Source organism: Micromys minutus (genome assembly GCF_963924665.1).
Source record: "Micromys minutus genome assembly, chromosome: 29".
In the NCBI taxonomy this organism is placed as follows: Eukaryota; Metazoa; Chordata; class Mammalia; order Rodentia; family Muridae; genus Micromys; species Micromys minutus.
The window spans coordinates 2,772,253-2,843,551 of record NC_137964.1 but is presented as its reverse complement, the minus strand read 5'-3'; the positions used below and the strand labels follow the sequence as shown (position 1 = coordinate 2,843,551).

The 71,299-nt window shown below is 45.8% G+C and overlaps 2 protein-coding genes across 3 annotated transcripts in view; one reads left to right on the top strand and one right to left on the bottom strand.

Annotated features, from left to right (window-relative positions):
• RAC1 (Rac family small GTPase 1) overlaps positions 1 to 16,545 on the top strand; it is a 20,378-nt gene extending 3,833 nt beyond the window's left edge. The window contains exons 2-6 of the mRNA XM_080940521.1: positions 6,132 to 6,203; positions 8,176 to 8,293; positions 15,226 to 15,288; positions 15,892 to 16,051; positions 16,286 to 16,545. Of these exons, the coding sequence (XP_080796647.1) occupies positions 6,132 to 6,203; positions 8,176 to 8,293; positions 15,226 to 15,288; positions 15,892 to 16,051; positions 16,286 to 16,416 (544 nt within the window). The 3' untranslated portion in view covers positions 16,417 to 16,545. The remainder of the gene's footprint in view (positions 1 to 6,131; positions 6,204 to 8,175; positions 8,294 to 15,225; positions 15,289 to 15,891; positions 16,052 to 16,285) is intronic.
• A 2,561-nt stretch (positions 16,546 to 19,106) lies between these two features.
• On the bottom strand, positions 19,107 to 54,370 carry DAGLB (diacylglycerol lipase beta). 2 transcript variants are annotated; one of them, XM_080940457.1, is made up of 15 exons: positions 54,099 to 54,370; positions 51,763 to 51,914; positions 46,187 to 46,358; positions 44,622 to 44,874; positions 41,762 to 41,887; positions 38,788 to 38,915; positions 36,928 to 37,054; positions 34,711 to 34,794; positions 31,867 to 31,944; positions 27,986 to 28,066; positions 27,549 to 27,676; positions 22,089 to 22,157; positions 21,933 to 22,005; positions 20,085 to 20,329; positions 19,107 to 19,983 (listed from the first exon to the last, which is right to left on the bottom strand). In XM_080940457.1, exons 1-15 carry the CDS (start codon positions 54,191 to 54,193, stop codon positions 19,791 to 19,793), a joined length of 2,004 nt encoding a protein of 667 aa, XP_080796583.1. In that variant the 5' UTR covers positions 54,194 to 54,370; the 3' UTR covers positions 19,107 to 19,790. The 2 variants fall into 2 exon arrangements, with proteins under 2 accessions (XP_080796583.1, XP_080796584.1); XM_080940458.1 differs by lacking the exons at positions 38,788 to 38,915; positions 44,622 to 44,874 and having other exon boundaries at positions 36,928 to 37,084; positions 41,792 to 41,887.
• Positions 54,371 to 71,299: the final 16,929 nt, after the last annotated feature.

The following is a 71,299-nucleotide window of genomic DNA, read 5'->3' as shown; positions in this document are numbered from 1 at the left end:
TAATATTTTTCTGCTTTTCGTCAAACAACTGTATGCCTGAGGTATAGTTGGAATGCCTTTTCTGAAAATTTTAAAGCTGGTACGCCTAATATCACATATAGTTATATTTTACAGGGCTAAGAGCCGAGTGATGACAGACAGATTGATTGAGGTCACACACGTTGCAAACTTAACTATTTAAAGTTCTGAGGAATTACAGTTAGAAATTCTGTTATGACCATGTTAGATTAGTCGTCTGTACTCTGGTGGGTTAGTGCTGCTCAGTAGTTAATTGACAGTGGATATAAAATATGAGAGACTTGAACTTTCTGAAAAACAGAACCTGTGTGCTCTTCTTGGCTATAGTATAGCATGTGCTGAGCCACACTGAGCTATCGTGCTCCCCCCCCACACACCCCTCTTTGTTCCAGCACTATGGACTGTACCTATGGCCTCACATTCGGTAGGTCAGTGTTGTACTATTTCATTAAAATCCCCACCCAGCCCTGGCCTCTAGCTCTATTCTCTAGCATTGAGGAGATGTTCCATCACAACTACCTCAGCGGTTTTTAATAGTGTTGGTTTAGTTTTGATTGACCAGAAGGCTAACAAGTGAATGTCTTAGAGTTTACTTCTTGTCTGCTAGACTTGGGCTGGTAGTCTGTCCAGTACAGTGTCTAACTTATACACTGCTGTCCAGGAATTTTGTTAGGTCATTCCCCCATGATGTAATCTTTATAGGAATGAGCACATTTTACTCTGCTTCCATTGAACAGTGATGGCATGGCCCATACATTTGCTCAAGCTCTTCATGAATTTCTGCTCTGGGCTCCATATTTAGATTTAATTATTATTATTTAATGCATATGGGCTAATTTTAATTGCCTGCATGTATGTCTGTGCACCAAGTTCGTGGTGCCCTTGGAAGCCAGAAGAGTTTTGGATCCCCAGGAATTGGAGGAGGATTATAAACTGTTGTGAGCCACCAAGTGGGGATTGAACCTGAGTTATCCAAAACAAGTGCTACAGCCAGTGCTCTTAAGAAATGAAGCTGAGCTGGAGAGATGGCTCAGTGGTTAGAGCACTGGCTGCTCTTCCAGAGGTCCTGAGTTCAATTCCCAGCAACCAGATGGTGACTCACAGCCATCTGTAATGAGATCCAGAACCCTCTTTTGGTGTGTCTGAAGAAAGCGACAGTGTACCCACATACATGAAATAAATAAGTAAATTCTTAAAAAGAGAGAGAGATAAAGCATCTCTCCAGCCCCTCTCTTTTATATATCTTACATCTTATTTCCCTGTCTGTCTATCTATATGTAAGTGGTTCTAGATACAGAATCACTAATATATGAGATAAATGTATCTTATCTCTCTATCCACACATACACACAGCAGCTTTCCACTCCTTCTCTGTATATATGTATGTGCATGTATACACATATGTGTGTATGTAAAATAACCTTTGTATCTTTGCTGGGTTGTCATTTGACAGTCCTTAGTGATTTGAAGATTCTAGAACCAAGAGGTGTGGTCTAGAATAAAGCTTTCTTTGAAACTTTGTTATGTGTAGTATCTTCAGCTTTCCTTGTCTGAGAAACTTTGTATATAGTCTTAACATTTTGAAGTCTTTAATGGTGGTAATGATTATCTTTATACACATTGGTTATGATGTACCTTGTTTGTAAACTTGAGACTTTTGAATTGATTTGTCTTTTCCTGGTACTGAACTACTCTTACTGATACATCTATTTTTCTGAACATACTCTCTTTCTTTATATACCTTCTATCTTAGAAATTGAGGGCGTGTGCATGGGTTTGGGTGTGCACAAGCATCTGTCTACATGGAGGGAGCCGCATCTTCTTCAGTCCTTCTCCGCTTCCTTTTTAATTGTTTTCCATTTTTTGGTGTGTTTTTAACGAGTGGATGTCGTGTGTATGAATGCCCACAGAGGTCAAGAGAGGGCATTGAATATTCTTAAGCCAGAGTTACAGGTGGTTGTGAGCATTGTGATTTGGGAGCTAGGAACTAAATTTGAGTCTTCTAGAAGAGCAACAAGCTTTCTTGACCTCTGAGCCATCTCTTCAGCCCCCAGATTATTTTTTGAAACAAGGTCTCATGTGGCTTAAAGTAACTTTCAAATGCTGTGTGCCCAAGGCTAGACCTGAACTCTGGATTATAAGAGCTAGACATGCATGTATCACCATACCCTACCCTTAGATTGACTTGTTGGTCAGATCTGTGGGATTTTAGATGATAATTACCTGGTTTGCATTTGAATTGCAGCTGCTAATGGATGAGTCCAGTTTTCCTTCTTAGGAACATTTTTTTTTCTTACAAGGCCAGGTACAAAGTTTTTAAGATTCTTTTTAAGATATGTAACCCACCCTTTGATGCTGGGGGTGGAATTCAGGTGATTGTGTATGCTAGGCAAGCTCTCTACCACTCTGCTATAGCTGATGGAGATCTTTTTCTTTTTGGACAGGGTTTTGCTCTGTAGTTCATGCAGGACTGGAACTTGAAGAAACCCCTCTCTTCCCAAGAATTCCAAGCTGTGATTACACACCTAGTTTTCTTACATACCTTTAAAGTTTTATTATGTGTATATAAGAGTGTATATGTGTGTACATGCATGCACTCAGATGCTTACCGAAGATAGTTGCAGGCATTTCGAGCCCTTTGGTGTGGATGTTGTGGATCAAACTCTGCAAGAGCAGCAAGTGCTCTTAAACACCAAGCCCTCTCACCAGCTTCTCTATGTATAGTAGGTTTTGTTTTGTTTTTGTTTTTCTCTGTGTAGCCCTGGCTTTCTTGGAACTCACTCTGTAGACCAGGCTGGCCTCCAGAGATCCACCTGCCTCTGCCTCTAGAGTGCTGGGGTTAAAGGCCTGCACCACTCTGCTCTGCAGATGGTTTTTTGTAATGTGAGGAAATTGTCCGTGCTTTTAGGCTGATTTTTGTGTTTTAAGGTTTGGTTTTAAGGTTTCAGAAAGTAAGAATAAAACTGGTCAAAGCAGATGGGCATTAAGTACAAAGTTCTCTCAACACGAAAGTGATGACCGGAAATCACTAGCAGGTTTCATTCTTGGTCCTTTCTGTAGGACAGGGCAGGAAGTGCAGATAGGTTAAAAAAATAGTAATGTCATACACTAGGGGAAGAGCCAATATAGAATGGACAGAACTTTCTTCCTGTAGACTGAGGCTTATTTGCTAGAGTTTAAAGATTAAGAGGAGGTTGGACTGAAAACTTGGATATACAAATTTAGAAAACTCCAAAGCATATATTCTTCTGGTAGTGTCAGTCATGGCTGTGACTGTGTTTCCATTCTCCGTGTGCACACTCTTGACACTACTTCCTGTAGTTCAGGTGTTGATGCTGGCCTCTAGAATTGATGGATGCTGGTGTGCTTACAAGGACTAAGAGAGTACACTAAAAGAAGGGTGGTAGCCTTTCTATTTATCTGGTCCATTTTAAATTAAGAATGAGCGGGAGTGTGTAGAGACAGGCTCCCACAGCTCAGGCTGGGCTCACACTTGCTAAGACCTTGAACTTCTGATCCTGCCTTCTTAGCCTCTGTAGCTTTACTTGGTGTTGGGGATCAAACCCAGAACTTGGTGCTGGGCCAGCTGAGCTGCATCACCAACCCTGTGGTCATGTTTTTATAGAACATAAATTGTAGTCAGTAGTGATTAGTAAGAAGTACATTTCCCAGCCTGTGTGGTGGCTTACAACTGTAACCCAGCACTCAGGAAGCAGAAGGGAATGAATGGGTCACAGGATCATGTTAGACAAATTCAGAGTCAGCCTGTTCTACATAGTGAGTTTAGGGCCATTGGGACTGTGCAGAGAGATCAGTTCAGTAGGTGAAGTACTTGCTGTCGACCGTAGCAAGTCAGCAGAAGCCAGCAGGGAGAACTGCTTGGACCGAGCCTTCAGGATATCTCTCAAGTCAGTCCGGGTCTGTGGGGGAATGTAGAAATTTTATCTACTTATTTGCAACCTATTCCCTTAAAGCAGAGGTCCTCACCTTCCTAATGCTGTGGTCCTTCAGTACAGTTCCTCGTGTTGCAGTTACCCCCCCACCATAAAATTATTTCATTGCTTCTTCATAACTGCAAATTTGCTACTGTTATAAATTGTAATATCTGTGTTTTCCAATGGTCTTAGTGATTGTGAAAGGGTCACAACCCACAGGTTGAGAATTCTTCATCTCATGCACACTATGACCTGTGCGGTGTGCACATTTACATTCTTACAAATAACAACAAAAAAAATTCTCAACACCAGATTTAGCCAGTACCTTCCCAGTTTGGCCTTTCAAAGATACCTGTAGCTGGGGCACAGGCCTGGTAGAAAGCTTGCCCAGCATGATGGTGGTGTGAGGAAGATGAAGTGTTGGGATTGAATAGAGAGAGGGTTTGTTTGAGGGTCCTAGGCAAGCATTCTACCGCTGAGCTACAGCCCCAGTGAGACTTTATTCTTTTAATTACTACATGTATTTATTAACTGTGCCAAGAGTTTCACTGACACATCCATATATGTATGGGATGTACTTTGATATCTTTACCCCTGTTATTTTCTCTATCCCCACCCCTCTCTGCCACCCTATGTTTTTGTTGTTTGAAGTAGATTCTCAGTAAGTAGAACTCACTGTATAACCCAGACTCCTAGAAGCACTGCGACTTCAGACTTGAGCCAGCACTTGATGCTATTCTTTGAGTTTCCTGCAGAGTATCTCAGTACCTAGTACCTTTCTTCCTTGCTATGAATTCATTGTAGTTGAGAGTATCTGCCTACCAGCAAGAAAACTAAGGCAGAAAAGGAAGTTCAGAAGTGTCAGAAATTGCTACAAGTAAATGAGCTGGTCTGAGTCTTAGATCTGGGCCTCTCCAGATCTTAGGCTCTTGCTCATACAGGTTTGTTTTGACATTCTAAGCCTTTCTCACAAGATAAATGTCTAATGAGTCATTTCTGTTTAGAAAGCTGTTAAGGGATTGGAAGTTACCTGCCAGTGATGTAATGTTTGACACTGAGATCTTTAGGGTGGAGAGTTCCAACTTCATTAAGCCCTTTATTCTGTTACAAGTCAGACAAGTATTGGCAGGAATGAGTGGTTGAGCTCCTGCCCTTGTGGAGCCCTTAGTCCCAGAGTGGAAGGAAAGTCTAAAGTTTGGAGAGTGAACCCCAGTCTACAGTGGCCTGTGCTGAACAGTACAGTCTTCTGTATAAGTCAGTATCATTGCACCATCCTGACATCAGTGGATCAGCAGGAGCCACCAGGGAGTGGTCATTACAGAACACTGTTTGGACTGAACCTTCAGGATGTCCCTCAAGTCAGGGTTTGTGGGGAAACTTAAGAGATTTTATTTATACATTTATAATTCATACAATTATAGGGGCTGGAGAAATGGCTCAATGGTTGAGAGCATCGGCTGCTCTTCCAGAGGTCCTGAGTCCAAATCCCAGCAACCACATGGTAGTCCACAACCATCTTTAATGAGATCTGATGCCCTCAATTATAATGCTGTGAATGAATGATACAACAGTTTATTTTTAGTAATATTCTGAAAACTATTTCAAGTGGTTGGGAGCTTTTCAAGCAGTGCCCTAACTTCTGCCTAGGGGAACATTGGTCTTTCCCCTTAATGTACTTCATTTTGCACATTTCTTGTTTTCTATCTTAATAGCTGTTTAGGAAGTTTTCATCCCTGTGCCTTTTACTAAGCCATTCAGGATCTATGATGTTAGCTCTTTTCACAGCTTGTGAGTGTGAAAACTTAACTGGCTATGCTCTGTTAGGGACAGGCTTGGGGCAGGGCGTGGCAGTTTCTTGGCTTTGCCACTCAGAGGCAGCACCATCAGTCAGTGCTTGAGAAATAACAGTTCAGGTTGCACAGGCAGCCATGGTCACTTATTAGTAATCAATTTAGAGTAAATGATGTTCCACACACCTTAACGGAAAGGGCGGAGGTTGTAGCATTTAACACTGCACATATTTTCATCTTATGAAGAAAACCAAACCTTGGTTTTGCTTGGTACTTCTCAGAAAGGCAGATTCAACAACCTCTGTGGGTAGTGGGGCCAGGGCTGTGCTGTGGGTAATGGGGCCAGGGCTGTGCTGTGCTGACTAAGCAGCCCTTTCTCTTCTTTCAGAGCTGTTGGTAAGACCTGCCTGCTCATCAGTTACACCACCAATGCGTTTCCTGGAGAGTACATCCCCACTGTGTGAGTATGCCCCGCAGGCCAGGACCAACTTCCCTGGGATGTGTTTTTTCTGTTCTCTTGTAAAGCCCTTGTCAATCCATATATGAACTTTTTTTTTTTTTTACTTTTGTTAAAGCTTCTATTTAACAGTTAAAGAGAAAAGTTTGTGTGACATATGAGATGCAATTAACAGTAGATTTTATATTTAATAAAAAAGAAAGAAGCTTGTGTGTTTGCTTTATTCATTTCATCATAATTTACATTAGAGCTGTGGGTGTTTAATGAGCAAATTCCAACTAAACTGCTATATTGATTTTCTAGTGAACTTTGTAATAGTCATCTATCTTGGAAAAGCTCACTGTTTACAAATTTAAGTTTTCTTTACTAAAAATATTTGAGAGTTGCATATTGATTCTGTCAAAGTATAGCACTCTAGGAAGAATTTGATTTATAAACTCCCAGAATTGCATATAACATAAAAGCTGTTATGAAACAACCATTCAGTAATACCTTAATTTTGAATACATTTCTTATTAACTATATTACCAGATTTATTTTTTTATTTAAACAACTTTATTTTTAAAAAACAGATAAATGTACAGATTTTTAAAGCATTTTTGCATAAAACTGTATGAATATATTTTTGTCAGTACTTGATTTTTTTAAAAAGTTTGATAGTATGCATTGAAATCTTACTAGTTACAATGAACATAAAGTACATGTAAAACAAAGTGTAACATGGAAATAGTCAGTTTTCTTGGTGTGTAAAGATTAAACATAATGATTTTTAAATACCAAGAATTGCTACAAGGCTGCATTCTTAGCTCTTGATTATTAATGATTTAAGGTCTAGGTGTCCCTGCTCTGAGAATGAACTATTATTTATTTTCCTCTGAATCATTGACTGGAATAGAATTGTTAGGTGTTTAGAACTTCAAAAAAAAGATGATCCAATTTAGTGTATGATTTCCTCATATGAGGGCATATACTGTTTCCTGATTGATTCTTAGATATTTAGAAAACAAAGGAAAATGAGACTGTAGAGTGTATAGGCTGGGAAACACAAAGACCAGAGCCTGACCACAGCAGTCTGCTAACTTGGCTCCAGGAACTGGTGCGCAGAGTGACCCTCTGGCAAGTCATCCGGAGGTTCCATGGTATACTCACAGGGCTGTGGAATTGAACTAGGGTGTGGGGTTGGGCAGAGGTAGATTCTGGGTTGCTCATTTTATATGGGCAGCCCAATTGAGTGGGGGGGGGGGGGGGGAATGCTTTTCTCACTGATGGCTCACTGGGGAACCCTATCATGTGGCATAGCTCTAGCCTCATGTCTGCAACCAGTGTACCCTTGAAGGCTCTCCTTTGGGGGAGACTACTGGGATTTTACCATAAAGCCTAGGTTGAGCTTGAATTCTTATGATCCTCCTGCCTCTGTTTTCATGCTGGGGTCGTGACACTTCAACGACTTTTCCTCTGATTAGTTGGTAGGCCTGTTCTGGGTTGCCTCCTACTAATAACTGTATGTAGCATTTTTAGGCTAACACCCACATTTATGTGGTGAGATGCACTCACTTTGAAAACTGGGTGGCTTCTAAAGTCCAAGTGTGCTTGTACTGCTGCCCTTAGCCTCAGACACAGGTGACTTTGCCATATGCTGTGAGGACACCAGCTGAAAGGGAGCAGTGTGTACGTGAGAAACTTGACAGGTGGAACTGGGAAGAGGGACTTGCTCTAAGTTTTCATCTTCATGCAGAGAAGGCCCTGTGTATTAAAGGTGGACTTTGTTTTGGTTTTGTTTCCTTGTAAGTTAGTAGCCTGACCTTCTCTCTGGTGTGTAAGGCTGATGCCCTGTGTCTTCCTCCCTCTAGGGCTTCTCATCCTGTGTTCAGCCTCTAGGTCCATTCACTTCCCTTACAGCCAACCTTCAGGGAGGAATCTGGGGACCGAGTTAGTCTCCATGACTGTGACTCACTTTTTCTTGTCCCTCCTACAGCTTTGACAACTATTCTGCCAATGTTATGGTAGATGGAAAACCAGTGAATCTGGGCCTGTGGGACACAGCTGGACAAGAAGATTATGATAGATTGCGTCCCCTCTCCTACCCGCAAACAGTAAGGCTCACACTTGCTTTTTACTCTGTATGATTGGTTAGTGTCCAGTGTCAATGATCCTCTTGTGCTGCTAGGACTGGGGTCTGTGATGACAGTCAGCAAAGGTGAAATACCTTTCATGCCAACCAGAATTTGGAATTTTGAATGTTTTCAGCCTTTTTAATTTACATCCTTTTATTTACTTTCAAGACAACCACACAGAGCAGGTACTGTCTTATTTTTGGTTTTGCAGAGCTGTTCTTAACAGCAATTACTTTGAAAGGTGGCTTGTTCTGAGACGGTTTTGCACTGTAAAATCAAATTAAGCAGGTAGGTTGGGCATGGTGGCTCATACTTGTCATCCAACACATGGGAAGCAGAGGCCATAAGTTTAGGACCAGCTTGGTCTATAGTTTTCTCAGACCTTGGCTCAAAAAAAAAAAAGCAAGTTCAGCAGTTAATATTAAGGTTTCTTGAGCTGGGATGTAGCTTAGTTGTTAGAATGATTACCTTGCATTCCCAGTCTTGGGTTACATCTCTAGAACCACATAAACAGTGGTTTATGCCTGTAACCAGAAGTGAAGGTGGGATGATCGAGTCACCCTTGATTATACGTCAGTTTCAGACTGGACTACATGGCACCCTGTTTCCAATAAACAAAAATTATGGTTTCTTTAAATTGAATTAGTAATTTACCTTAGAGCTTAATACTTTTTCCCCCCATAAAGTGCATAGTTCTTGGCATTAGTACTAAGTTTTTAGTGTAGATTGAGGTTTCAGTTTTATAAAGTAGACCTTTGTGTCCAGCCAGGAAAAAAACACTATTTTAGATTACTTTGGCTTCTGTATGAGACAAGTGGTGATTGATTATTTACCAAAGCAGTTTCTTCATGTCTGTCCTCTGCATGCTTGCCCTAGCATAAGAAGAGTTACTGTATCATAAGATGTCCCTTATGTAGCATAAGGTCTGTATCTCAGACCAGGTGTGTCCAGCCTGTAATCTCAGGACTTTGGAAACAAAGGAAGGTGTATGTCTATGAGCTCACAGCCAGTCTGTATGTTTCAAAAAAACAACAGGGTTGTTGAGATGGCTCAGCGGTTAAGAGCACTGGCTGCTCTTCCAGAGGTACTGAGTTCAATTCCCAGCAACCACATGATGGCTCACAACCATCTGTAATGGGATCTGATGCCCTCTTCTGGTGTGTCTGAAAACAGCAACAGTGTACTTATACGTTAAATAATATTTTTTAAGAAGTACAACATAATCCCTGTTGTGCACACAGCAGCTCTGGCGCAGCCCATGCCCTCTAGTGCCTAGTTGCTCCCCCTTCACCTTACTGATTTGATGGGCAGAGGCTCTTCAGTTCAAGTTTTGTTTGGATGGGCATTATGTGTGCTCTCATGCTTGGGTGGAGAGTGTCTGGTTTGGGATGGAGAGACAGCTTAGAGAAAGGCAGGCTTTGAACCCTGGCTGACTGGGGAACTGTAACCTTACTTTGGAGTCAAGAATCAGTTCCAGTCTTGAGTTTGTATTTTTAAATGAACTTCCTGTTTAGTTCAAGATTGTTTTACATGTTAGAAGATGCCTTTTCTCTGCAATCAGAATACCTTTTGTTTCTCACTGGAAATACTATCAGATACTTATTCTTTAAACTGTAGTTTGTTGTTAATTGAGTTATAGCTAAATTTCAAATTTTAGTTAATAGTGCTAAATACAGATCTGAAATGTAAAAGGAGAGATTTGAATTGGGTCTTTCTTTTTTCCAGTTAATCTAGTGCTAAAATCTAAGTGTGATTAAGTATTTAAAGTCAGTTCACAATCACAGATGATTGCAGTCATCAGAGTCTTCAGAAATGCTTTACCTCTAGTTAGTGTTGAATAGTTCCAGATTTTAGGTGGGTTTTAAAACCTAGCAATTGGTATCTATGCAGCCCATTGGCTATGTCTGGAAGGGTGTGGCATCGTTTCTGAGAAATGAGAGCTACTCTATTGTGACACAGCAAGTACAGACTAGGGCGAGGCCATTCTAAGGGAGTCATTCTTAGCAAGGCAAAGGTGAGGACAGAAACCGGGCTCTGTAAGGAGTGAGAAAGGAGGAGGGCAAGATTCCTGCTAATATACCATGTTCCAGTGTAGATGGTCAGGTGGACGGAGGTCTTTAGGAGCAGAGGCAGAGCACACAGCCAGCAGCTAAAGACTTGCCTGTTAAGACTTTCCTAGATGTGCAAGTTACATTCAAATGCCAGTGCCCAGAAGTCTGCCTTGATTTGGGTCACACTGTCATACTACAAGCCAACCTAGGAGCTCCAGGCTGGCACTGTGTTCTGTTGTCTGCTAGTTGGCACATGGTCCTAACTTGGGCTCTTTGAACTATAAGCCTGTTTATGTGACTCTTTAAAAACCTGTGGTTAGAGATGAGCAGTGGTGGTGCGTACCTTTAGCCCTTGCACTTGGAGTTTAAGACTAACCTGGTCTACATGTCAGCTAGCACTACACACAAAAAACCTCACTCAGAAAAACAAAAAAAGTTGTGGTCAGATATTATTCTGAAGGCCCAAGTGGAAAATTTCTTGTTTGGGAGACACTGAAAAGAGCTGGCCACATTTCCTGTGGCCATTGTTATTTTGAAACAGGGTATCCTTCAGTCTGTAGCTGAAGATGGCCTGCCCCTTGGAGTGCTTGGTCTTTGTTGTCATCTTCTGGCCTCATCCTGAATGCTGTGTGTGTGTGTGTGTGTGTGTGTGTGTGTGTGTGTGTGTGTGTGTGTACACTTTGTGCATGCCTGGAGTCAGATCAGAGCCCTAGAAACTTTGTGGATTGCTACTTGGTGCTGGGAAACAACAACCCTGGTCCCATCTGTGGAAGAGCAGCCCTCTTCTGTCTAGCTCCTGGTGTTAAAGTTGTGAGTACCCATGGCTAGCTGCAGTTTTGATTTTCTGTTGTTGTTGGTTTGGTTTGGTTTGGTTTTTGAGTTATTTTCAGTGGCTATCCTAAAACTTGCTCGGTAAAACAGGGTGGCCTTGAACCCAGAGATCCACCTCTTCCACCTCCTGAATGCTGGGATTAAAGGCCAGACTCACCACTGTCTGGTGCAGTTTTTTGATTTTTCAGAGGGTTTCCTTTGTTAAGATGACTGTTAGATGTCTGATCCTCCAGCCAGAGATCACTAGGAAACTATTTACAATTAGCCAGAATAGGGTGAATTGCTTTTTGTCAGGAGACAAACCTACTGGGGTTTTATTATGTGATGGGGTGTGCAGGACTCAGAAAAGGGGTTTGCTCTGGTTAAGTGCTGTCTTAGCCTTGTATTTTAAGAAGTCTGACCTAGAAGGCGCTGGGATGTAGTGTGGGGCTGAAGCTGCTACAGATGAAAATTTCTTCCTTGCATTCTATGCCTCATGAAGTGACGTTGGGTTTAGGAAATGATCTTCTAGTCCTTATGTCCATGTGGTTGCTTTCTATCAACATAGTCACGTGGAGGCCGGAGCTTGTGAGAATTTACAGGACCATCTCTATTTCAGTGCAGCTGTCAGCATCAGGCCAGCTGCCTGCCTTTTTCCAGGCTGTGATTTCTTTTTTTTTCTTTTTTAAGTATTATATATAAGTACACTGTAGCTGTCTTCAGACACACCAGGGGAGGGCATCAGATCCCATTACAGATGGCTGTGAGCCACCATGTGGTTGTTGGGATTTGAACTCAGGACCTCTGGAAGAGCAGCCAGTGCTCTTAACCACTGAGCCATCTCTTCAGCCCCAGGGTATCATTTCTTGAGAACACTTGTCCAGCTTTTAAACTTTTTCTCTGTTGTGTGTGTAAGCCCTGGTCTTTTTTCCCTGTTGTGTGGAATACTTTTATTAAAAAGAACACTCCAAATGTGAACCTGAAGTAGATAGAACGTGTGTGTGAGCAGAGTCAGAGGCTCCGTGCTCCAGCTCCACTCCTGCTCTGCCCTGTCTCATTCTGAAGCTGCCTCACACTGGGCACTGTGCCTCTGACAGGCAGAGGGATGACAAGTGAGAGCACTCGAGCTGTATGTCGTTGGTGTATTGTCTGTGTGTGTGGGTGTGACAGAGGTCAGCTTCAGGTGTTGTCCCTCAAGAGCCACCTTGTGTTTTGTTTTTTTTTAAGACTAGGTCTTTCACTGGGACTCAGGGTTTACCTCAGGCTCCTCTTGATGCTCAGCAAGCATGTCCCTAAATGAACTCTCCTCAGCCCTGGCTGTACTTTCGACTATTGAGAGAGAGGTAGCTGGTGACATGGGAATAATAAAGTTATTGGAGACTCACTCATTAATGGCATCTTGGGTATGTGGTATCACAAGTGTCCTGGTGATCTAGGAAAGTAGCAGTCAAGTCCCCAGGAAAGATGGTCAGCCACCTGTGAGGGACACTGGTACTGTCACAAGGCTAGGGAGGAGCAGAGATACCAGCAGCACAACCCCTTTTGCCCTGGTATCAGGAAAGAAGGGATTGATGGTAGGAAAAAAGCATCAAAAGCCAATTAATTTAATAGAAGCTGTGTTTAGGCCAAGGTAGAGGGGTGAAAAGGGAAGGAGGCCGGAGGCCAGTGGCAGGACAGACACCTGAGTTACGGGTGGACTGTGGCTCAGCTTGTGCTTGCCTCTGCTCCATCTGGAAGACGCTGGAGGGCTAAGGGGAGCAGAGTGACGAGGCTAGAGGGTGCTCCAGCAGTCTCTGACCATCCCGACGCCTATGAAACACTGTGGGTGTTTTGGTCTTTTGTTGGGTGGGGTATATCTATATTGTGTCAAGTCCTTAGGACATGGTTCGAAATAACTCACAGGTGAAACCTGGAGTCTGGGAATTGTTACTCCTTGAATCATAACCACAAGCTTGAGTGAGGTGAAATTAAATAGTTCCTGTACTTGTTTTTTATTAGAATTTCTGGGGTTTCATACTAGGAAAGTGAGCCTGTCAGTTTTTACTGGACATAGGGGCAAATGGAAAGTATTTTGATGAAAGTGGAAAAGGTTGTTGCTTAGAAAGTTATGACCAAGTGGTGGCCTTAGTTCATTTCAGTAGCTTATTCTAGTCTGAACCACTCTTGGCTCCCAGAACTAGGTAGGAGGCTGCCAGCTTTGACCCTTTGACTCTCTGTTCTGGAAAGAAAACACCTTTCACTTGTGGGTGCCTCACCTGTCTCTGAGACTTCCTTTGGCTTCTCTCTGAGAGCCCTGGGGTTCTTTGAAGATCTTGTCAGTAATGGGTGTCATCCACAAGCCAGTTCTGAACACTTGGAGTTCTGTGCAATGTGTTAAATTCTGGCAAGGGTGGGAGTGCTGTGGTGGCCGGCCCAGCATTCTCTTGACTTCCTTATTGAACTGCAGGGGACAGCCCCTTAGCTCCAGCTTTATGGAGTAACGATTCTGTGCTTCTTGGTTTCTAAGATGAATTATGTGATTGCACAGCTTTGGATTCCTTAAGAGGGCTGAGACAAACTTCTGATGAAAACTAACAGGTTATATTGATTTTGTATTTCTTAGTTTGTACTGAACTCAAGCAAAGTTCTCCTGCATTACTAGGTTGGAGACACAAGTGGTAAAGATAGAACCTCCAGGGGCAAAGACAAGCCGATTGCCGTATGTAAGACTTTGAGTCGACCTCAGCCTCAAGCTTTGTCTCTTCTCTCATCTCACTGAGTCTCCAGGAACACTGTTGAGCCTTGGGTTCCCTGAATGTTTGCTCTCTGATTCACTCAGGAGAGGCTGCTCTTGAGGAAATGAGCTTTCCCTGGGCTGTGACTTCACTACCAGTGGATTATAAAGTGGTTGATGAACTGCTTGCTCCCCTCCTCCCATGTGAAAGGAGGGGCGTCTGGAAGCCCCTCTCTGGGGTGGTTGGAGGTGCAGGTGTGGAGGGTCCTCATGTGGGTGCTTCCTCGCTGAGCCAGACTAACCACTCCCAGGGCCTCTTCTCTGACTCTGGTGTTCTGTGTGATGGGCTGCGGGGGCGGCTGTGCGGCGCTGGTGAGCTAACCCAACTGTGCTTTGAGAGGGTTTGGAATCAACTTGGATGCTTGGGAGGCCCTGGTGATTCTCTGATAGGCTTGTGCATGCGCCAGCATTGAAGTAAACAATTGTTTATAAAAAGCTGTTGTGTGGGACGTTTCTTTCCTTTTCAGGTACAAGATACCAGCTGGATGGTTTAAGGTGCTAGCCTGGGAACTGTGTATATTTCACAAAATAGCGTAGTTGCCTTTTCTGGGGCTATGTCTTGATAAGCCTAACATTTTAGAAACTCTTGGGCATAATTTTATACAGGTAAATATCTGAATTTTACTTTGTGTAATAAAACCTCAGATATTTTATTTTCAGTCAGCACTCTTGCACTGCTTGGCCTTGCGTTCTTTGGGGCCACAGATACACTGGGAACAACTTTCCCAGAGGCCCTTGGCTTTGTTTGGGAAGCTGGGACAGTGCTGGCTGCAGTGGTTGGTGCGTGTCTGCTGGGAAATGGCACACAGCTCCCTGGCTGGAAGGCTGGGCGGCACGTTCTTGAACTCCATTTTGTGCCAGGGACAGTGACAAGCTGGCTGATTGACGCTAGGGATGTAAGGATGATGGATTAAATCGACACTGCATTCATGAGCCTCAGAGGTCATGGTTTTCAGAAGAATTTGTGTTGATAACAGATAATTAGGCTTCATGTTGGGCATGATTAGGAAGCGGCCTCCTGGGAATGTGATTTGATACCTCCCTAGCATCAAACAGCTTCTAGCAGTTTCTTCACATTCCCTTTCTCAAAAGGCAGGCCACATAATGGTTCGTGAGTCGTCTGGCCAACTAGAGGGGTAAGTGGGGAGCAGTGAGGACCTAGTTGCAGGTAGCAGTAGGCACACAGTGCCTCTGACAGCTCATGGTTACAGCATTAGGCAGAACACTCCTAACAGTTCAAGATTGTCCTTGACATGTTGTCTGTTTCCTTTTTGTAGGACGTGTTCTTAATTTGTTTTTCCCTTGTGAGTCCTGCATCATTTGAAAATGTCCGTGCAAAGGTAAGTAGAACTTATGGGAAGATTGATGCATACTGTTAGTCCCAGAAAAGAATGTTGTCTACTGCTGGGAACTTTTGGTTGTTTAAAACTTGGCTTTAGTAACTCTATCGAGGAATGGGCCATTTTAAAGTCTGTGGCTTTAAGGTATGAGTTTCTAGAGCTTAATTTCTTTGGGAAGCTCCTCACTGCAGTTACAAGCACTTCAAAATTGGTCTAGTGACCATTTCTTTCTGCTCCAGCATCTTGAACCAACCTAGTGAGAAAGGGTGAGTGACCCTGTTGGTGTAGAGATTGGGGACATGGTAGGGATAATGGTCCCTGAGTTGATGGTGAGTTTTCTAGGATGATCCTATAAATTAGATTTATTTTCCTAAAAACAAAAGTGGGGACACTTATCTTTCTTTTCTCCTTTGGCCCTTGACAGGTGGAGTCTGTTGTGTTGTCCTCTGTCTTGGGGCCTGGCTAGCCAGGGTACATGCGTTTAAAGCTTGAGTAGAAGGCAGGGGAGCTCTGTGGGGCAGGCTGTGGCTGGAGGTGTGGCTCTCTCTGCATGTAGGAAGTCAGAACAGAAGAGTGGTGTGACCTTGTCTCTCTCACATGCAGTGGTACCCTGAAGTACGACACCACTGTCCCAATACTCCCATCATCCTAGTGGGGACGAAGCTTGATCTTAGGGATGATAAGGACACGATCGAGAAGCTGAAGGAGAAGAAGCTGACTCCTATCACCTACCCGCAGGGGCTAGCCATGGCGAAAGAGATCGGTATGAAACCTTCATTTCTGTGTCTGCCTTGCAGTCCTGCTGCCAGGTAGCTAGAGAGTCCGCCCGAGAGGGACGCTTCTCCTTCCTGGGGTCTCTTCGCTTTGAGCAACCAGCCAATCCAGGCCTTTGCTAGCCTTAGTGTTGGTGTGGGAGGTGGCTGTTGAGCCACACCATGCTGACTTAGCTGGGGTGTCCTGTGGAGTATCTGTCATTGCCTGTGGCTGTCTTTTCTAGGTGCTGTCAAATACCTTGAGTGCTCAGCACTTACACAGCGAGGACTCAAGACAGTGTTCGATGAAGCTATCCGGGCGGTTCTCTGTCCACCTCCTGTCAAGAAGAGGAAGAGAAAGTGCCTGTTGTTGTAAATGTCTGAGCCCCTCGTTCTTGGTCCTGTCCCCGGAACCTTTGTATGCTTTGCTCAAAAAAAAAAAAAACAAAAACAAAAAACAAAAAAACAGCGGAGCCTTCGCATTTGATGCCAAGTTTTTGTTACAGATTAATTTTTCCATAAAACCATTTTGAACCAATGAACCAGTCAATAATTTTAAGGTTCTGTTTTAAATGTAAGAATTCCAACTTACAGTCTATTAAAATTCAGCCCTAAAATGACAAAGCCTTCTTAAAGCCTTATTTTTCAAAATCCCCTATTCTTGCTCAGATTAAGAATTGCCAAAATACCTTGTGAACTAAGTTGCGTTGTGCTGAGAACACTTAAGCACTAAGCTGTTGAGAGACTTCTGTCATTAAGAAGACTGCAGCTTCCAGAGTCTAGGGGTGCAGACCCTTCCGTAGTTCCCAGACCGAGTGACACAGCACAGCCTCCTTAATGACACGTTGCCATGTAACGCACCTGTAACTTATCAGCCCATGTTCATTACGTAACTTTGTACTGTATGAGTGTAACAGCTCAGCTCTTTGATTTCAGTGAGTTTTCTAAAATACCAGTTGACTAGCTTTTGCAGACTTTGAACAGAACTCTGGTTCCTGTGTTGCCTCTAACGAAGTATTCTGTTCCTAGTTGTGGGTGTGCTGGGTGGAGTGTGTGAAACAGGACATGATCAAAGGAGACAGACAGTATTTTGACTAATATGAAGTAGAGATTACTTTACACTACATTGTACATGGAGTAATTCAACTGAATAAAAGTGTCACGGGTAAAGCTTTTTAACGGTTAATTTCTGTCAAAGAGTAGATAGATGACAAATGGCCGATCTTATCAGTGTCTCTCGAGCTTTTCCTCCCCCCACACACTACCATCCTTCCCCAGATGGGCGTTGAATTCGTATTTAAACTGGCCATCCTCACAGTTGCTAACTTAGCAAGTGCTTTTCTTTAGGATCCCCTTCTTAACGAGCAATATGTCTGACCTGTACTATAAGATCTTTCTGATAATGCATTTGGAGATTTTTTTTGGTAGGTAGAAGTGCATTCCTGTTTTCACCTTACTTTACTCACAGCTAACTAGTGCTTCCCTTAGTTTTCTAGTAACTAGGTGTAAAAATCATGTGTTGCAGCTTTACAGTTTTTAAACTATTTTAGATATTCTTAAACTATGAACCTTCTAAACATCACTGTCTTGCCAGAGTTCCAACACTGTCATGTGACTAATGCTGCCCCTAGACCTCACCCGTGTGGACACGCTTCTTGTCGTGGTTCTGCCTAGAGATGTTCCATTGGGTCTGTGAGGTTCTGTCAACTGCTAGTGCTAATGCTGTTCTGTACAACCTAACTCACTGGCAAGAATACAGTGTTGGGCCTTTCAACCACTAGAACAAACTTTTTTCAATTGACAGTTGCAGAATTGTGGAGTGTTTTTACATTGATCTTTTGCTAATGCAGTTAGCAGTATGTTTTGCATGTATGACTTAATAAATCCTTGAATCATACAACTGGTCATGCTTGTGTTTTTGGAACGTGACAAGCTCTCGGCGTGTTGGCCTCACTGTAAAATCCCAAAGCACTGGGGATGTGCTTTTCACACTGGAGGGATGGAGTAGGTAGGTGAACCCACAGCTACACTTCAGTGGGGATACCACATCTCAGTCCATTGTTATACAGGCAGTTATGATTAGCTTTCATTGGTGGTTCTTGTACTCTGAATCTTTAAGTAAAAATATTAAGTGTACGTGTTTGCATGTGTACATGTGCGCACATTTCTCTGTAGAACACGAGACCTGGCCTCAAACTCCCAAGTTCTGTGACTAAAATTTGCACCATTTCCTCAGTTCTGATATGAACCCTCACCACTATGTTCAGCCAGAGCTCTTGATCTACTGACGGATCTGAGAGAGCCTCTTACCAACCCCTCTAGCACAATTTGAACCCAGGTCCTCACATTTGTATGACACTAGCCAAGATGACTATAGCCATCTTTAGCTCCTTGTTTAGAAATAGCCTATTTTAAGATTTCCATCAGTGTGCATCTTGGTAGGTCTCAGGATCATCTGACCATCAAGTCTTTATTCCTATATAACTCCACTGCACACATAACCTGACAGTGTCTGAGGATCTTCACCTTAAATCCAGGTTCCTGTGATTTCCCTACAAATTCTGATGGTGGTTATTCTGGTTATTCTGGCTGGCCTTGAACTCACTTTGTGTGGAGCAGGCTGGCCATGAGCTCACAGAATTGTCTGCCTCTGCTCCGAATGCTGGGATTAATAATTGCCCCTTTTCTGAGTTTTGTTTGGAGACCTCTTGAGTAGCAAAAGATGGCTTGGATCCTTTAAAGTAGTTGAGTGTGACCTTTAGTGTCTGGTTCTCTGGGCTCCATCTGGTGGGGGTAACAGGCCCAAGTCACTACACCTGGCTTTTTTGTTTTCTGCATTTTTTTTTAAATGTGTAATGTGCTTGGAGGACTCGAAATGTATGCAGTCTTTAGTGACCAGAGTTGCAAGACATAGTTGGTTTAGAGTGGAAAGGCAGACACTCATCACCAGCTGGGTACAGCAGTCCGTGCTTGTAATCCCAGCATCCTGGAACACACACCTTCCTCAGGCAACTGGTGGTAAACCAATTACTTTATTTTTTTTTTTTTAATTCCCCTGAGCCTGGCTCAGAGGTAGACCAATGTGAGAATTAAGCATACACAAGAGTTAGTGTGATTAACTTATGGATACATGAGGGAGGGGCTGCAGTGCTGGGCTCAGGAAACTCAGCTGTCCTAGTGCCCCCGGAAGAACGCAGGCAAATATAAAGTGCACATCTGTTGTCTTAAGGTCAGACTCATGTAAACAGCAGGATGGGATCCCAGCAGGAGTTGGGGTACTGCAGACTCACGGAGGGTCTTCAGATGGAGTCCCAACACCTATGCATGTTCCCAACTCTGGATCCTGTTAATACTGTGGTTAAAAATGGTTCCAAAGGCCAGGCAGTGGTGGCATATGCCGTCAATCCTAGCACTCAGATGCAGAGGACAGGCAGATCTCAGTTTGAGGCTAGCCTGGTCTACAGGATGAGTTCCAGGACATCCAGAGCTACACAAAGAAACCCTGTCTGGAAAAATGAAAACAAAAACCCCCAAAACCAAGAAAAGGTTGTATAAATTGTATGGTCATATTGATGTCCGTTCTGCTGGGACCCCTCAGATTACTGTTGATCGGCAGATACCACCATACCAGCCTCATAGAAGCCACTCACAGCCAATCAGTCTTAAGGAAAAAAACAAAAAAAAATCCATGCAACTACAAAAAAACCTCCCCAAAACGTAGTCCATTGTGCTGGTCAGTGTCCAGTGGAGCTAAGGTACGTTAGAGCCACCTTGCCCTGGACAGGACACACAGGCTGTTCTGTCGGCAACCACTCTGTCCAGGGCCCGAATCACGATGTCAGGCATGTGGTCAGTCAGCATCTTTGGGCCTATCAGGATCTTGCTGAATTCTGCTTCGTGTGCCCACCTGGCACTGTACTGGGCAGCAGAGCAGCAGCCAAATCTTGAACAAGAGAGAACGTCCTTTAGTGAGGCCACACTTGGGTCAGACTTGAGTCACCCTCAGGGCATGGCATGGCTGACTCACATTGTCTCCATACTCACCTCCCTGAACCACTCTCTTCCAGGTGGATGATCCTGCCAGGTGGGTACAGAGTAGGGTACTTGGTAGGAGAGTCCGGTGGGGAGTCGCTGGAGTGGTAGCCTGGGGAGCATCGCGTTAGAAGAGTCTGCTCCCCTAGAAGAGGCTGAGTCAGGGCCCCCTGGTTGCCCTCATCCAGTTCAGTTGGGAAGTTATCAGGGCTTCCTCCAAACAGTCCGTACCAACAGCCATGCAGCAAGATCTTGTACTGAAAAGTGAGACCCAAGGACTAGGTTGGTCCTGCGCTGGGTGGCAGCCCTTAGGGCTCAGCCTGTTCCACCACAATCACAGGTGAGTGACCTACAGAGTTACTCTTGTAAGTCACCTAATTGCTCTTGTACTTACAGCAATAGCCAAAACCCAGATCGTGTGTGTGTGTGTGTGTGTGTGTGTGTGTGTCTTGCGCATGCTAGAGATTGATCCCAGATAAGCTAAGATGTATACATACTAAGACTGAACTCCATCCATTACTGAGCTGGCTACATCCCAGGAGGCAGGTGGTACTTTCTAAAGAAAATAAGAGTGAGAAAGCCTTGGATTCTGTCCTCAGCACCATATAAAGCCAGGCATGGTGGTGCATACCTATAATTCAGCACTTGGGGAGGTAGAGGTCAACAGCTATACAGTTCAAGGTCAGCCCAGGATACTTGAGACCCTATCTCAAAAAAACAAACAAAAACCGCCAGTGGTGGCCTTTCATCACTGTACTCAGGAGGCAGGGCAGGCTGACCTCTGAGTTCCAGGCCATCCTCTACAGAGTGAGGTTCAGGACAGCCAGTGCTACACAGAGAAACCCTGTCTCCACAAAACAACAACAACAACAACCCAACAAACCCTTGAATATTAATTCTTTGATTAGCAACAGCATTTTTAGAAGGACAAGAAAATAAAAGCACCTACAGCATGTGACGCAGGTGAAACACTTTGGCAGAGTCTTCTGAATACTGTCAAAATTCCCATTGATACAGATCTAGTCTTTAAGAATATTGTTTTTAATCACATTCCATTTATGTGTGTCTGTGGTTGGCATAGCACTTGTGTGTGGTGGGGGCGGTCAGAGGACAAACTGTGGGACCTGGCTGTCTTTGTCACCCCCTGGGTTCCAAGGGCTGTCCTCAGACTGGGTTTGGTACCACAGGGCTTACCCACTAGGCTTTCTTGCCAGCCCTCCCTCCCTTCCTCCAATGGCAACAAAACTGGGGAGTCATGCATACTAAGGCAACTGGTCTACCACTGAGCCGGAGCCCCACCCCCTCCTTAGCTTCCTTTTCTTCCGCCTGGTCTCACATTTTTGGCAGTCCTGCCTCAGTCTCCCAGGTGCTGGGATTATAGGCCAACACTAACTGTTGCCCCGCCTCATGCCTATCAGCTGCTATTGGTTAATGTATTTCTCTTTTCCTGTGGGTATGGGTTTGAATCTAGAGCTTCTTAAATGCTGAGGAAGTGCTCTACTACTGAGCACACACTCCCGAGCCTCGCCATTAAAATGTATTATGTTTTTCTTTTTAATTGTATGTGTGGAGATGAAGACTGGAGGGCAGTCCTTCCCCCACCATGACTCAATACTCAGTTTGGCAAGCAAGCTGCCCCCCAGAACCTCTCATAGCCTGTATGTCTCATAAGCCTAGGAGCACTGTCACTGAAAGCCCTGGGAGCATGGTCGCAGCAGCATTTCCTAACTGCATCTCAGACGGAATCCCAGACAAAGGTCTGTTCACAGGGCAGAAGGAGACACAGAGCAGGAAACGTGCTGGGCCGAGAGGCTGTGCCCGCGAGCCACCTGGCCTGCCTCCTCCTGGCTGAGTGGTTACCTTCGGCTTATTGCTGTTAGCGATCACTCGCAGGATCCTCCTCTTGAGATCCTCCATGTTGGCCACGCTTAACCTGTTTGGTGGAGAGCAGACTGAGCTCAGCACTCAATGTTGACAAAAGCCCTCCCCCACGGGCCAACCTGGAAGCACACTGACCTGGGAATCACATCCATCCCTAGGATAAGCGACACAACAAAGTCCTTGGAGTACTCATAAAGGGATTTGCTGGAATTCAAACAAGAGACAGGTTAGTCCAGGCTCTGCTCCTTCAGAGGGACAATAAAACGGCTGCCGGGGCAAAGTCCCAAGGAGACATTCTAAAGGAGAACGTACAGCTAAGCCCTCAGATGATCCCCGTGACCCAGCAGGTCCAGATGGCACAACCTACCAAGGTGCCCTGGCAATATATAAGCAGGCAGAGGCAAGAGGCTAGCCATTGATTGCAGCACGGCCAGGCTGGCCCAGGGTGACGGTGCAGGTCTGTAATCCCAACCACTCTCTAGAGCCTGAGGCAAGATGGACCTACCAGGGCTGGACTGAATTCAAGGCCAGCCTGTGCTCCCATCTAACACTTTAGCAGTAGAGGGAGGATTGAGAATTGGGACCAGCCTGGGCTACATAGTTAAGAAACTATCTAGAAGCCATTAAAAAGTAAACATGTAAATAAAATATAAAGGTGACTATCACCTAAGACATGCATACTTCTGGTGTAAAGGACTCTTTTTGGAGAGAATAAGAACTTGGGAACTGTGTTGATGCTGAATTAGAAAACAAAATTAACACCAAAAGCCAGTCTTAAGATCAAGCTAGTAATGCAGGTTTCAGACTGAACAGGCTTCTCTCCTGGGCACACCTGTAGGACCAGCTCTCGCTGAGCCTAGCCTGAGCTACCTAATGAGATCCAGGCCAGGTTGGGCCACACTGTAAGACCCTGTCTCAAACCAAAACCAAATAAACCCCACACCCTCTCTCTCTGCATCTCTTTTTCTTGCAGGCACAAGCAGAAACCTGTGTTTCTAAGTTTTTGAGCTCTGTAGGTCACTCAGCTAAGCAGTGCAGAAGGAACAGAAACCCACTTCCCATTTCTCAGTGTCTCAGTCTCCAGCATGAGACTCACTGCTCACACTACGGTGAGAGGTGGTAAAGTCTGGCTATGAGTGGCCGGCAGGAAGCATACAGGGCTAACACCGTCCACTCTGAATCAGGTCTGATCCTCAGTGGTCACGGTTTCCTTTCTCTTTTGTAGGATTTGTGTGTGTACATGTGTGGGTGGAGTTCGGGTAGTTGATAGCATCTGAACTCTGGTCCTTACAGAGCAGCAGGCACTCCCAACCCTGAACCATCTCTCTACCCTTCTGTTTTCCACGTAATACAAACCATGTAGGTGGGACTCCGCGTGGGGAGGGGATGCCGTCTGGGGTGAATGCATATTGTGAACGGGAACACAGCCACATTAAGGACCCCAGCACCCAGATCCACAGGGATGGGAGTTTTGACACTTCTGAGTGTGCAGAAAAGTGTCAGTTACAGCCATCTCTTCCTGAATGGTTCCCCCTCCCCAAATCCCCCCTAGCCCCCGAGACTCAGGGCCCTCCTGCTCTGAGCAGAATGTAATAAGCCTGCCTTCTCATTCAGCCTAGATGACAAAAGCAGTGAGTTACAGGACTCCTGGTGCATCCCCATCAGGGCGCACGGCCACTCAATCCCAGCTTTGCTGGACACGAGTCCATTGTCTCTTATTCCCCATTGCCCCTGTCAGGTGAGAGCTCTACAGGTCATGGCAAGAAACACATTCCCCAACACAAAGGGAAAGCAGCCGGATCTAGGATGTGACAAGCTCTTCTCAACCAATTACCTGGTTCCTTGTAGAAATAAGGGGAAAACTGGATAGGGTTGTATGCACCTGCAATCCCAAAGTGTTCCTACTGTGAGATGGTGAACCTGCAATCCCAGTGCTCCTACTGTGAGATGATGCACTTGCAGCCCCAGTGCTCCTACTGTGAGATGGTGCACCTGCAATCCCAGTGCTCCTACTATGAGATGGTAAACCTGCAGCCCCAGTGCTCCTACTGTGAGATGGTGCACCTGCAGCCCCAGTGCTCCTACTGTGAGATGGTGAACCTGCAATCCCAGTGCTCCTACTATGAGATGGTAAACCTGCAGCCCCAGTGCTCCTACTGTGAGATGGGAGGCAGAGACTTAACACACAAGATAGACAGGAAGCTTGCTGGCTGACTAGCCGGGACTACCCAGCAACAGAAACAGGAGGCCTTGCCTCAAAACAAGCTGGAAGGAGAGAACTGACTCCTCAAGGTTATCTCCTGACTTCACGCCTGATGTGCACACCTGCACGAGTACAGTAGTAATGCTTAGTATTGGATGGAGTTATGAGGAAAAAAACATGAAGACATTTGCAAGGCAAATGTGATATGTCCGAGGTAAGAAATGGCACCTGGATCCTCATGCAGACAAACTGGGAAATGTTGGGAATCTGTGAACAGTTATGAGATATCCAGAAATTATTTAAGAATTTGAAGTCTCTGCCTTAGAGACAGGTAAGGTGGCACACGCCTTTCATCCCAGCACCAGGAAAGCAGAGGCAGGTGGATCTCTGAGCTTGAGGCCAGCCTGGTCTACAGAGTGAGTTCTAGACAACCAGGGGCTGTTACACAGAGAAATGCTTGTTTTGAAACAAAACAACTATAAACTCTCCTGTCTTGGGGCCGGAGAGATGGCTCAGCAATTAAAGAGCACTGGTTGTTCTTCCAGAGAACCTTCGTGCAATTCCCAGCACCCACACGGCAGCTCACAACTGTCTGTGGCTCCAGTTCCAGGGGATCCAACGCACTCACACAGACATACAGGCAAAACACCAATGATCATAAAACAAAATCAACTCTATTTAAAAGCTCCATGTCTGTATTATTTACAGATGGGATGTATGTCTTAGACTCGCTTCAAAGCTAGCTTGTGAGCATGCGTGTTTATGTGTGTACAGAAACCATTATGGACATAGGGGGGCACAAAGGGTTATATGTTGACAGATGGTTGGAGCTGACTAAACAGAAGTTTACAAATTATGCTATTCCTTCTCTTCTCCCCTTTGGGAGTGGTACTCCCAAAAGACTTGAGCCAAAGGAAAGGTCTTTTGCCAGGTGTGATGGCACACATCTTTAATCCAGGCACTCAGGAAGCAGAGGCAGGTGATGTCTAGGAGCTCAAGGCCAGCAAGGGCTGTATACTGAGAGAAGAAAAAAATCAAACCAAAACAAGGGATCTTCGTTGCAGTATATTTGATCACACTGTGAACCCCGAGACTGGTTATTTACTGAAAAACCTTATTTCTAGTTGTGAAGTGACTCAGCCCTTAGCACACATCCTTAATCCCTTTGGCTGGGATAGAGGATCGCCCTTGGTACATGTCTTTAATATCAAACAATAAAGATTAAGTCAGTTTCTAGAAGGAAGCACCGTGTTTGAAAGTGATGTCTGAGTGGCAGAAAAAGTGACAAATCAGAGAAAGATCTGACAGAATAGGACATGCCCAACTCTCAAGAGAAGAGAGCAGCGCAGACAGAAAGAAAAGAGGCAGATTTACGGAGACCGGCTGCAGAGAACAAGCTAGACTCAGGTGAATGAGATCAGCCTGGTAGAGTTAGTCTGAGGCCAAGCAGAGCAATTCAGTCAGAGGCCGAGCGGAGCCAGACTGAGTCAGTCAGCTTGGAAAGGAGTTTGAGCCAGAACAGCTGAGCTGACCAGCCAGCCAGAGCTCAGAAAGAACTAGGAAGGGGTGAGCAGTAGTTTCAGAGGATGAAAACATTTTTAGGCCGAGATGAGACTGGATGGAGGCTAGAAGCTTCCAGAACGAAGCCTAGACGAGCAGACTGGGGCCGTGAGCCTCCCAGACAACAGTTACTACAGGAGAAGAAAAGATACGTTTACAGATGGTTGATTTGTTTTCTGTTTTTCAAACGTTCAAATGGATATGTGGTGTTTTGTTTTGACCTCTTATTTTGTAATTCTTGATTTGAGTCTTTTTGTTGTTGTTATTTTCAGATTTATTTTTTTATTTAATGTATATGAGCGCTCTGTGTATCTATCTGCATACCAGAAGAGGGCATTGGGTCCCCATTACAGATGGTTGTGAGCTACCATGTGGTTGCTGGGATTTGAACTCAGGACCTCTGGAAGAGCAGCCAGTGCTTTTACCCACTGAGCCATCTCTCCAGCCCATTTGTCTACATTTTTATTATTTTTAGATTTATTTAGTTTTAGTTTTTGTTGTTGTTTTGGCACAAATTTCTTTTATAATCAATGCAAAAGTTTACATAGCATAGCCCAGTCAACATGCCCAATCAGCTAGGGGAAAACAAGTTTTCAAACTCATAAAAATAAACGAATGTCTTTGTTCAAGCCATAGAATGTGGACCACCTTGGCGAAGCCTATGTATGGACTGGGTGACTGCAGCGTGTCTGTCATTAAGGGCCATCGAGGATAGCAAGTGCGGAGCTGTGGTTGGGGGAAGGGAGGTTGTGAGCAGGGGAGGCTCGCAAAAGGGCTCAGCAGCTAAGAGCACTGGCTGCTAAGGCCGACGGTCTGAGTTCAATTCCTGGGACCCAGCGAGTGGAAGAGGAGAGCCAACTCATCCAAATCATCCTCCTCACATAACGCACCGACGCACAAGCACACCCGCACACACCCTCCTCCGTGCTCATACAGAGAAATGCCATTTAAACTAAACTAAAAGTTTAAGGCCAGAGAGGTTAAGAGAACCCAGCAGTCATGTGGGGTGACTCATGGCCACCTGTGGAGCTCCAGCCGCCGAGGGATGCCCTCCTCCGGCTTCCACGGACACTCGTCCATATGTAGGAGACAGTCATATAGACATATGTATAACTTTTTTTATTTTTTAGGTTTTTTCTTTAAATGGTACTGAGAATTGAACCCAGGCAAGTGCTTTAACCATTAAGCTATAACCCCAGTCCTAAAACAAAATGTCTTAAAAAACAAGCTTAGGGGCGGAAGAGATGCCTCGGCAGTTAAGAGCACGAGCTGCTCTTCCAGGACCTTGGCTCGATTCCCAGCACCCGGCTTGGGCAGCTCACAAGTGCCTGCAACTCAAGCTCCAGGCGGTCCCGATGCCTCTGACCTCTTTAGATGCCTGCACACGTGTGCACACACACAGATAATTACAACACTATTGTTTAAAAACCCAGACTTAGAATCCTGTCATTTCCAGGATCATAATCCCAGCTGTCATGGAGGCCAAGACATGAGGACCTACTCAGTGTCTCCCTCTGCTCCCTATCAAGCTCCAGGCCAGCCTGGACATTGAATTACATCTATTGGGTAGACATCTCCGAGGACTATAATCCTCTGGCCTCTTGAGTACTTGCATCACAGGCATGCCCTGTTGTGTTCAGTTTAGTCTTCAACTACATAGTAATCCTCCTGCCTCAGCTTCTCAAGTGCTGGGATGACATGCATGTGCTACCAAGGCTTCCTGCATGCTAGATCATCTACCGACACTCTGGGCCACAACTCAGCACTGCACGGTGCTTTCAGACAAACTTCTGAGAAGGAGATGCTGGCTGGGGTCCTGATGGAAGCCTTACCTCAGCAGCCCCCTGGGCGGGGAGAAAGCATACGCACGGACTTGTGGGTAGGCCCTCCGGAGCATGATGGCTAGGAGGGCCGCAGCTCCGGCTCCCAGGCTGTGCCCCACCAGTACGAGCTGGTACTCCTAGGGGACAGAGGGCAGAGGGAGTTGAGGCCCAGAAGACGGGAGAAGGGACGTGACACAAACACAAAATAGAAAATGAACAGTGGGGGCTAGAGAGATGGCTCAGTGGTTAGAGCACTGACTGCTCTTCCAGAGGCCCTGAGTTCAAATCCCAGCAACCACATGGTGGCTCACAACCATCTGTAATGGGATCTGATGCCCTCTTCTGGTGTGTCTGAAGACAGCTACAGTGTACTCACACATAAAATAAATAAATGAATCTCTTAAATAAAAAAAAAAGAGAGAGAGAGAGAAAATGAACCATCTCACCGGAGCAACACTGAAGGCTTGGCTCAGAATCCCATCATTGACCAGTCTGCGGTAAAGGTATCTGGCCGCTTGAGTAATTCCCTGGAGATACAGAGAGTGTGGGTCAGCATGGCTCAGAAGGTGGGGTCTCTGGCCTCGCTGTTCACTAATACATCTTGCCCTATGATCCAGAGGCTGGCTGCCATGAGGTGTGTGCTGTGACATATCTAAGTGAATCTTGGTACCAGGAATGCGCACGGATGCAGCAGGCGCCTCTGTCTAGTTCTGGGTAGCAGCCCATAGCCCCACCACACCTGTCTAAGGACTGAACATGGGTCCCTGTGTATCTGGGCAAGCAACCTACCAGACCTTTTAGAAATTATTTCATGAGCTAGAGAAATGGATCGATGATTAAAAGTGTTTCTATCAGAGGATCAGGGCTCAGTTCCAAGCACCCACATTAGGCAACTTACAGTCATCCTTAAGTTCACTTCTGGTCTCCATGGGTATATACACACACACACACAGACATATGTGTACACACATACACACAAACATATATGTGTACACACAAACACATGTGTGCACACACATGTGCATACACACAAACACATGCATACACATATGTGTACGCACAAACACACATGTGTACAAACATGTGTACACACTCACAAACACACACATACATCTGTCTTCTAAAAACTTACTTTTTTTTTGAGATGGTCTCTAAATTGCCTTGTCTGGCTCTTAAAATTTTACACGTAACCCAGCCAGGCCTTGTACTTTTTGTGTGTGTGCTGTGTGTGTAGACATGTGGGTTTGTCTGTATGTGCATGTGAGTCTAGAGATCAACTCTGGATAACTTCCTCTACTGAACTCCAGCTTGTATTATGAGACAGGGTTTTCCACTGACCTGGAACCTGCTACACTGGCTGGCCAGTGAGCCTCTGGGACCTGCCTGTCTCACTCTCCACCTCCCCCTACCCCAGCCTTTCACATGGCTGCTGGGAATCCAAACTCAGGTCTTTCTGATTGCGTGGCAAGCTTTTCACACTGAGCCATCCTCCTGCCCCAGTCTCCCAAGTGCTGTACCCCCATGCCTAGATGATCTGTGTATAAAGATACTGAAACACACTGTTTAAGGACTCCACATTGGGACAGAGGATAAAGGTTCTTGCTGCTGAGCCTGAGAACATGAATTCTATCTCTGAAACACAAAGGATGGAGAAGTGACTCCGTAAGTCATTCTCTGACACGCATGTGCGGCACGCACACACTTCGAGTACACGGTTTCAGGCTGTGAGAGCTAAGTCCATTCCCAGATGGGAAGATCACAAAGCAAAGGGGTTGAGGAAGCTGTGTATTGGGGTTCCGAACTTTCAAATCACAGCTGATAGATAAAGGGAGTATTTTCAGAATGGGGCACACTTACAGATCGTGTGATAACAAAGACCCCCCCCAAACGGTGGTCTGGGGGCTCTGACTTTGTGGCTAATTCTTGTGTGGAAAGGCAGATGCTGCAGTATATCCTTTACCACGTGAGGCTGATGGGTGTACAGCAGAAGGAAAAAGTGTCTCCAGAGGGTCTGTGACAGTTTGGAGCAGTTCTCCGCCTGTGTGTTATGACCCCTTTGGAAGAACACGTATCAACCACCCTGCAATATCATTTCTCTGTGTAGCCCTGGCTGTCAGGAGCTCCCGGTGAGATCACAGGTGTGCACCAAACTCCATCTGCTCATCAGTACTGTTCATAGCAGTAGCGAAATTAGTTACTAAGTAGCAACAAGATAATGTTATGTTGGGGTCACCATGGAGTGAGGAACTGTATTATAAAGGTTTTTAATCAGAGCATTTGGAAGGCTGACAACCACTGTGTTAAACCTAGTTGCCCAATCAGCAGCAAACCAAACTTTATTTGTAGTTTTTAACAAAGATATGCAAGAATGTAAGAAACTACTTTGGGGGATGGAGGGGAGGGGGGTTCAGAGGTTAAGAGCTGCTCTTGCAGAGAAACCAAATCCATTCCCAACTCCTGTGACGTGCGGTCACAACTGCCTGTGACTCCAATTCCAAGGGATCTGATGCCCTCTTCTGGAGTCTATGGTCACTGCAAACATAAGGTCACCTATACAGACCAGCAGTCACATGTGCATATAAAAATGTTTTTAAAAAAACACCATTTTTGAGAGCCACAGCAATATTGAGTTAAAAAATATAGGCAGAGTGAAAGAAAGAGGATTGGTTTGCTTGTTTGTTTATGGGAGACCTGCTTTTGTAGCCCAAGCAGCCTCAAACTCACTGCCCGTAGCTGATGATGACTCGGCCTGTCTAGTGCTGGGGTGACAGGTGTGCAGCCCCATTCCCAGTTTATGCAATGCTAGGCACCGAGTGCAGGGCTTCACGAACGCTGAGCAAACCCTCTGCCGACTGAACCCCACCCCTAGATCTGCTTCAGTAAGTTTTAGTGATCAGTTGCTAACATGGTTGCTCAAAATAACATACCACTAATGGGCACAGCTCTGAAGATGGCCCCCACCTGTCTCTGTCACTGTGTGTACTGTGCACTCATACCTGCCGCAGCATGAGGTGCAGGTCTGAGGACACTTGGAGCCTAGGGTGTTCTGCTCCTTGCCTTACTTTCCTGTTTGCCTCTCTATGCTGGGCTACCCGTCCCTAGAATTCCTGGGGACTCTCCTGCCTCTATCTTCCCAGAGCCAGGACGACAGGTGCCCACTCGTTTAGGCTAGACTGGCCAGCCAGCACGCCCCCCAGAATCAGCCTGCCTCTACCCACCCAGTGCAGACATTACAGATACACACTGCATGCCTGGCTGTTGAACATGAGGCTGGAGATCTAACTTCAGATCCTCACACTTCCTGGCAAGCACTTCCCCTGCTGAGCCATTTCCCTGGCCCCATTCCAATAAACTGATTTAAACACCCAATCTGGGCTTAGTGAGAGACCCTATCTCAAAAAATAAGGTGGAAAGCAATTGAAAAACTCATCCAGCATCAACCTTTGACCTTCACATGTGAACCTGCACATACAAAGGAGCACACACACACACACACACACACACACACACACACGAAGACTAATACAAGAAGGAGCAACCTCAAAAGGAAAGGGAGTAGTAGAGAAGCTACTAAAACTGGGGGAGGGGCCGTTGGTGTTTAATAAGCCAATATTGGGGTTCATCTAAAATTAGGGTACAGCTAGAAGAGATGGGCACACAAAACTGTACAAACATATGACAGCACTGAACTGAACCCTCAAATGGTTAAAATGATAAATGTCATCTATCCATCATCACCCATCCATCCATCGTCTACCCTTCCATTCTTCCATCCATCACCTGTCCGTCCATCCATCTACCCTTCCGTCCATCTACCCTTCCATTCTTCCAACCATCACCCATCCAACCATCTACCCATCCATCATCCATCTATCCTGTGGGTTTTGATTTGTTGAGAGGAAAGTTTCGTTACATAGCTCACAATAGCCTGGACCTTGCCATGTAGCAAAAAAAAAAAAAAAAAAAAAAAAAAAAAAAAACAGCCAGAACTTCATGATCCTCCTAAGACTCCAAGTCTAGAGTTACTGTGTTCATTTACCAACATTTAAAACCATTACACACACACCACTTGAGGTGGGTTTTCCCTCTTATCAGGAAGGACTCTACCCAACCGCCCCCACAGAACAGGAAGAGAGAAACAGAGAACTAAGCCCTGGCCACATGCACAGAGAACTTGTGGGAAGTGGGCTGTCTCCCCACCCACGAGGCTGAAGCCCTTTTCTGCTGCTGCATGCTGAACTGAGCATGTCTGATTGACAGTCCATCCTCCCTGGCTCCAGACACATTACTCCACCACTTTGAAATGGCTCTCTCAAAACAAACATACCTTGTGGGCCACACAGTCCTGCAGCTCAATATCCAGCTCCAGGTTCTCACTCTCGGCAGACAGGTCGGTCAGGACGTCCTGTGAATGTGGAGACAGCAAGGTCAGCCTGTGGAGCTACAGAGCAGGGGTGATGGCCTGGTCTCTAGTTCCCAGGACACTCCAAAGTTGTTCTTAACCCGTGGTTCAAGACCCTTTGGGGGTGGGGGTCAAATGACCCTTTCACAGAGGTCACCTAAGACCATCAAAACACATTTAAATTACCATTCATAACAGTAACAAAATTGCAATAGCAACGTAAAGAGTTTTATGGTTGGGGGTCGCCATGACATCATGAACTGTATGTATTCAAGGGTCCTGCCATTAGGCGGGCTGTGGTCTCTGCTGTAAGGAACAGCAGACAGTGCGGTCAGAGCGCTGAGACTTGCCCAGTCTCTGCAGAGAGCACAGGCGAGGCAGGAGGCAGGCTGGGCACCAGGCAGGAATGGTGGTGGAGGAAGGGAAGGGTGGGGTGGTGTGGGTGGTGTGGGTGGTGGCAGAGAAAGGGAAAGGTGTGGTGGGCTGGTGAGGGTGGTAATCCTGAAGCACAGCCCAGAGCAAACCCCACTCCTGTCCTCAGAAGCCTGCACTCAGTGCTCACTAAACAAAGGTGCTCACAGGACAGATGGGGTGAGTGGTGGCCAGGCCTGGGGACAAGCACTTCCTGGGGTCCATGATGCTTTAGTTTTTGCTTGTGACAGGCTCTCACCATGTAACCCAGGCTAGCTTTGAATCCCTCCTGCTTCTGCCTCCCACCCTGGGATTACAGGCATATGTCACCATGTCCTGCTTACACCTATGTGACAAAAAGCCTCTTCAGTCATGCTACAGGGACACTTTTACTGCTGTGTATAGCGTGGTACCAGGAAGAAGTGGTCACAGAGGATGGGAGACTCCTTCCCTCTGGAAAGCCAGAGGACAGGAAGAGCGGGGCCTGTGCACAGTATGAGGGACAGACTGGAACAGGCTGTATTGGGAACCTACCTGCTTGTAATCCCAGCATTTGGGGACACGTGGGAGCTACACTGGACGGGCCTGTCTGACTAGGATGAGAGCACAGACGGGGACTGAGAGGCCAGAAACCTTTCCCTCATGGCAAGGAACCAAGTGGTCAGAGCAAGGGCTGGGAAAGAATTTTACAGCCAGAGCGCCTGGGGCTGTGAGATCTAAGATGGTGGACTGGACAGGGATGGATAGGAATACTAGAGACTGAGTCAGGGCCTTCCACACAGTAGGGTAAGTCACAGCCTCTGACAGAGAGATGCTAGGAAGGTGCCACACTGCTGCACTGTATGCCCAGGCCTCTTTTCTTAGACCAGGTCTCAGTATGTAGCTATCCTTGGCTGGCCTGGAACTCCCTGTGTAGACCAGGCTGCCCTCTAACTGTATAGATCTGCCTGCCTCTGCCTCCCAAGGGCTGAAATTGAAGTTGTGGCACAGATGTTCACCCTCCCAGCCCACATTATGATGATGATGATGATGGTGGTGGTGTATGGGTGCTTTGTTTACATGTATGTCTATGTAACACACACATGCCTGGTACCCACAGAGGCCAGAAAAGGGTGCTGGATCCCCTGGAAATGGAGTTACAGATAGTTATGAGCTGCTACTAGGTGCTGGGACTCGAACTCAGTTCTAAAAGAACAGCCAGTGCTCACCTAGGGCTGAGCCATCTCTCCAGCTCTGTTTTATTTTGATACAGCATCTAAGTTGCTTAGGTTAGCCCTGAACCAAAAACTTTCGGTTTCAGCCTTCAAAATATCTGATTATAGGCCTGTCCTGCCTGCTCAGCAGCAACTCTGTCCTTTCTGGGTAAACAAAAACCAGGAAGTGAGAGGGAGGGGTGGCAGAGAAGGAAGGAACTGAATAGAGTGAGGTGAGAGGGCTGGGGGGACAAGGGGCTCAATGCACCCTGAGAAGAACCAGCATATGGGGACCGGAGGAAGGGAGGGCCCGCAGAGAACCCCAAACACAAACTCGAGAGTCCGTGACTTTTCCATCTGTGTGTGTATTATGTACATGAATATTCCTGTGTAAAAAGTAGGCACACATGAGTCATGGAACAGGGATGGCGGTTGGATCAGAAAACCATGCAGATGTCAGCCTTCATCTCCCAGAGCCTCCCACCTGCTGGCTGGTGTACACACCAGGCAATCTGTTTCATCTTCCATTTTGCTGGAGACAGCTGAGATCACAGACACACTACAGCCTCTGGATTTTGTATGTGGAGTCTGAGGATTGTATACAGACAGGTCAGCTGTATACAATACAGATTGTATACAGCTGACCACTGAGTCAGCTCCCCAGCCGGCTCTCCCTCTTTTTTACAATTCAGTCTATGAAGCCTAAGCAGGACTCAAACTTGTAATCCTGCTGCCTCAGCTTCCAGAGTGGTGGTGTCACAGGAGTGTCCCCCATACATGGCTCTATGCTATGCTGTCCCTCCTGTTTGGGTGCAGAAGTTAGAAGGTTGGCTACCCAGGCTTGAGGATCATCTAGGCATATCTAAGGGTCAGCAGGAAAGCAAGCCAAGTAGCTATCCCTTGAGCTTGTCTTGGAATGTGCTGGCATCTCTGCTGCCAACAGCTGGTGGTTAAGTGGGAGCCGTCTCCCCAGGTTTCAAGCCAGTGTTTCACAACCCACACTTCCACTTGCTTCCTGGTTTCACACTTCCCTTGGTTACCTCACAGGCAATGGCTTTCTCTGTTCCCAACAGAAGCTTTCCTTAGCTCTGAGCACCCCCTTGTGCCTAACTCCGTGCTCCCACCCAGTGCCCAGGTCTGAATCTGTCAAGCACAGCAGCATTACCTGGAGAGACATGGTCCCTCTCACGGCAACCACAACAGACTCCTTCCTGTGATCCAGAACCACTATGAAGGGCAGCTCGTACACCTGGAAGACAAGAAACCAGCACAAGGCTGGACTCACAGGGACACAGAACAAAACCAGCTACAGGGAAACCTGGTTTGCTCTGACACCAATGACTGGCATGGGCATCTATGTGGTGTGTAAACTGAGGCAGGCAGCTGTTGAGGGTCAGTGCTTAGAGCCGCTGATGGGGGTGGATTCAGATACCTACAGGGGCTGCTGCCAAAGGCAGCTAGCGATTAGAGAAGCCGCTTAGCAGACTTTTCTCTGAGGGAACAAAGCTTAATTTACTGGGGCTGGCACTCCCTGTGGTCAGCAGGAAAACCATGAACTCTTAACTCTTTGGAGCTGTCGAGAAAGAGAAAAAACGAGAGAAACACACACACTCACCCTCTCTTAGTGGACAAAAAAGGCAGAGTTCAATAACTTTATACATACAAATACACATGTACATGCATACATTTATACATACATATATGCATATATACATGTGTATAGACCTATAGACAAACATATTCACACATAAAATGGTAGAGCAAAGCTCCAGCAGGTAGGCTCCAAGCATTTTACACATGCATATATACATACACACACACACACACACACACATACATACATACAACTGATGGATGGAACAAGCTCCAATACACATCCAAACAAGCTTTACACATATACATACATACAAATAGTTGATGGGTGGAAGGAGCGATGTTCCAACCCTTCATTCACAGACTTTAAATCCTCAGAATGCATTATCTACTCATCAGCAAATCTTAAAAAATCATATCAGGAAGCTGAGGGGGAAATGGGTGCAAGAAATCAATCCTCACCAGTCCAGCCAGCGCTGTCATTGTTCCTGTTCCCTGACTGTAAAGGTCCCTAGCTTAACTAATAAGAGTGTGTTTCTGGACTAAATTGTTCCCTAAGATTTCCTACATCAGAACCAGTAATGAAAACATCTCAACATAGCTTCACTAACAATTAAATTTTTCCAGACGTTTTCTAAGGGTGGCAGTTATTGCTGACAATTTACGTCTCTTAAGTTCTTTCCCAAGGTGGTGACAGAATCATTCATCTGCTCCAGCAGCAGTGTGAAAGAGACCAAACACTATTATCCTGAGTGTCAGAGACACTGCCCCGTGAGGAAGCCCCCTTAGAGTTTTCATAGAATTCTTAGACTAAGAGGGATGTGAGGGCAGCGAGCAAAGCAGAACTTGATAACAGCATGAAGTCCTCAGGGCACACGGTCATCGGGGCTGTACCACATCCACCCACGTGGCTGTGGTATGGGCCAAATTCCATGAGTTCTAAAGCCATCTGTCGCTCCTGCGTCAAGCCAGCATAGCCCCTGTCACTGACTTGGTTTCTATCCTCCTGCCTCAAGTGCTGGATTATGGGCACACACTTGGCAACTTCAGGAGTTATGTGTGGAGGCCTTGTGTGTGTGGGTGTGTGTGTGTGTGTGTGTGTGTGTATGTGTGTGTGTGTGTGTGTGTGTGTGTGTGTGTGTGTGTAGGCATGTATGAAAATTAGAGGACAACTAACTTGTGGGAAATCATTCTCCTTCTTTTGTGTGGATCCCAGGAACTGAACATGGGTCCTCAGGCTTGGAGACAGATACCTTTATCCACTGAGCCATCTCACCAGCCCAACTACAGAATTCTTCCCAAAAGTTATGCCAAAAGACTCTCTGGACCACCGAGTCTAAAAACAGTTGCATACCATCAGCAGAGGTTACAGAGGTTAACCACACAAAAGAGGTTAGAGAGCAACTAGGCAATGCAATGGTAGGGGTTTGTGTGTGTGTGTGTGTGTGTGTGTGTGTGTTATGAAGAACTATTCACTCCAGGCCTTGTGGTACAATCCCAGCTGTTTAAGAAGCTGAGGCAGATAACACAAGCAGCTTAATGAGAGCATACAGACAGTAAAAAGTAAAAAGGCTGGGAATTAGCAAGATGGTTCAGTAAGTTACGACACTCACTGCCAAGCCTGATAATCTGAGTTCAATCCACAGGACCTGTACGCACACATGCATGAATGCACTCAGATGTGCTCACATTCAGACAGACAGACAGACATACCCTCCAACTCCCACCACTAGACCCCACAGGACTCTAGGACCCACATCCAGAGCACCCTGTTTGAGGCAGACAATACCTTGTCGTGAAAGCTTATGTGGATGAAGTCCCTGTACTGCAGCCCTGTCGTCTTCAGGATGGCGGCAAAGTGGCAGTTGTGCTGGTCACCTTCCACAGCATCATACTCTATGTCTCTGCCTCTGCAACTACAGAGAAAAGAGAAAGTAAAGAGGTGACTGTGTAGCCCGTGCCTTCCACTGTAAGCAGTGACCCCACCAGGCAGTCACCCCACTGTAGGATTTACCTAGAAATCTCAGGAGGTGAAGGCTGACCACTTTTTAAAGACATTCTAACAAAACCATGTTTCTTGAGTAACAGAAGAACCCATGGGTCTTGCACATGGGACAAATGCTTCTTCATTGACCTACTACATTCTAGATATCCATCCATCCGTCCATCCATCCATCCACCCATCCATCCATCCATCCATCCATCCATTCATCCACCCATCCATCCATCCATCCATCCATCATCCATCCATCATCCATCCATCATCCATCCATCCGTCCATCCATCTATCCATCCATCCGTCCATCCATCCATCCATCCATCCACCCATCCATCCATCATCCGTCCATCCATCCACCCATCCATCCATCCATCATCCATCTATCATCCATCCATCATCCATCCATCATCCACCCATCCATCATCCATCCGTCCATCCATCATTCATCCATCCATCTGTCTGTCCATTCATCATCCATTCATCCATCCATCCATCCAATCCATCCACCCACCCATCCGTGTCTGCACACATGTGTTTGCATGGACATGGGATTTCCTACTCTGACATTCTTTTGGCCTTAATTCCTTTGAGACAGGGTGTCTGGCTGAACTAGAGCTAGGCTGGCAGCCCACAAGGCCCAGAGAGTCTTTCTGACTTACCCTCACATGGGTCACAGGCAGAGTCTGGACAGGTTTTTTTATGTGGATGCTGAGACTTTAGTAGTAGCACTGCTGACTGAGCCATCTCTCTGGCCCCATCACCAGGATGAGGTACAAGAATGCCAAAGGAATTCAGAAACACTGGGCATCAAGCATGAGAACAAAGTGCCTTTGGCTGGGTTAGAGTGCTTGTAAAGGGTGAAAATTGACAGAAATATCACATGGGAAAGGTCATGTGAAACTTCTGTAGCTGAAAGCAGGAAAATGGTTCAGCAGGTGAAGGCATCTGCAGCCAACACTAATGACCTGAGTTCAATCCCTGGGATAGGATCTAAATGGTAGGAGAGAACAAACTCCTACAACTTGTCTTCTGTTCTGACATTCATGTGTACACACACACACACACGTACACACACACACACGTACACACACACACACACGTATACACACAAATGAGTAAAATGTAATTTCACTTTCTTTAATTGTCAGACTGACCCTGAGGAAGTCTTACAGGCTGCAGCGCCCCAGAGGGATGAACACATCTGGCACCTAGCTCTTGGTTTCTGATTAATATCTCCACCTTGCAATGTGAAGGGCAGAAGCCTCTCCACAGGGCAAACACGGGATGCAGCTATACCACCTTCCATCAAAGCCAAGAAGACTCAGTGGGTAAGGCTCTTTCTTGCTGAGTGATTCCATACATTCAATCCCTAGAGCCAATTCCTGAACATTCTTCTGACATTCACACACATGCCGTGGCATACATATACCCACACACATCATAAGCATACATTAATAATAAATAAAAAAATTAAATTCCCATTAGAACTGCAGGAAGAGGCCCCACGTGGTGGCACATGCCTGTAATTTTAGCCTTTGTGAGGTGGAAGCAGGAAGATCAGGAATTTAAGGTTATTCTTGGCTACCTGAGGCCCCATCTCAAAACTACCAAAACTCAGTAACGGGGGAGGATCAGGTTATGCTGACCTACCAGTCGCCACCAATGCTGCACAGCCCTGTGAACGGGTTTCTGTAGATGTAGAGGGGCCATCCATAGGCAGCTGCTGCAAACGGCATGTAGTGATGGCAGTTTTCCACTTCTGCATCTAAGTCGGCTTCCTGGGAGAGGGAAGGAAAGAAGCCTTTTGTGTGTGACAGCAATGGAAAAGCCAAACACAAAGAGCCGTGTGCGCCCTCTGGTGTGGGCAAACGGTCCACAGCAGGAGCCTCAGGTGTCTGTCCTGGACATCCCCCTTGTTGGAAAAACAATGTTTGCTTGATACCCCAGCCAGCTGGTCCTCCAGCCTCTACTGTCTCTCCTGCTCCCATCTTGCTGTAGGAACCTTGGGATTACAGAAGTACTCAGTACATGTCCTGCTTTATGTGAATTCTGAGAATTTCAACTCAGGCCCCCACAGTAACGAATCAAGCACTTTAGTTACTGAGATCTTAAAACTGGGCTCCCACATCCCTTCTCTTCCTGCCTTTTCCTCCTCGACTCTCAAAAGACTCTGCCTAATTTGATGCCTTTGTGTCTCACTCTGAGTAACGTGTTCCAGCGATGTTGCTGGGTTTGGGTTAATCAGCAGAGGCTGAGAAATGGTTTTGAGGCTGTTTGTACCTCAAAGAAATGTCACCTCCTTGGATGGTTTGCATTTGGTGCTATGTGAGCATGCAGAGCTCTGCAAACTCTGGTCCTAAGATACTCCGAGCAAACCTGGAGTTCTTACTTTTGATTGTGCCTACGCATGGTCAAAAGGGACTGAGATTTCTCTTTCTTTTTTTAAATGGGATATATTTTATTTACATTTCAAATGTTATCCCCTTTCCCGGTTCCCAAGACCGAGATTTCTATGGATCTCTCTAGGCAGCAAGGGCAAGATAACTTTGGTAGTTGGAGCCTTTCCTAATAATTTTATTGTTGACTGAATAAAATAACTGGGGTGAACCAGCAGGGTCAGTCTTTCCCAAGAAGCCCAAACCCCTCTGCTCCTTCAGAAAATGAAGACTTAACATCTTAGCTTCTCTTTACTGTGGCTCCGGGTAAGTTTCCTTTTCTCCCCATGTGTTTGTATGGTGCACCTGTGTGTGTGTGTATTTGCAAGGGTGTGGGCACTGGTGTGTGTGCAGAGGCCCAGAGCTCACAGTGAGAATGCTCCTCAATCACTCTTCATCTTATTCTCTGCGGCAGGGTCTCTGTCTCAAACCCAAGCTCACTGACTCGGACATGTCTACATGGTTTCTGGGGAGCCACACTCCAGCCCTCACACTCTTGTGGTAAGTGCTGAGCCATCTTTCTAGCCTCCTGTAGGGAAAATACGGTTTTGTTTTTATTTTTGTTTTAAAGACAGGATCTCTCTGTGTACCTCTGGCTATCCTGCCCGACAACTTGCTGTGTAGGTTAGGCTGGCCTCTTACTCTAAGATCTACCCAACCCTACCTCCTGAGTGCTGGGGCCAAAGGCATGTGCCACCACACCTGGCAATTTTTCTTTGTTGAGACAAGATCTCAGTATGCATCTCTGGCTGGCCTTGAGCTCTCAGGTGCACCAGCTTCTAAAAAGCTGGTTTTTAAACAGCCAACAATGGATTCCACCAGAGACGGGAGAGAGGGAGGCAGCGATCTCTGGTGAGCTTTTTGTCTCTTGAAGGAGCTCCCTTCCTTCCTGCCTGCCTGCCTGCTTGCTGCCTGCCTGCTGTCTGCCTGCTGCCTGCCTGCCTGCCTGCCTGCCTGCCTGCCTGCCTTCATGGCTTTCCACCCAACAACGTGGGTGCTGTCAACACCTAGAGGAGGTCTGTCATTGGGGGAGAGCTTTGAGGTTTCAAAAGACTCACTGGTCCCTGTAGTTCTCTCTGCCTCATGGCTGTGTCTTAAGATATCTTAGTTTTGTTCCTTCTACCGAGGAGCCTACTCCAACGCCATGCCTGTCTGCCTGCTGCTCACAGTCATGGGCTCTGGCCCTCTAGAACTGTAAGCCTTAAATGCTTTCTTTCATATGGCCTTGGTCCTAGTATCAGCAACAGAAGGGCACCCAAGACACACAGGAACAGGGGTACCGGTGATCCTGGCTTCCATGGCAACACAGAGGATACATATAGTCTATGGCTTCTCTTTATGTTATTTTTTCTGTTACTTTTTTCTTTCTTGTTAAGGGTCTGGGGGCACGGCTCAGTGGTAGTACAGTTGTCTAGTACATACAAGACTCAGATTCCATGCCCAGTGATTCAAGAAGAGATGAAGAGAGGCAGGGAGAGAGGGAAGGAGGGAGGGAGGAGACACACAGGGAGGGAGGGAAGATGGGAGGGAAGGAGAGGAGGCACACATGGAAAGGAAGGAAGGAGAGGGAGGAGGGAGGATGGGAGGGAGAGAGGGAAAAAGGAAAGGAAACTTCGTCCCTTCTACTGTATAGCTTGGGGTGTCCTGGAACTCACAATCCTCCTGCCTCTGCCCAGACTGCTGAAACAGAAAGTGTGCACTGCCAAACCTGGCATGAATTTCTCTCTGGAAAACAAAATGACCTATAGCAAAAACTTGTTCATCAGACAAACCTTGAACTGGCTCTGCTTCCTAGACTCAGACTCAAAATATACTCTGCGGCGACTCAGGTCCATACTATAAGGAATTCTTCTAGAACACAGAACCTAACATTGAATTTCCTACAATGCAACTTAGACAATGAGACACAGTGGGGCTTCCTGAGCCTGGAGTCTAAGCAAGAGGGCCAGGTCTCAGTCCAAGGCTACTAAAATTGTTCTTGGCTTCTCCTCTCCTTCCCACTTCCCCACTTTTCCTCTCCTCTTTTCTTACACAGGGTCTATTTCTAGCCTGGGATTCACTATAGAGCCCAGGCTAACCTCCTTACACTCTTCCTGCTTCCTCCGCTGAGTGCCCCTGCCCAGCTTTGGCCGCATGCCTCTGAAGATCTACACAGAAGCATGGACGTCAGAGGTGGGTTTTGTCATTACCTGAGGCTGCTGCTTCGGTGTGTGGGTCACGACCTCCTGAGGCTCCCGGCTGTGGCTGAGATTGTCCTGTTGCTGGTGGAGAAGGGTGAAGCCTGCTGCAATATCACTGGCCACCAGGTCTGTGTCCTGGGTGGAAAAGCACAACAGCCTGCCATCAGACCCTTCAGACGCACAGGAAGCTCTCAGCATCCAGCAGAAAAAGTTAGTTATTACTTTTTGTTTGTTTGAGACAGTCTTGTGCAGCTTAGGTTGGCCTTCAGCCTGGTATGTAGTTAAACATGACCTGATATTCCAGCTCTTCCTGCCTCCACCTCTCAAGTTTAATTATGTGTGTGTGTGTGTGTGTGTGTGTGTACGCACTGGCATGGTCATACATGCCACATGAGTGTGGGAGCCCTCAGAGGCTAGAAGGTGGTGTTGGAACCTTTGGAGCTGAAGTCATGGGTGTTGGTAAGCTAACCATTGTGGGTCCTGGAACAGAATGCAGGTCCTCTGCAAGAGCAGGAAGTGCTTTTAAACCCTGGGTCATCTCTCCAGCCCCGTAAAGATGTATTTTTACAGAGCATTTTCTTTGCAGGATTCCTTATAGATGTTAGCTTAGCATTTTTTTTTCATATCTAGTCCTCAGACAAATATACTAGATTAATCATTTTATAAAAATTTCACTTTAAGTGACTTAACTATCTCAGTTGAAAGAAACTGTGTATCTGTATACAAGTGCACACATGCCAGAGTACACACGTGTGCTGTGTACACATACTGGAGTGCACACGTGAAAGTCACAGGACAACTTTTGTGGACTGGTTCTCTCCTCCCAACTTGTTTTGAGGCAAGGGCTCTCTTTACCCATGAACTGTGTTCTTGGGACCAGCCTGTGAGCAGCCATCTTACCAAAGGTGTGCTGGAATTAAAGCTGCACACCACCCCCATGGCTTAAGCTGGTGGGAAGTGTGTTGATGCCCACTCCGTAGCACGTTCATGAGGTTGAACTGTGTACTGAGTACACTGTGCCATGGAAGAAACTAGAAACCAGTGAACACTCGTGAAAATCCTCATGTGGGCAAACATAGAAGTCAGAAATGCTCTACCAGCTGGGCCTGGTGGCACATACCCAGAACTGCAGGACCCAGAGACACGTGGGTGCCAAGTTCAGTGCCAGCCTGAGCTATACTGTAAGTCCTTGTATCAAAAAGGGAAGAAGGAAGGGAAAAAAGGAAGGAAGGCAAGCAGGCAGTGGCCACAGATGAATGGCTCAGTTAAAGGTCCTTGCTGTGAAGCCCGACGACCTGAGTTTGATCCCTGGAACACACTTGGTAGAAGGAGAGAACCAACTCTTGCAAGTTGTCCTTTGGCTTCCATATGCCATGCATGCAGCCAGATACACAAAATAAATATAATTAAAAACAGAAGAAACCACATGAGATTCCTCAGCGCAGCACAGGAAAACCCACGGATGGTTCACTGATCGTGACCCTTGGGCTCCATCTCCAGCACTGCACAGACCTTGGTGAAGCTCATACCTTCCTTCTGACCTACTTGGGTACCTGCACACATGACACATATAATCACACAGATGCAAGTAATAAAAATAAAAAAAGTTTAAGGCTAGCAGCAGTGGTGCACACCTTTAGTCCCAGCACTCAGGACACACAGGGAAGCGGGTCTCTGAGTTCGAGGCCAGTCTGGTCAAGAGTGAGCTCCAAGACAGACAAGGCTACAGAGAGAGATCCTGTCCTGAAAACCCATAAACAGACAGACAGACAGACAATAAAAGTAAACACACAAGTAGGACAAAAAAAGGTTTGTGGGCACAATTCTTGGGTCCCCACAGCAAGGCACAGCCTGTCACATCACGATGCTAGCTCTCCACAGTCCAAAGTCAGACACTACAGAGAGGCAAGAGAGAGAGACGGGAAAGTGCATAGGGTGTCAAAAGAAGTCTTCCCTTTTACTTGGTTTCAGAACCAAAAATAACAGTAGTTACCACACACAACCAAACACACGCACATAGAGGGGAAGAGAATGAGCTCGTCCAAGTGTCAGGACAGCTCACTGGAGAGCGGTCACTCCCTTGCACTTCATGACTAAGTCATGGTAAGTAGTGAGAAAGAGTTCTTTAAATTATTTTTTTACATTGTGTGTGTGTGTGTGTGTGTGTGTGTGTGTGTGTGTGTGTGTGTGTGTGTGTGTGTGGTGGTGGTCAAAGGACAACTTGCAGGAGTCGGATCTCTCCTTCCACTTAATGTGGGTCCTGGGGTTGGAACTCAGGTTTGAACTCAAGCACCTTCACCTGCGGAGCCATCTTGCTTGCCTGAGAAATTCTTCCCCGATGCCCCTGGCAGGACATTGTTTCTACGTGTCTATCTACTGACTGAGCTGGAGAGGAGATGGAGAAAGAAAACTGGCAGATTCTTTACTAATCTTTTTAGGTCCTTAAAAAAAAACAGTGCACGGGCTGGGCTGTAATGGGCCAGTGTCGATGGAAGGACACACCTAGCCGTCAAGAAAGGGGCTGAGGGCTGGGCTGGGGCTCAGCCAGTGCATACAATACATGCCTAAATGCATGAAGCCTTGGATAAACCTGGCACGGCGGGTTCAGTTTCAGGCCGACCTGGGCTCCAGGAGACATAGTTTCAACAAAGCCAAAGGAACAAAGAGCAGGAAAGGCTTGGCCATCCTTATAGTCAGCCGCTGCCTCCAAGCCCACCCAGGCAGTGTCCTCCCAAACCTCACGCCCTAGGGGTACAGGTCCTCAACGCCATGTTACGGTGGCTCACATGGCTTTGTGCAGAATGCTCATTGTCCCACAGAAGCATTTACAGAAACAGGAAAAAGACCACAGCAGGTCCCTTCCGCTTACAGAGAAGTAGGTGGAGAACAGGTCGGCCATGCTGGAGAAGGCCACTCTGGTGTTATCATCCTGCCCAACGCAGCAGCAGCAGCACTGCACCCGAGTCTCCCACACGCTCTTCGCAGCCGTCTTCAGGCCGGTCAGTAACTGGTTGTTACTGTCCAGGTGTTCGGGGATGCACGGGTGATACGGAGCCATTTTCCCGCCCAGTGGGTCAAAGACAAAGATGATGGTGACCATGGTGGCAGCAATGACAATCCAACTGTAAGGAGTAAAGCATGGGACAGGCTTTGTGGCTGTGAAGGACGGTGGCACCGACAGCCCTGCTTCTGTACTGAAGGAGAGGTAGAGCTCAGAAAACCCAACTGAGGCAAGCCGTTCTCTTCTAGAACATTCCCTAGGAGGGTCAGTAAGATGGCCCAGGAAGAAAAGGTGCTTTCAGCCAAGTCTGAGGACCTGAGTTTGATCTCTAGGGCCTTCACAATGGAAGGAGAAAATCAACTTCTGCGAGTTATCCTCTGACTTCCAACAAGGGCTATGTCATGCACAGGCATACACACATATGACTAACTACATAATGAATATAAGAAAGAAAATAGGCTTCTCAGGGATCACAGCTAACCCAAGTCCCAGGAAGACTACAGAGTTCTGGGAGGTGGACAAAGGACTGGTGAAAGTCACCAGAACTAGTTCTCCAGGACCCCGACTATGACCCAGCTGCTACTCAGCGCTCTAGGATCTCTATAGTAAAACAAAGACTCTCCATAACACTGAATACTCTGACAGGTGCGCCAACTCCACCGGCCCACATCTAATTACTTCTATTGGTGTATGGCGTACATATGTGTTCGTGTGGGCACATGTGCATGTGTATAGAGACCAGAGTTCAACATCAGAGGGAATCCCTTGATCGCCCTCTACCTTACAGGGTTCTTACTGAGCGTAGAATCCAATGATTTGGCTGAGTCTATGTCCAGCACCCAAAGTGTGGGGATCTGAACCCAGGCCCTAGGGCTCTTGTGGCAGGCTTCAACAACTGTACCCATCCTCAGCCTTGCTTTTTTCTCTACCACACATGGCCCTGCATGTTCTCCACTATAATCCTCTGCCGTCTCTCCCTTTGCTGTTTGTTTCTCTCCCCCCACCCCTCTTTGAATCTGGGGCTTCTGTTTTCTAGGATAGACTGGGAGGCAGTAAGTCCCAGTGGTCCTCCTGTCTCCACTGCTCTTGGAGCTGGAGTTAAAGGCTGAAGGCCCAGTTTCTTTACATGGGTGCTAGGAACGGAACTCCAGTCCTCACAGTTTGGCCAGTGCTCTGCCGAGCCATCTCTCCTGCCCCTCCTCCTCCTCCATGAGAGAGGGAACTTGCAGAAAAGTGGGGCCTGGGAAGGAAGTGATCACTTGCAGTCGGAAGCTGGAAGATGAACTGTTTTTCATGGACCAAACACCATCGCTCAGTCTTCGTGAATTACTCAGAGAGGCCCTGTTCTGTGTCACAAAGTTCACAGGACATCAGGGTGCCGCACTGCCCAGAAATGCACCAGAGGAGAAGCTAGGAGAAGGAGGAAGACCCACCTGACAATGACGGTGGCCATGATGCCAATCACAACTGTCCTGTCACATTGGATACCTTTTGCCACCCAGAAGGCCCCCAGAGAAGCCCAGACCATCTCTGGCAGGAAGAGCGCCAGGCGGACATAGAGCAGCTTAGACATAGACTTCCGTGGTCCAGGGTTACAAATAGTTCCTGAAACACAGAAAAAAACAAAACAAAACAAAAAAACAAAACAGAATCTCACTAGTGCCCTAACACGAAGAGCTGCCTGTCCAGCCACTGGGGGGAGGGGTTGGAGAGACGGTCAGCTGATTAAAGAGCCTGTCTTAAAAGTGTGAGAGGATTGGGGTCTGATCTATAGCACCCACATGAAAGCTGACAGAAAGGTGATGTCTAACCAGGGGGCTGGCCATCCAGCCCGGCTGAACTAGTGAGCTGTGGGTCCACTGACACCCACCATCCAAAAATAAGGTTGAGTGACTTGACATTGACCTCTGCCCTTCACACACTGCTTATATACATGTGCACCTTCAAGCACACACATGAGCACTCACACACACACACGCACACATGCACACACGCACACACGCACACACACCAGCCACAGGGGCTTGAAAGACTGCTCACAGCCCCACACAAATAACTCCAGCTACAGGGGGATCTGCCCCTCTGGCCTCCATAGGCACCTGCGGTCACGCCCTTATACCATGGTCAGCCACGTGTGTCACACACATTTATCACAGTCAGCCATAAACATGTACACAGAATTTTAAAAGAAATTTTAGAAACACAGCTACTGAAGGTCTCTGCGTTTTGCTGCACACCTACCACTGAACTCCCACTTAGACTCCATGGCCAAAATAGAAAGCAAGTGACAAAGCCGGGTGGCAATGTGGGAGGCAGAGGCAGGCAGAACTTCCAGGACAGCCAGGGCTACACAGAGGAAATTCTGTCTTGGAAAAACCAGAGGGAGGTGAAGCGGGGTGGGAAGTGAGAGGGAAGAAGAGACAGACAGACAGACAGACAGACAGAGTGAAGGGTGGGAAGCAGGGCAGAAGCTTCCCCTTCATGGTTTAGACTCACTCTGGCACTAACTAGGGAGGAGCACATGATCACTGCCCAAACTGGAACAGTTCTAAGAAGCAAGAGCGGCTCTGGGCGTGATTAGACCTCAGCAACGGTGTAGCGAGAGGACTGTCTGGGCAGAAAGGGAAGGAGTCACCCAGGTTCTCTCAGCCAGGAAGGTACGCGTCCCATCCACTGGACGCGTTACTAAACAGTACTACTCAGTACTTTAACACCCACTGTTGCTTAATCCTCCCACACTGTGGGCAAGTGATTATCTCCTTTTACAAACAGACAGCTTGATACTTGTGAGTGTGTGTGTTGCCTATGTTAGGGATGTGTGGTGTGTGTGTCGGAGTGTGTGTGTGATGTGTGAATACGTAGTGTGTGTGGAGTGTACTGTGGCATGTGTGTGGTACCTGTGTTAAGAATGTGTGGTGTGTTTTTGTAATGTGTGCGTAGTATGTGTGTGTGTGTGTGTGTGTGTTTGTGAGATATGTGAATACGCAGTGTATGTGGTGTGTGTGGAGTGTACTGTGGCATGTGTGGTATGTATGTAGTGTAGTGTGTGTGGTATGTGAGTATGTGGAGTGTGATGTGTATGGTATGTGGTTGTGTATGTGGTGTGTGGCTGGTATGTGGTGAGTGGGTGGTATGTGGTGAGTCTGTGTGTATGTGGGGTGTGTGTGTGGTGAGTCTGTGTATATGTGGTGTGTGTGTGGTGAGTCTCTGTGTATGTGGTGTGTTTGTGGTGAGTCTGTGTGTATGTGGTGTATGTGTGTGGTGAGTGTGTATATGTGGTGAGTCTGTGTATATGTGGGGTGTGTATGTGGTGAGTCTGTGTGTATGTGGGGTGTGTGGTGAGTCTGTGTATATGTGGTGTGTGTGTAGTGAGTCTGTGTGTATGTGGTGTGTGTGTGGTGAGTCTGTGTGTATGTGGTGTGTGTGTGGTGAGTCTGTGTGTATGTGGTGTGTATGTGGTGAGTGTGTGTATGTGGTGTGTGTGTGGTGAGTCTGTGTGTATGTGGTGTGTGTGTGGTGAGTCTGTGTGTATGTGGTGTGTGTGTGGTGAGTCTGTGTGTATGTGATGTGTGTGTGGTGAGTCTGTGTGTATGTGGTGTGTGTGTGGTGAGTCTGTGTGTATGTGGTGTGTGTGTGGTGAGTCTGTGTGTATGTGGTGTGTGTGTGTGTGTGTGGTGAGTCTGTGTGTATGTACCACTATTAAGCCTACTGCTTGGCATTTATATGGTAATTGATTTTTACATTTTTATTTACATTTTGTGTGTGCGTGTGTGAGCACATGTGTGCAATGACACAAAAGAGGAGATCAGGGACACCCGCAGGAGTGTTCTTCCTTCCACTGTGTGGGATCAAACTCAGGTCAAACTCTTGGCAAGCAGAGCCTGTACCTGCTAAGCCATGTGGCTGGCCAGCACAGAACTCTCGCCCTCTGAGGAAGCCTGCTCTTAGGTACCAGTGGCAGAGACACTAGAAAACAGGAACCAGGCCTCTGCTGCACTGGTGACATGCCAAATGTGGACACAGTCTAACACGCTCAGCAGCTTCGGTGACTGGGGCTCTCTTCACACAAAAAGCTCTGGCACAACATTTAGTAGATACAGACAAGAAACAAAGAGATGGAGTAAGTCAAACTAAGTTCCCAGAAATTAAATGAGGTACTGAAAGAAACTGCATCTACCTAAAAAACACTGCTTTCGATTTCTTGACAAGTTTATTGGTGCATTCTGGTCATCCCTGCCCCTCCCTCTCCCCCTGGGCCCCCTTTTCCCGAGAAGTCCCTCCTACTCTCATATCTTTGGCTTTTAGCTTTTTTATGATTCACAGAGTTTGATTAGGGTGACTGCCTGAGCACAGTAGGGACCTATTCCCCAGAACACGGGCAACTTACCAGCGGCTACATCACTGAAGAAAAATGACTTCCCTCCCTCACCAACCCTGACCTGCCCGTAGCCAGAGCCAGAGCAGAGGGCCTTGAGATTCCCTCCCCGAGCCACAAGTGAGTGCTGATGGCCTCATCTGGTTCAGGTCTTAGAAAAACACATTTTTTTTAAAGACACGGTTTCACTCTGTGGACCAGGCTGTCCTTGAACGCCCAGAGATCTGCCTCTTCTGCCTCCAGTGTGCTAGCACTAAAGCTGTGCCCCACCATGCCTGCCTAGAGAAACACTATTTCCATATTTGCTTTCTTTCTCAGTCCTAATTTGATGTCCCTGACCTTCAGAGACACAGCTGCACTGGACTGTCCTCAAGAAGGACTTCCTAAAGTGACGTCCCCAGGTCCCTCAGCAGGTGGGACATGCAGAGGAGCAACAAGGAGAAGGTCTGTGCTACAGATTTATGAACGACAGACATTTTAGCCAGTTCTCTGACATAAAAGTTGAGCTATGAGCTCTTAAGACACAAACAAAAGAAACAAAGGACCCTCCCAGACATGGGAGATGGCCGGCCCCAGATGGAAAGGGTCAAAGCACCTTGAACTGCCAATTACTCCCATACATTAGCAACAGCAGGGCTTCATGGAGACTTCTTAAGTCAAATACAGAGATGAATGCCGTGATCCTAGCCCTATCTCGGGACGATGAAACAGGAAAATCACAGAGTCTGGGCCAGCCTGGGCTACACGGTAATACCCTGAAAAAGCAAAGAAAAGACCACAACAAAAGTGACACTGTTCTTAACTCCCACGCATATTTCTATGACTGTGAGAAAGAGTCACTGCTCTTCTTTCCACGAGCCACACTACAAGGGAGATCACAAGCACTTCTGAGTGTGTATACAAATTATAGGTAAAACCCGATTAATACGCTCATGTTATCACACTGTGTGTAACCTGTGTAGCCCTGGAATTTGCTATTTAGACCAGGGTGGCCTCAAACTCAAGAGAGTCACCTGCTTCTACCTCCCTGAGCACTAGGTTTAAAGCTGTAACACACAATACCCCTTTAAGAAGTTTTGGATTTAACCATTTATTTGTGTGTGGTGGACACATCTGTGGAAGTCAAAGGACAACTTCTGGGAAGAGATCTTTCCTACTACATGGGTGTCAGGGCCTCCTAAGTGCTAGGACAAAATGTGTGTGCCACCACCACCCAGCTAAACAGGTTTCTCTGTGTAGTCCTAGAACCTGCTCTGTAGACCAAACTGACCTTGAACTCAAGAGATCCACCTGCCTCTTCCTCTCTGATGCTGGGATCAAAGGCGTGTGTCACCTGCCTGGCTAACATTCTTAAATTTTCATTTCTATTCTTGTTTGTGCCTTCTCTGTGTGTGCATTGTGGCCAGTGAGGGCTGTAGAGAGCACTAGGGCCCCGGTGGTTCCGAGCCTGGATGTGGGTGATAGAAACGCTTCTGTAAGAGCAGTAAGCACTGAGCTATCTCTCCAGCCACGCCCCCCTCAAAAACACAGACAGGTAGACACACACACACACACACACACACACACACACTAAGAGAAAGGTAGGGATGGACAGACGGACAGACACACACACACAGGTCAGGGGAAGTCAGTCTATGTGCACATGTCATAATGCACACATGTAGGTCAGAAGACAACCTCCGGGAGTTGTTTTCTCCTATGAAGCGGAACTCCGGTCATCAGGCTTGGTAACAAGCCTTCATCTGCAGAGCCATCTGACTGCCCACAATGCTGTTTTACAGACAGGATCAGTGGTCTAAAGACTCAGGTAAGCTTTGAACTTGAGGCTCTTCCATCTCAGTCCCCTAAGAAGCTTTGATAACAGGCTTGCACTTTCACTCTTAATTTAATACGGTTTCATAAAGTACCGTTTGGGGGTTCCAATGAGAGCGGCTCAAGTCATAAGTGACAGGAAACCCAATTCAAGTGGGACGAACTGGAAGGACCTGTATGCCAGCATCGCTGGATGAGCAGTGGGGGAAGACATCAGAGCTTCTCCAGGAGTGTGTCTGCTCATCCTGGCCATGAGTGGAGACAGCCCCATCCAGAAGAAAACACAAGATCATGTCTTGGTTTGTTGTTGGGGCCTTAGGAGGAGGGGTAAACATTGCCTTAGGAAAGGAATTTTGACAACACCCTACCTCAAAAATTAAGGAGGGTGATCCAGGAAGGCAGCTAATGACATCAGCCTCTGGCTTTCACACATACTTGTGTAGACACCCACACAAACGTGTACGTACACCACACACAGATAAGAAAATGTTCACAAGTCAGCTGACATGATAGGTTTTCAACTACAGAAATAGTCAGAAGCTGTGTGGGGCTGGAGGCGACCCGGAGGTGAAGAGCGCCTGCTGCTCTGTGGAAGACTTAAGTTTGGCTCCTAGCACCTGTGTGGTGTGGTTCATGACCACCATAACTCCAGTGCCGTCTTCTGACGGCAGGAGGCACTCAGGGGCACGTGTTCGTGCGCCCACACAGCTCACACATTTTAGAATTAAAAACAAGAACTGGATACGCTCTGAATGGGTGAACTGTACTGTATGCAAATGGTAAGATACAAGGCAGGTTTCCATGGAAATCATGGCTCTTTACCTCTCATGCTGACACACACGATGGCCAACACGGTGCCTATTATAACAGCCAGGAGAACAAGGAGGACTATCAGGTACGTGCTGAGCAGGACTCCCCCGGGACAGTCCAGCTTCCTTCTGTGCTGGAGGTACAAGGTCAGGCTGCCGACCCACCTGTGCGCAGAGAAGAAGGTGGCTTCATAAAACACGATGCGAAGAAATAAAGGGAGTTAATAGTCCCTAAATCAAGGTTAAGGTTCAACAAGGGACGTAATCTGCATCAATTAAAAAGTCTATGGAGAGGCAGCCTGTTGACACACGTGTGCCTTTATGTTCATATTCTATATCTCCTATGAGCCATGTACTGGGCATGGCAGTGCTGTGTATAATCCCAACACCAGAGAGGCACAGGCAGGAGGACCATAAATTAGAGGCCAGCCTGAGCCTGGGTTACATATGAGTTCCAGGCCACCCTAAGCTGCACAAGGAGCCCCCACTTCAAAAGCAGACAGGCTGGAGATACTGCTCAGTGAGTAGTGTTTACGAGGTATGCAGGAGCCCTTAGGTTCGATCCCCAGTGCTACATAAATTGTGTACCTGCAGTCCAGTACTGGGGAAGTAGAGGCAGGAGGATGAGAACTTCAAGATCATCCCACACCTCATAGTGGGCTTTGAGGCAAGCAAGTGAGGTAGAACACCCTGGCAAAAATCAAAACCCAGGCAGGCTACGGGTCTTTAGGAAAATATCCACCATGACTTAGATTGGTAAACAAACTATGTTTGCTAAATTAGAAACAGGATTTGTGTGTGTGTTTGTGTGTGTGTGTGTGTGTGTGTGTGTAGTTTAATATTCAACAAATACATTGTAGCCAACTGTAATTCAAAACCAAGCAAGCAGGAAGCAAATTATGAAAATAACGTATCAGGGTAGATACAGATAAACACAAAAGAAGTCCCATGGACTCCTGACTGTATTGTAATTCGGTGGTGAGCAATGATAGGTTGAATGGGTCTCCAGAAGATAAAGAAACCTCTCTTTCACCCTAGAGGTGCCTCAGCAGCAAACGGCCCCCTCAGCAAGAATGTAGTTTTTTTTTAAGGCAGACATATATCTATCTATCTATCATCTATCTATCTATCTATCTATCTATCTATCTATCTATCTATCTATCTATCTATCTATGGAAAAGCATGTCATACCATGCCTGTAGAGGGAGGTCAGAGGGCAACTTAAAGTAACTGGGTCTCCTTCTACCATGTGGGTCCTGGAGATCACAATTTAGGTCTCCGGGCAAGCACCTTTACCCAACTGAGCTACCCTGCTGCGGAAGATTGTCCTATTAAAGGTTAAAATTCCAAAGCTCTAAGTGGTGTCATCTGAGGTGATGGGGGTTAAACTCGGTTGTAAAGCCTAGTATGTATGTATGAAGCCCTGGACTCAAACACCAGAAGGAAAAAACAAAGGTAAGATCGGTCTAGATAACTTTTCGGTACCCCACTTTTTTTTTTTTTTTTTTTTTTTTTTTTGAGGTAGGGTCTTGTGCAGCTTGGCTGCCCTACAACTCACTATGTATCCGGATGACTGTGAACCGCGGATCCTCTTGGGCCACCCCCTAGTCTTGGGATTACAAGTTAGCACTACCACTAACAGTTCTGTGTGAAGCTGGGGATCCGGGCCACACAAGGGCCTCCTGCATGCTAGGTGAGCACTCTACCAAAAAGAATTGCTACACACTCAGCTCCTGAATAACTTTTTCTGACAGCCTTCCGAACACCAGGGCTCCGTTGTCAGGAGATAAAGGCAAAAAAAAACGATCTGAGAAAAACCCAGCCTGACTGGAAAGGGCTCTGCTGCTCCTATTCCTTTGCCTCTTGAGAATGCTTTTTCCTAAGAACGTTACTCCTCATTACCAGGTATGCCAGGAGTTGACTTCACCCACCAGTGCCGTTTCCCACTGAGCGTAGCTGCATTTTGCAAAACCGGCCTATTATACTGGCTTCTATGAATTGCTCCGAAATTGCTATTTCCCAGATTTCTGTTTTGCAGAGACAGGAGTGACCCAAAGTTCCGGAGCCGGGCTCCAGGAAAGAGACCTGGGGGCTATGGCTTTTGGATGCTCACATTTCCCTCTCACGCTTCCCGGAGCCAGAGCTCGGCGCCGCACCCTAGGACTCAGCTCGTGCCCTGCAGCGCAGAAGGTCCAGGACTCCGGTAAAATGCACACAGCGACTGCATCTATAGCCTAGGTGCAGACAGATTGTGCTCGGGGGGCGCGGCTGCCCATTAAAGCACCAAGGAGGTGCGACTTTTGTCGCCTTAACCAGCGCGCCCCCCGCCCGCACGGCGGCCTCACTTACCACAGCACACGCAGGAACAGTTCAAAAGACCCGGGGAACACCAGGTCGTCACTGGCTAGGGACCAGCGCCGGCCGAACAGCACCATCCCCGGCATGGCGCACCTCCCACCGCGCCGCCTAAGCCGCGCGCGCCCTTCTGCCTCCGCGCGTGTCCGGAGGGGGGTCCCCAGCGGCGCCCAGGCGCTCGCCTACGTAAAAGACCCGCGCATGCGCCCTCCGGCCCGAGTCCCGAAAGCGCACACAACAGACTCGGACTCTGCCTTCTTTGCCTCCTTCCCAGATCCCCTGACCCGGAAGTCAGCTGCTGGCTATTGAGTGCCGGTCAGTGGTGTGTGAAGTCCATTCCGGTGTGGTCATTTCTGTTTAACAGACTGAGGATTTGAAAGATCTGGAGAGAATGCTCTCCCTAGAGAGCCGCGCCTACGAATGGCAAAGCTAGGACGTAGGCCTGGGTCTCTGAATCTTCCGAGCTTGGGATGGCTTTACTGTCATTTGTGGTCTCTTAGGACTTACTGAGTTCAAGTCTAAGCCGCCCAACTTTTGATGAGATAGGATTGACTCCTTTTTGTTGGGATTTTGTAAACCCCACCCCTCAGTTACCTAGCAACAACCAGGTATACCCCACCCCTCAGTTACCTAGCAACAGCCAGGTATACCCCACCCCTCAGTTACCTAGCAACAGCCAGGTATACCCCACCCCTCAGTTACCTGGCAGTAGCCAGGTATGATGCTCTCTCTCTCTCTCCCTCTCTCCCTCCCTCCCTCCCTCCCTCCCTCTCTCTCTCTCTCTCTCTCTCTCTCTCTCTCTCTCTCTGCCTCTACTACCCTCTTAACTGCCGCCATGACCAGAATAAACTCTATTCTGTACTATACCATCATGTGGCTGGTCCCTCAGGGGGAAGGAATTCCCAACTTGGGTCCCCCAGAGGTATCTCCCTTGCCCCCAGGCCTGGCCACACCTCCATGGGCCTAAGCCCCCCTCTTTCATCCTTTTTCTAACATTGGTGCGGAAACCCGGGATGTCGCTTTTAGCACTTTCATTCCTCTCCTCTGTCCCACACACTTTAGCCATCTTCATCCCTTCCCCTGGCTGGTCTCACTGCTGCTAGTTCCCATTCTTCCCCACAGGGGACCCTTCAGACCTGGTCCAAACTATGTCTAAGATTTGCAAGTCTGCGCTTGGGCATAAAGGGCACATTAATCCTTCCCTGAGACCTTTCTAGCAGAGTTTTACACCAAAAGCCTCTAATTCATGTCGGTGTCCCCACATCTACCTGCTGTTCTCTACCCTCACATTTTAGCTTCCCAGTTTTGTTTTTATGTTGGTGGTGTGCATGCATGTGTGCATGTTTTTGCTTGTATGGTAGGGTGCATGTATGTAGGTGCCTGTGTACATGTATGTGCTCATGCATGTGGAGGTCAAAGGTTGATATCAAGAACCTTACTGAGGCAGGTTCTCTCAAGCAAACTCAGAACTCGGTGAGGCAACTGGTCTTGCAAGCCAGCTTACTGCTGGGATCTTCTGATTTCCCTTCCCCGGCTGTAATAACAGGTGTAGTGCCACACCCATCCTGCACTTTCCTGAGTTTCTGGGGATCTGAACTTTAGTCCTCACACTAGAACAGCAAGTGCTTTAGCTCCTGAGCCAACTTCTTAGTTAGCCCTTTCCCTAACTAGTTTCTTTATGGTACTTAATCTCTCCCTGGCTCGAATCTGACTGCTGCCAGACGGGCTGGTTGGTAAACAGAAATGGTGTTAGGGAAGGGGGATTGGTTTTAAGATCTGGACTTCTAATTATTGGAGAAGATGGAGGATTTGGGAAAATGTCCATCCCGAGGCTGGGGATGTACTCAGTTGGCAGAGTACTTTGCTCCCACGAAGCCCCTGGTTTCCAATCCCAGCAACTGTGTAAACCACATGTAGTAGAACACTCGTGGGAGGTGGGGACAAGTTTAGAAATTTGGGGTCATTGAGGTTTGGTCTGTTATTATGGACTACTTAAAAACTATTGGTTAAATAAAATTGGCTACAACCAATTACTTGGAGAGCTGGATTTGGAGTGACCTGGTTGTGGGGGGGGGTGAGAAGAGGAAGAACAGGAAAGAGAGGAGGAAGCTGCCATGGGGGTGGGGGTGGGGGAACCATGAGCACATAGCCAGGAGAAACAACAAGTATCTGAGGTACACTGCTGGGAAGGTATCCAGGCCAGCAGTTAAAAGAGTAGATTAGGGGTTACCTCCCAGTAATTGTCAGAGCCAAATAAAATAAGCACAGTCTGAGTCTCATTTATTGTAAGCTAGTTGGGGCTAAGGTTACATTGCTTGTACTGTATTTTGGTCAACCTTACATTGGGCATAGAACCAAACTATCTGAGACTTCCTCTCAGCACGAAGCCCAACTTCGTGCTGGGACACAGCCCTAAGCGCAGCGGCTGGATTTTCAGCAGCATTTCTCACGGCCACAGTGATACGATCTGGGTATGGCAAGGCTTGGGAAAGCAAGCCCTACTCTCTCAGCCACCCACCCTCAGCGGCTGAAGCCAACACTTGGTAAAACAATGCCTTGCTGTACCGAAGCCTGAGCTAACCACAGCAGGGCCTCAGTGCTGGACTCACACCATTTTCCTCCCAATAGAAAAAAGGCCCTAACAGGTCACCCATAGGAAACAGAGAACACCCCCAGCTCGGGAGCCCAAAAGCCACAGGGTTTTTTCTACAATAAGCCCCTCCCTACGAATAAAAATTCAGAAACCACTACAGAGTCCCGAATCGAACACCAAAGGGAGACAAAGGCACAGAAAAATTTGGATCAGGTAAATAGGGTTGGAAGTTGAAAAAAAAAAACACACATAAAGACGATAAACACAGTAAAGACCTTTGGACTTTAAGTAAGACTACTTTGAACAGTTTAAAGGGTTGGATCTAGAGGAAATTGACACCTTGTCGTTTGTAATTATTGCATTGTTAAGCTTCACTCTTGTCCTAATAAGCATTTTGGTTTGCTGTGTCTTTTCAATAAACAGGGCTGTAGAAAAAAATTTACGAGCCTTGAGGAAGAAAGATTAAATTTTTTATAAAACAGAATGAAAACAATGTCAAGGCATTAGAGGGGAGAATACTGAAAATTAGAAGTCAGAAGATGGAGACTGTTGTCTGAGAAACAGGAAAAGGATAAAATATGGAGGCAGACATTGGGAAACAATTTAGAAACATTTATGAGCAAAAGTGAGGAGCATAGTTACATAATAAGGACAGGAAGAGAAAACAGTAAAACATAGAGAAATGTATAAGTAAAATTGAGGGGGAGATTAAGATAATAAAGATACAAGGAAAGGAAAATAATAAAATTAGAAGTCTTAGAAGAAAATTTCCAGACGATTATGAGTGAGATGGAAGTATAGACTAAGATAGGGACAGAAGGCAGTCCACACAGCATCCCCTCGTAACAAGAGGGGAACGGCATTTCTGTTCACAAAAAATCTAAGGTTATTTTCCCAGCCTTGAGAAGGGAATTGGAAGGAGATGGAGAAAAACCCACAGGGTTGTCAAGAATTCCAGTGACGACATGTAGAGCTGCAGGATGTGAAGAGATCTAGGGAAGCAATAATGAGCTATGGAATCCTACAATGCTCAGTGACTGGAGGTTTGATGACAGCCATCCTAGAGCCTTTAGAGCCTGGCACTCAATTACAATGGCTCACGTGGTGGAACAGTGAAATAGGACTAGAGACATTGTCAAGGATCAGTTATTGGGCGAAGGCATATAACCCTAATTGGGAGTACAGATTGCTCTTAAGGATGCTGTCCTGGAACAATGTCTCATAACAGCCTTAAATTCTTGGGACAGGGTTGAACAACAGGGAGGAACTGAATCTGTTACAAAGATAACCTGGGGTTCGAATGAACTTTTCACAGACTTTTTACAAAGCCTAACCACAGCTCTAACTAAAGCAATATCAGATTCAAATGCTAGAGAAATCTTAATTGAATCTTTAGCCTTTGAAAATGCTAATGATGAATATAAAAATGCTATTATACTATTAATAGCAAGATCTGCACCTCTTTTTGAGTAGATTAGAACTACTGTGGACACAGAGCAAATGCTCACAATCCAATTGTGGTTGGGCAAACAATTACAGGAGATAAAGAAAAACAAAATACCCATTGCTGTGGCTGTCAAAGATCCAGGCATTCCCTAAGTGATGGTAACCAAACAATTCCTAAGGATGAACCATTCTACAGTAGTAATAATTCTGGGAGAAAGTTTCCTGCGAAATGTTGACGTAGAGGAAACAGGTTTACGGCTCATGAATGTAGGCCATCCAATTTCTCAGTTTCAGGAAACTAACTAATGGACTTCACTCAAGACCTGACAAACAACATGAACCATTAGCATCTTGTTCTTTAAGGAAAAATATTTCTGAAAAACAAAAGGCAAAGTCAGATAGGACAAACAGAGCTGCTCAAAACTCAGTTAAACCACTTAGCGAAAATTGAGCAGTTCCGAAAGATAAAAGATTTTTAAAATACCAAAACAAAACAAATCAAACCCAACCCCCCACAAACACTTTGGCACATTACTATACATGATAAGAGACCAAAGTTAAAATTGCAGTTAGATGAAATTGAAATTGAAGGATTAGTGGGGAGGATGTAACTTTCATAACACAAGATTCCAGGAATCCAGTTTGGCTGATCCAAAGGATATCTACTCAGCTCCTAGGGATTGGAACATTGTCTCAGGTGCAGTGAAATCTTTTTTTAAAAATATGGAATGCTTCAGGGACAGTTGCGGACTGTTTAGGCTATCCATTGAGCAATGGTCTATTGCAAAGGAAAACTTATAGGCACTAGAACAGCTAGTCCAAGAGCAGTTGGGGACTAAACACAGAGAGGAGTCCACCAGCCCTTGGAACTCTCCTGTATTTGTCATTAAAAAGAAATCTAGCAAGTGGAGGATGGTAACAACTCTGAGAGCAATTGATAAAATTATTCAGGCAATGGGTTCCTTACAGCCTGGAAACAGATTGCCTTCCTTGTTGCCTAAGAATGGCCTATCATTGTGACTGATCTAAAGGGTTGCCTTTTCACAATTCCTTTATAAGAACAAAATACAGTTCACCTCCACAGTGCCCACATCTAACCACTCAGTGACAACCTAAAGGTACCGGTGGAAAGTCCTGCCACAAGGAATGTTAAGTGGTCCTACCTTATGCCAATATTTTGTACAACAGCCTTTGAAAATAATTCGTAAACAATTTCCTCAATCTATAATTTATCATTATATGGATGATATTTTGCTGGCTAAGTCAAGTAGAAATGATACCTTAAAACAAATGTTTGATGAGGCTAAAAAAACATTGGTTTTGCTTTGTTAAAGATTACAAATTGCTCCTGAAAAAATAAAAAGAGGAAATTCTGTTAATTACCTAGGATATAAGATAAATCTGCAGGAAACTTGAACCAGTTAAATACTATTAATGATTTTCAAAAGTCATTGGGAGATATTTGCTGGCTTCGGCCTACAATTGGTTTGACCATTGAAGAGCTGAGTAATTTATTTCAAACCTTGCAAGATGATAAAGAAATTAAAAGCCCAAAAAGAGTATCAACTGAAGCTGAAAAGGAATTGGCTCTAATAGAAAAAAAATTACAAAATGTCCATATAGATTGTATCGACCTAAAGATGCTCTATATTTTAGGTTTTTTTTTTTTTTGCTTTCTACCTATTCTACACCAGAATTCTTATGTGGAGGGAAGAGTATATCTCAGAGTCTATTTTTAAAAATTATTTTATGTATTTACCTCGAAAATGTTGCCCCTTCCTCTCCTCCCAGAGTTCTTTGCCCCCCTTCTCTTTGCCTCTGAGAGGTTGTGCTTTCCCCCACTTGAACCCCCTATAGTCTCTATAGAAATAGGCACATTCTCTCCCACTGAGTCCAGACAAGGCAGTCCTCTGCTATACATGTGCATGCTGTCCAGGTTAGTTGACACTGTTGATCTTCCTGTGGGGTTGCCCTCCTCTTCAGCTCTTTCCCTTACCTCTTCCATAAGGGTCTCCAACCTCAGTACAATTATTGGCTGTGAGTATCTGCATCTGTCTCAGTCAGCTGCTGGTAGAGCCTCTCAGAAGCCAGCCATGCTAGGTTCCTGTCTGCAAGTATAATATAGCAGTAACAATGTTGGGGTTTGCTGCCCACCCATGGAATGGATCCCAAGTTGGCCAGTCACTAGTCAGACATTCCTTCAGTCTCTGCTCCATTTTTGTCCCTGAATTTTTTTAGGAACAATTCTGAGTCAAAAACTTTGAATTATAGATATGTTGTCATTTTAAGGGATGATTATAAATAATTATGGTTTTGGATAGGGAGGAAACAAAGCAGGGAGCTTAGACTCAGGGATTTCTATCTTCCTTTCTTTCCTAGGTAAGGGTAAGGGTGTTGAAAAGAAAAGGGGAGATAAAAAAAATACTATAAGAAAATCCTTCAGACAAACAGAGGTAGATTATTAAATCTACTCTTTGGTTTTTCAAGCTTTACTGTAACCAGCTTTATTAAAGAAACTTTTCATAAATGATCATGGTATTTAGGCAGGACATGGGCAGACACTCAACAATATACAAGAACTTCCAAATTCCCTTCTTGTATAGACTACCCAAGTCAGAAAGCCACTGTAAAACCCAATGAAATCTTCAATTCAAAAAGGGGAATTATCTTAGAGTGAGGGTTGACATTTCACATTAAGGATGTTGTTTAAAAACTTTTCACAAGCCAACCCTGACTCTCAGTAAATGAACATGGCAGAATTATCAATCTAAAGATCCACAATCTTTTATAAAAGGAACCATTGCTCTTCTGAGAACACTGAAGTCACTGCGAAGTCCACATTGTCCAATAGACTAGAAAACCAATTTTGGGGGTCAGGTTTCAACAGGTCTCTGATTTTAAGGGAATTATGTCTATGTTGATGGTACACAGGGGAAAGAGGCTATAAAAATGAATTTAGAGTTTTCCCAGACCACAAGGCATTTTGTGCCTTGGTAGCCACCTATGCAGGGCCAGGTACCTTTCAAAATTATCAAGAAAAGAGCTTTTCTGTCCTCAGTCCAGCTAGGGTGATATTTTGTTAGTGACACATGATCCTTTCCCACATATACACAATGAAGTGTTCTGTGTGCTAACAATATAGTTTTTTTTTAAAGTAAACAAAATTCTGCATTTTATAAAACTTGATAAAAATAGTGTTTTAAACTGTACAGTCACCAGAAGTGCACAGTTATAAAAAAATGCAAACACGTCATGTGGCATCTCCAGGACCTTCAGGTTTCTGTGCCTGGTCTGTGTTGGCATCTCCATTTTCTGCAGGATTATTTTCATCCTTACCAGCATCGGCTTTCCCTTTGGGTACCTTTTCTCCCTTCTTTGCTGAGGCCTTTTTAGGCTTGGGCTCAGGCTTTGGAGGAGCAGGTTTAGCACACAATCTTGCAGATCTTCTCTGTGGTCTGCCTTTCACCCTGGCTTTGTCTCCTTTAGCATCCCCTTCAGCGTTTCTTGCTGCAGGTGACCTCCGGCACTGAACACAAGTATACAGCGGTGGGCGGGTTTGGTCCATCCGGGATCCGTCTGGAGGTCGTCCTTGCTGCTTCTTCACACTGCTCTTAAAACAAAAGCATTTTATAGCCATACATTGGTATAGAATTTATATACTGATAGAAAAATAAGGTTATACATTTTGTTATATTGGTATAGAACTTTGTATACTGATACAGATTTAAGGTTTTTATTGGTATAAATCTTTGTATATTGAGGCAAAATTTTAAAGCAATTTTGTCACAACATAATATATGTTTCAGCTCTTGGTCATTGTGCCTGTGCAATTCATTTAAAAGTACAAGGTTTAATTCCAGGCTTTTGATAGCTCCTATTACAAACTGTTTAGGATAATTAGTAATGCAGGTTAACATTCAATCAAACTAATGATCTTGTCAGATACTAGTCTATATTATCACAGAGATATTCATCCTGGGCTGTACAGATAATAGGTTGCTGGAGACAGGCAACCTCTGCTTGTTCAGATGTGCTATTGAAAGACCCCAGAATTGGGGAAGCCCCTCACTCTAGTACCAGGAGAACTCGAACCCAAGAACTCACAGAGAACCTATCTTGCTGCAATCAGGGGGGTGGGGGAGACCAGAGCTCTGGGGACAACACATATCTCATGAAAGAGATAGAGAAGTCAACCCAAAACTCAATTAGGGGGACATATTTATAGGGAAAATTACATAAGCAGTTAGCAACAAGCACATACAATTTCATTGGTTTATTCAAATTGGCATTCTCTGTCTGCTTTTGGATATGATTTAACTCCAGATCACCCTGTTTTGGGGCACACTGACCTTCATACTTGTTTTTCTCAGGACTGCAGAGTCAGACCTTATCGAGACCAGTTGGTCTGTGGTTTTTGTTCTCAGTCTTGAGACATACTTGTCTTCAAGACAGGATTAGTGGGGCTAGCTTGAAATTTTAACTCTTTCACTATAAATAGATAGGTGGTCTTCAAAACCTCAGAAATACCACAGAGTATGACATTTAAAGGTGTTTTTTTAATTATTATTAATTTAAGGCTTTTTTGACATTGAGAAATGTCAGCTCATGGCAGCCCCATTGGACTTGGAAGAAGATGGTGAGCATTGAAAGGCCTTCATATGGAGTTGCTTCAATTGTAGCCAGCCAGTCACTGGGCAAACAAAATGTTTTAACTTTATCTGTGGAAAGAATGCCATCCAGAAAGGACAAATGGGGGGGGGGCCTGGAGAGATGGCTCATTAGTTAGGAGCACTGATTGTTCTTCCAGAGGTCCTGAGTTCAGAATCTTAGCAACCACATGGTGGCTCACAACCATCTATAATGAGATCCAATGCCTTCTTCTGGTGTGTCTGAAGAAAGTTACAGTGTACTTACATATAATAAATAAATCTTAAAAAAAAAAGAAAAAGAAAAGAAAGGACAAACGGATGCAGGGAAGTCCACTGCCAAGCTCTACAAAAACAGGGTAAGTAAGTCTTTCATAATTCCTGCTTTATAAAAGGTCTGTCAGATACTCTGGGATAGAAGTCTGAACATAGATGCTCTGGTGTTGTAGAGAATATTGGGGGCTGTCCAGGTAGTATATTTGGAAGCTGTGTTCTTGGGCTTTCTGCACACTCAGGTAATATTTATCCCTTCTCAGGCCTCTGATGGGGTTGAAGATTAAACAGTCATAGTCTTACAATAAACTTAAATTGTTTAGGATGTGAAAGAATGTTCTAGACTCAAGAAGGTAATTTTAGGAGCATAATACAAATTAAGGTAGAAGTTGGTTTAGATACAGAACTCTCAACTCACCAGGACAGGATAGATAATAGAATACTTTCTCCTACGCTGCCAAATGAGAACAAACTGGATTTTTTTAAAATGTAACTTTTAATTAATAATTTCATAATTGTTACTAGGGTAAATTGTTTATTATTATAAGAGAAAGAGCCCTTTTATTTAGGCAAAAAGAGGGGAATTGTTGAGGTTTGGTCTGTTGCTATGTGTCCTGATGCTAAATTCTATAGGCTTTTGAGACTTCTCTTGTTTACAAGCTTTTGTTGTGCAAACCTTTTTCCTTGATTTAAAACTACTGGTTAAATATAATTGGCTACAGCCAATTACTGGAGGAATTAACGATAGGTGGGTTTGGAGTGACCTGGTTAGGGGAGAGAGAAGAGGAAGAGGAAGATCAGGAGAGGGAGGAAGAAGCTGCCAATAGTGGAGAGGAACCGTGAGCACATAGCCAGGAGATACAGCAAGTATCTGGGGTGCACTGCTGGGGAGGTATCCAGGCCAGCAGTTAGAGGAGTAGATTAGAGGCCATCCCCAGTAATTATCAAAGCCAAATAAAACAACCATAGTCTTGAGCCTCATTCATTTGTAAGCTAGTTGGGGCCAAGCTCACATTGGTGTTACTATACAGGGTCACTTTCCAGCTACATAGTAAATTTGAGGTTAGCCTGGAGTCCTCGAGACCCTGTTTCAGAAATCCGAAAACAACGGTCCTTTTTGGAGAAACAAATCTAGGAGTACTTTGTGTAGGCAATGGTGGGTGTTCCCAGGGTGTGGAGAATGTAATAGTGAGTACAATTCCCAGGGGATAGAGAATATAACCTCAAAAAAGCCTGGCCTTGAAAGTAGCACATTCCTCGGCAGCATCCAGTACCATTTGTGTTCCCCATTCTTTTGCTCCCTTGAAAATACTTTTCCTGAGAATAATATTCCTCACTGCTAGACATGCCAGGGGCTGACCTCACACGCTGGTGCCACTTCCCACTGAGACTACATCTTGCAACACAAGCCTAGCTTATCGGCTTCTCTTGAAATTCAGTTTCAAGATGTTTTTCAGTTCAACAGATCTTCAGAACAAACATTATTTCCTCATGTTGTTCTCTAAACTAGTTTCTGACGTGTTACACAACAGAGAAGCCAGAGAGGGGAGCTGTCCCTAGGCCCTCTTACTGATAGAGAGAAGCATGTACTTACTTTACCTTCCTTCTTTATTTCCAGGATGAGTACTTCCAACAAGTCTCCCTCCAACAAGAGTGATAGCATCCATGAAAAGGTTTGCAGGGCGAGCAAGTTGACGCAGCTCTGAATCCATATCCTTAAAGAAGTCAGCCATATGGCCCAAGGTAACAGCATCCATACAAGTAGCCATATGGCCCAAGGTAACAGCATCCATACAAGTAGCGTTAACGGAGACAATATCCCGATGTAGCTGATGAAGGAGAGAAAGGAATTCCATGCACTGTTATATGGCTTTGCTGTGATGTAGTGCTGCCATACTGTCGAGGCATGTCTGATATTGTGTTAAGCAGCTAGCAGGATAGCATGGATCACTATTAACTTGAGCAAGGTTGCACAGCTGGTTAGCACCATCCTATAAAAGTCCCTCTTGGTGTAAATTTAACACACCTAATGGTAAGAGCCGGTTTGCCTGCAACTGCTTATCTAAAGTGGAGGCCGTTAGGGCTGACATATTATTGAGTACAGCCGAGTCTTGCAAGGCTACAGCCACAGTGGCTGTAGCTGCTACAGATGAAAGCCTCTTCTCTATAGCAGCAAAGAGGGCAGCTATACCAAAATCCCTTGTGTAATGATGCAGGGATGGGATCAGAGATGACGAGGTCCCAGTCCGGCCATCAGTGGCAGTTTCAGAACCCAGATTAGTGGTGGTTCTCAGAGAAGTGTCCCCGCTCACTGCATCCCAGCCAGGGGAGAGGGTGCCGTTCATCTCTGAACAGTTTAACTTGACACTGAGAGTGTCACTTTAGAACCAGAGCAAAGAGTAAAAAGGGAGGTCTCACACAGGGATGTCCGGTAAAGGCCAGATTGGGAGCTGTGAATTGTGGTTGATGATGAGAGTTGTGGTTGGTAGTCCAATGAGCCTCTGTGAAAGGGCTGGTTCAATTTTCTTTAAGGAAGGAGCCATAAAAGGAACCGCTCAGAATAGGAACAAATGGCCTAGCATTCGTACATGACCAGGGGCTACAGAGGTATGGCTGACCCCAGACTACCGGGGTGGGGGGAGTGATTATCTGGTTGTAAGTCTCCTTGGTAAAAATAAGGCAGAAATTGGTCATACACATTGCAAAATTCTTGGCCCCAGAATGCCACTTTGGAGGCCACTGGTACTGGAAAGTCAGTTGAGAGGCACTCCATGTAAGAGGTTTCCATTCTGCAAGAGGAACCATCTCCCCACACAAATTCTATGAGTCACATAGAGGAGACCTCCAGGTGAGCAAAAGGTAGAGAGTCAGTGGTTTGAAGATGCTTGGCCCTGGGAATGGCACTATTAGGAGGTGGCTTGTTGGAGTAGGTAAGGCCTTGTTGGAGGAAGTGTGTCTCTGTGGGGTGGGCTTTGAGAACCTCCTCCTAGCTGCCTAGAAGAGCCAGTCTTCTGGCTGCCTTATGATCAAAATGTAGAACTCTCAGCTGCTCCTGCATTGATGATGATGGACTGAACCTCTGAACCCATAAGCCAGCCCCAATTAAATGTTGTCCTTTATTAGAGTTGCCTTGGAATCTGCTCACAGCAGTAAAACCCTAACTAAGAGTTGCACTGATCATGGAGTCTGCTTACGGCAGTAAAACCCCAACTAAGACAGCAGGTAAAAGAGAGGAGTTCTTTGGGGTCACTGGGAAAGTTCCATTAATGCCCGCCATGGAACCATTTATAAAAGTGTATCGGGAATGACCTATAGAGGGGCATTATTGGGAACAGCCCAGCGTCTCTGGGGTCCACATCACCAATTAATCTAATTATAAAAATCACCGGTTACTACTTTGGCTAGAGTAATAAAGTCCAGAGAACACAGTTTCATTCAGGCAGAATTCCACCAGGCCCTTCGTAAGAGAGTATGAGTCATTAAAGGATACCTTTGGGTGGACTTAACTGGAAAAGGGTTCTCTCCCATCAGCAGGTTGTTGTACATTACAGGGAGTCTAGAATCCTGACTTGCAGAGAATACAGCTGGTGGCTTTCTTACCACTGCTCACAGAGGGGGAACAATGTGTGTCTGTGAATTGACTGCTATAATGGCACATACGAATAGGACGTAGAGTCCTGTCTCTGTCCCTTCAAGGAGACATTCTCGGGGCTTGATTTATGAGGGCCTTGAGGCTCACACACTCACTGGGGTGTGGGCTGATTGAGGGTGTCCTTGATAAAGGCGTGACTTTGGTCTCCCTTGTTGGTCAGTGGTTGGGAGAGTGCGTCTCTGTCTCTTCCCAATCAGACTCACTCGGTGAGTTTCTGCAACATAGTCCTCAGCCTCCATCAGTTCCGTCTGGGGCATCAGTGGCACAGGGATTGATGCCAGGCCAGGATGGGTTCCTCAGTTCCTTCTGGGAATATAACTTTGTCCCATAGTTAGTAGGGGGGGCAGTCTCTTAGGGGATCCTTTCAGTAGACCAAGGGTAGAGGGGTGATGCAGAGTTTCATGGCACCCCAATGCTTATAGGAGGGGATAGGCCTTGTTTGTCAAACTTTGAAAAATTAAGTGTAAATAAGGCATTGGTGAATTTGTCCTGAGGCCATAAGCCTTGGATCTCTCTCTCTTCATTTGTTTTTGAGGGAGGACTGGGCTCATTCAATGATGCCTTGTCCTTGGGGGTTGTGAGGTAATCCAGTGGAATGGTTTATTCCACATTCTTTGCAGAAAGAGGCGAATTTGCCACTGGCCCATGCGGGAATATTGCCTGTTTTTATAACAAAGGGCACGCCCATCACAGCACTGCCTTTTCATGGATATGATGACCATTCTGTGTGTTCCTTGAGTTGCACTGTGGCAGCCAAATTCTGGCATGCGTGTCACATCCATTTGCCATGGGGCATTTGGCCTCAGGCCACAGGGGTTCACTGTGGTTGGAGGGGGTCCCCAGGGCAGTAATTGTCCACAAGCAGTGCAAGTTCATACCAAATGCTTGCATGAAGCTCATGTCAGTTGGGGAATGGCTGAACTATGGAATCAAGAGTGTAGGGCTTGGGCCTGATCTAATGGAAAGGCAGGAAGGATGCCACCAGGCTGACTATTTCCTCATTGTCCTGCGTGAGCCATCCAGGGAGGTTAAGATGGGACTGAACATGTTGCATACAAAACAGTTCAGAGTGAATCTCAATTATGGTCTGTAGCTAAGTCACGGCTAACTATAAAGGCCCCTCAGTGGGTCCAAGGGAAGAAAAAGGGAAGGATTTAGTCATGGTGGTTGTATATTGACTATCACTAAATATATTTATAGGGTTTGGCCAATCTCTGAACAGCAAGAGGATGGCTAGCAATTCTAATTACATGGACCCAATGAAAGTTCTCTTAAATATTATCACGGGGGGGGGGGGGGTGAATAATATACCCAAGTCTGTAAAGCTGCCTTAGGGATAGGCTGTTCTGACAACTGGCTGTGTACAGTCAGGTCCATCAAAAGCAAAACAGAAATGAGTTTGCCCTGGAAATGATTGTTTAATCTTCCCTGATTATTTAAAATGTAGGTTGGTGGGTGGGAGCTTCAGCACCAGGACAGAAGGTCCTGGGAAAGCCAGAATACTATCATTTGGGGACATCTGTTGAGGACTGTAAAGGCCATTTTCAGCATCTTAAGAGTTGTAAGAAAAATGCCACCTATATATGCCGTTATTGTGGGTGCATCGGAATAAGCAAGATGATTCCAACAGGGGATCCTGTCAGAAGGCTGAAAGACAGCTCCAGGTGCTAGAGAGATGCTCTTCCAGAGGTCCTGAGTTCAATTCTCAGAAACCATATGGTGGCTCACAACCATCTGGAATGGGATCCGATACCCTCTTCTGGTGTGTCTGAAAGATCAACAGTGTACTCGCATAAAATAAATAAGTATATTAAAAAATATAGCTGTAGTAAGAAGACTTTTGGTGGGGGAAAACCAACCCCCAGATCTCTAGAGCAGGGTCATATTTGCAAAGGCAGGCCTGTGGAGGACCATCCTTGACTAGTTTGGGGGATTCTCTAGCCTCTGAGGTGTCTGTAATAATGTCTTTTGCATTTTTAGACCCCGTTAGGATCTGAAAAGGGGTTAATTGAAGTGAAAATTTAAGGGTTCTTTGGAAAGTCTCTTGTGTCAGATAGTGTTTTGCTGGGACAAACAAGTGAAGGAACATTTCCCTGAAGCAGACATAGGTAAAAGGGTGTTTCTCTGGGGCAAAAATATGAAGGAACATTTCACTGAAGCAGGTACAGATGAAAGGATGTTCTAATAAAGCAAGCACATGAAAAGACATGTGATAAAGTATTCTTTGCTAATGACATGCATGTATTGGTTTGCTTTATACTGTGTAGTTGATTTCCTTTTGTTGGGACTCCATAGAGAGAAATGCACCAAAAAAAAAAAAAAATTCGGGTGGTGTGCTGCAGTTTCTTGTATCTTCTGTGTACTTGGGCTGATTGGCAGAGTGATGTCAGCTGAGACAGACACACATGCTGAGGCTTCTTGTTCTTTCATCTTTGCTGATCTTTGATTCACTGAGAGAGGCACAGCCGAGAACTCTTGGGATCCCTGCTGGTCCAAATCCCTCCTGCTGACTTATGCCAATTTGGCTGAGGCCTGGCTGTTTCTTCTGGGTTGTACCACAGTTGCTGATTTGTGTTTGCTCTCCTGACACTGCTGAACTGGACTGCTGGTATCCTGACAATTGCAGATTGAAGTCATCCCAAGGAACTACAGCAGAGTCTTGCGACTTCTCGTTGCTGATTCATGAATGGTGTTTGCATGTAGATTGAGCTGCTGCTGCTGATTCATGTGAACTAAACTGCTGATATCCTGGCAATGCAGATTGGATTCGCTCCAAAAAACTATTTCTAAACAGGTCCACTTTATATCTAATAACCTTTCTTCCTCACCACTTCTGGTGGATGGTGGGCTAGAAAGGGGGTTAAAGCATTATAAAAAAAAACCCTTATTAAAAGTAGGTTTGAAAAATCAAAGCCTAGTTAGTTTCCTTTGGAGCTGCTCAGGGTTAACATGGCCAATAAGAATATCATCCATGTAGTAGATGATAAAGCAATCATCTATTGCAGATGTAAGGCCTCCCACACATACACCTGACAGATAGTGGGGCTGTTTTTCACCCCCTGAGGCAGCACGTCTATTGATAGTGCTGCATGGGTGTCTGATGATTAATTGCTAGCAATGAGAATGTATACATTGTTTATCCTCTTCATAGGGACTTGGAGACAAAGCAAGTTATTGGTTATTATGTAACAAGTCTTTGATATAGCTAACAATCAGGGAGGTTGAATGGCTCCCATAGGCTGCATGGTTGCATTAATAGCACTTAAATCAGGTAAAAAATATAATTTTCCTTATTTCTTTTCTTGATAACAAATACTGGTGAGTTCTAAGGGCTTGTTGAGGGTTCTATATGCCTTAACCTTAACTGTTCTTCTACAAGCCTTAATAATTCAGTATGTTTGCTGCCCCATGGGTCATTCACTGTCCACTTATTCTGGATCAGCAGAATTCCAAGTGAGTTTTAGAGGGAACTAGAACTCTGTGGCAGCAAGAGCCACTAGAATTGGGGGTCCACATATCCAGTTTATCGTGGATTATGCAGTCATCATAAAAGACCTTATTATCTGTTGGAAATACAACATCCATGTCCTCAAATACATCTCTGCCCCATACGTAATTTGGCAAGGTCAATAGGACCAGAGTCCAGATGACTCATTGATTATAGTTATTGTCTTTCAAAGTTCCGGGATGGGCTGTCTGCTAGGAAACAGTAAAGCCACCAACATCTTTTACTTGAAGCCCAGGACCAAGTTTCCAAGAAGTGAGTACTTCCTTCTTTTAGAGGTAAGTTCTGCCCTGTGTCTATGATACTTCCAAATATGGTGACTTCCAATTTCAATCTCATCCAGGCCTGACTTTTCCCTGTAGGAATAGTCCAGCCTCTGATTCTCCATCACTTCTGTTTTCAGACTTATCCAATGGGGATAAAGCCTCTTGGCTGTGCCTTCCTTTACAAGGGCCGCAAACATGTCATCAATGGCTGCATCATTTTACAGATACAGAAGACTTTCCCTTCTTGCCTGCATCATCTCCATCCCCTCTGCCAACTCAGTCTCTGCTGCCATTATCTGGGTGGCAGTTGGGACGGGTGGCAGTGCAGAGCCTCAAAGGCAACTCAGAAGAGATTCGATGGTAGAGTGGAAGAAAGGGGCAGGGAGTATTCACATCCTTGTGCTGTGCTGCCCAAGCCACCCTTTCCCATGTGCTCTTATCGTACACCTGCCCTAACAGCAGCCAAGAACAAAGGTCCAAAACTTTGTCATAAAATGTGTTTAATTGCCTGTCAGGAAATCCAAGTTGCCTATTATCCAAGATCCCCATTAACACTTTCAGCTGATTATCTCTACATTGAGAGTTGGAGTTGCCCATAATGTTTGGAGTGTTCCACTTACCCGCTTAAGAAACGTGGGGTGAGGTGGGGTGACTAATCAGGCACCAGCTATGGAAACAGAGACCAGGAAGTGGAGGGAAAGTGGAGACAGAGATCATGATACCCAGGGTTCAGACTCTGGAGTGCAGATCTTAATCTATTGTTTATCACATGAACTTATATATTGTAACTTTAATTTTTTTCAAACCTTATTTT

Bases quoted from the DNA above. Each gene is read 5' to 3' on its own strand.
- DAGLB (XM_080940457.1), bottom strand. From the start codon at position 54,193: ATGCCGGGGATGGTGCTGTTCGGCCGGCGCTGGTCCCTAGCCAGTGAC. The intron at 37,055-38,787 runs GTAGGTCAGCAT...TTTTCTCTGTAG, and splicing joins TGCAGCATTGGTGGCGACTG to TTGCAGAGGCAGAGACATAG. The intron at 19,984-20,084 runs GTGAGTATGGAG...CTCTTGTTCAAG, and splicing joins GAAGAGAGTGGTTCAGGGAG to ATTTGGCTGCTGCTCTGCTG.